Genomic DNA, 72,089 nt, shown 5'->3' with positions numbered 1-72,089 from the left:
AGGACAGCAAATCTAATCCTGGAGACCTTTTACTATGTGAAGGCAGCAAATCTAATCCTGGAGACCTTTTACTATGTGAGGGCAGCAAATCTAATCCTGAGACCTTTTACTATGTGAGGGCAGCAAATCTAATCCTGAGACCTTTTACTATGTGAGGGCAGAAAATCTAATCCTGGAGACCTTTTACTATGTGATGGCAGCAAATCTAACCCTGGACACTCTGTTGACTTGTCCACCAGCCGCCACTTTCTATCCTTTTTTCAACCAATAATAGATATGTTCCTTATCCAGCTTGTACTGTGTTTTCCCATTATTTCCCTTTTCAGCCAAGAGACCGGTTAGGTATCCGGTCTCAACTACTTTCACCATATTATTTCCTCTTTGAATCAAGTCCTAGATTCAAGATACAACTGTCCCCCCTTTCTTCGTTGTTTGAACAAAGCCCTAGATTCGAATGCATGAAGTAGCTTTACCTCTAATAATACTAAAAATTTAGGTGGCTTTGGAAGATCTGATGGGAGTAGAAAAAGATGCACATGCAGACACGTGGGGAGCTGGGGCAATAGAGCAAGGCCGCTTTCAAAGAACTTATACCTGAGGGTCGCCGGGATGTCGGTGGCGGTAGGTTGGATCTGCGGACAATACGCCAGGGAGGAAAAAGGGTCGGAGGACCTCCCGAGTCGGTGCTGTGTCGAAGAGAACGGTACGAGCAGAGGATCGGGCCCCTCCAGCAGCTGTGGGTTTCCTCCCTCGGCGGCGATGACTGCGTGAACGATGCACCTTTTACTCCTCTTCACACACCGGCCGAAGGGATCCGGCCGGATCTGTGACCAGCGGTGAGCAGAGAGAAAATGTCGCTACCGCTGTCTTGTTTATATCTAGAGAGGATGAGAGAACGAAGAGAGCAACCCTAGTAAAGCAAGCGCTCAGGCCCCTGCGTCCATATATAGTGGAGTGATTATGTTTTTTCTCTCCACAACAAGCATTTCAATTTATGTACGTGGCATTAAAGAAAGAAACTCTTTATTTAAGGTGACTACTGTTTGACTCCTACTTACTACTACTAGTAGTACTACAGTATTGTTCACTTTTGCACCCTGCCCCTCCGTTCATTGAACAACCCCACGGGTGAATAAACATACAGTACTGATTGTATTTATATAGAATGAACAAGCTCGAACTATTTTCACGTAGTTAAAAGTTGAGGGCGGGGCTTTTCCCGGGCAGTACGCGCGGCAGTTTTCGGGTAGGCGGTTTGACAGAGAGGCGAGCAGGGTGAGCGAGTGGGGCTATGCGATTTGATGGCGCGTTACTGCTGCAAAAACTTGTTATATGACCACTCACTATAGTCATGAATTACTAGCGCTCCAACCTAGGTGATGCCCCCCTTCCGTTCCGCGCACAGAAGTAAAAATTATGGACAAAGTATAAAATTATCATGTTTTGCATGCTTGATTTGTATAGATGGTTCGTTTATGTCACTTGTGAGCGGGAGGAGGCCACAGAAGAGCCGGCCACACCAAGAGGGTGCTTGTATCCAAGGGACTTATTTTAGTCTGACTAAAAATAGTCTCTTTAAGAGGCTAAAAGTTCCAAGCACCCTTGACTAAAGAGGGGCTAAAACTAGTCTTGAGGCTAAAAAATTTAGTCAGGGGTACCCCTACTAAAATGTGGATTAGTCATCTCTCTCCTCATTTAACTCCGCTCCTTTAACACAGGCGAGTTCTGGATTGGAGGGTTTGGAGGATAATAAATGCTCATTAACTTGATTTTAGTCTCTTTAGTATTTGGATCCAAGCATGGGTGAGGCTAGCATGTTTTAGTCTCACTACTTTTAGTCATGGAACTAAAACATATCCAAGCACCCTCCAAATCCGGCAGGAAATAGGGTCCAAAGTAGTCAAATGATTGAGATAGAGCATTTATTGTCAATCTAACCCTGCCATCCATACACCTTCTTGGTTTGGAGTTAGTTCAGGGTTAGAATCTAACTCTAACCTCTAACTGAGTTGGAGTTCTCCTCGTCTCGGTTCATTGACATCATACTTTCCCCATTCCTATGTTTTCAATATCCTGCGAATCAAAGAGGCCCTTTTTTTGCCGGAAAAATCAAAGAGGCCCTTAGACTGGTTTCGGTCCGGTCATTTTTTATAAACGTGTTATGTCCAAAATTTAATGAACGTGCTCCGGTTTCCACAAAAATAATCCGGTTTCATGTAGTAATTCGTTCATTTATTTATTCTTCTGTGGGGGGTTTGCATGAAATTTGTGAGGTCTGAAATCTAAAGTACCCCGGCATATGCTCCGAGTCGTGCATGCACTACGACCCAGATGCTCTATGTCCCACATGTCGGAGAATGGGACCACGTGAAAATAGCCTAGGAGTACATATAGGAGGATAAATGCGTGAACTAATATGTACTGTGAAGCATAGCCGCGGTTCGAAAAGGAGACCTAAAGTGATGACAGCTATAGGTCGCACGCACCCAACTAGTGGTACTAGAAATATGACTAATTTTTCCCTCAAAAAAGAAAAAAGAAAGAGGCACAAGTGCTCAGTACTCCTATTCTATAAACACGAGTCCCATCTGACAACAGCGTCCATGCTACAGCTAGCTCTCCTCCCTCGTTTCTCTCTTCTAATTCTAAACTCGGCCAACGCCCGGTGGGCGGGGTGGGTTTGCTCAACTGCGGCCCCACCTCACAGTGAAAACGTTACGACTGGAATAAAAATGCCATATGCTCCCTTCGTTCATAAATATAAGCCTTTTTAGATACTATTTCAAATGGAATACAGCATACAGATGTATGTAGACATAGTTTAGAGTGTAGATTCACTCATTTTGCTCCGTATGTAGTAGTCACTTGCTGGAATCTTTAGAAAGACTTATATTTGGGAAGGAAGGGAGTACTATACTAATAAAACATTAAGGCCATGAGGCGATGCAGTGCTGGTTACAAGAGGCAAGAAGAAGAGATGCATCCATCGACGACGCCCACCTCCTCCACTCAGGGCGCCGGCCCACCGAACGGCGCCTAAGTAGTAGCGGCTTTCGTGGCCAGGTCGACGTGCTTCTGAACAATGGCGTCCAAAGATTCCAGCCGCTGGAAGAAGGCCAACATCTTTCTATCCTCACTTGCCTTCTAGTGGCCTATGTAGACAATTTCCTCGTAGACGTGGATGTGCAGGTCGACGGTTTCTTGCATGGCGAGGCGCTGCGCGGTGAGCGCGGCCTCGAGGTGCACATTCTTCGTCGCGACCTCCGGCACCTGCGGGGCCACCAGGGCTTGAAAGAGTTCGTCACCATGGAGGCCGATGAGGGTGGCAGGCAATGAGGAGCCTGGGCGCGCGGGCTGGAGCAGTACGGCAAGGTCGTCCGCGCGCTTCTTGACGGCGGTGAACTTGCGGATGGAGTTGACCATCATGTCGTCCATGCGAGAGGCGAGCCGGCGTCGGCGAGGGCTACGATGCCTGCGGTCGCCAGCACCGTCTGGAAATGCTGCGTGGTGCGGGGCCGCAGGCCGGCGCCTTGGATGATTTGGCACAGCCGACTGCCGCTCGCGTCCATCGCCTCCATAGGTGCGTGTGGCTTCTGGTCACTTGGTCTTGGATTGGAGTGAGCAGTGTTGCGCAGAGACTTGGGAGTCGATGGATTGGAGTGGTGGGGCGCCTTTATTATATGAGAGTCCAAACTCTGTTGCATCACATCGTGCTGGCTCTATTCTGCTTTTCCAATTAATTCCCTCTGCATGTAATTGAGGATGCATCATTGACCGTTCAACGTCTCGGGAACCGCTACCCTCTCCCTCCTTGGCATCAAGCACCTATGGACCCGTCGACGACGAGGTGCCTATGGTGATTTCGTAAATTTCAAGATGATAGTGCTGTGCATGTGTGCGTTCATAGGGGTGAGTGTATGCGCGTGTATATGAGCCTTGCTTCTGTACTGTGTAAAAAAACGTAAATGCGTGTCAAAAAGAGACTAGTCAGTATACTCAATATTGTGCACCTCGGAGAGGAAAACGATAGAACTAGTACATATTTATTTACGGTGCAAATTCACTCATTTTGCTCCATATGTACTCCGTCTCGGTGTAGTCTAGTCACTTGTTGAAATCTCTAGAAGGGCAAATACTCCTTTTGTGGTTTACAGGGCTATACTAGCAAGTAGTTGTACGTACTAGTAGTACAATAGTGGGCTCACATAGCAATTTTGTCTCATGCAAGAGCCTGGCTATATACGTGCTCCAATGTTCGCAACTGCAACGTTCGGTTTGCGCTTGGCTCTTCGCCTCTTCGAGAATACGAACAATGATGTTACTACTACTACTTCTATAGTGTCGAATCCACTACTGCATGTCCGTCCACCGCGAGCGGGACAGATAGCTTGTTGTAGAAGTACTACTAAGTAAAAGCCTGTCCTCGTTTGCGAGGAACCGCGCGCATGGGTGAGGGAGAAGGCATGTAGTAAAATCAAGCTTCTCCTCGTTGTACGAGTTGACGTGACACATCATAGCACTAGCCCCACATGCTTGCCACTAAACTTGGCTGAAAGACCCGCAGTGTACAATATATTTGCTGCAACCTCTAACATTTACCCACCACAAATTAAAATATATGTGGCCGTATGCATCGTTCTAATGCAGAGGCCGGGGAGTCCCCCCTTTCCGAAGAAAAAAACAAATTAAAATATATATTCCTGTCTTGACCAGATGAGCGTGCAAACTACAATCACCAGGGTGTCAGGTAGGGCCAGAAGACTATTTTAATATTTTTTTTAAACTTCGAGACGGCCACATAGCATGGAGCCGACCCCAACGATTTTAAGCTTACAGGCACGGTACACGCTATCCTAGACTACTCTACACATGAAACTGCCACACGAGCGTCCGGGCTGCTTGGCTCTTCGCCTCTTCGGGAAGTCGAACAATGATGGAGTACTACTGCACTGGAGGAGTACTACAGTACGCTTCTGGCCATCTGACACCGATTGAACTGCTGCATGTCCACCGCGTGCGGGAGGGAGAGCGTGTAGCGAAAGCTTCTCCTAGTCTTGCCAGCCACCACGCTCATGGGCGAGGGAGGGACGCTCCTACCTTTGCGTGTATGACAGGTGGGCCCGACAGGTGTGTGGCCAACCTGTCATACAGCCAAAGGCAGGTGCAGTTAAGTCGGCGAGGGAGAGGATAATCAAACTTCTCGTTGATGTACGAGTTGACGCGACACATCAAAGCACTGCACTCGATATATTTCAATAATTTGCGTTTATCGATGCATTAATTACAATGCATGCATGCATGCCGTGACTCTCATTTTGATACTTGCATGTATTGATTTAATGCACCTTGAAGTAGTATAAAATATGTGACGGTAAAGCTTTGTAATACCCCGGCCCAAGTCGAGAGATGGTTGTGCACGAGGAGGGCGAGATCATGCAAACCGAACAGGACCCGACGATGGAGCTCTCTAAGGTCTCGATGGACCTCACCATGCTCCACTACCCCATGTGCCTCCGCCCCTTGACGCCTCCACTATATGAGGTTCGAATACACCTTGTCCGTTCGGCTGATTGAGCAAGGTGTAGCTTTCTTGATTGATGTGTTGTTCGATTGATTTCTGTAGTTCAAGGGAGGGCACCTGGCCTGCATGGACTGCCGCGTCGAGTGCCCCAGGAACCAGCGGCAGTGCCAGAAGTGCGAGCATGGCGGTGGCTTCGACGTGCGGAACACGGCGATGGACTCCGTCCTTTCGTCGGTGAGGGTGGAGTGCCCGCACGAAGGCTGTGGGCTCTATGTCACTTACCACAAGCTCGCCGATCACCAGAGCGTGTGTCCGCTCGCGCCCTGCAAATGTCCCGTGCCCGTCTGCAACAACGAAGGCCCGCCGCCGGCGCTCTACCACCACATCAGCACCGCGCATCCCATGCCCGTGCACAGGATCCAGTACGGCAAGGTGCTCCAGCTCCAAGTGCCACTGTCGGAGCCACGGCTCTTGCTGTTCGCGGAGGAGGACCGTCGCGCGTTTTTCTTGGTCGGCGGTTTTATCGACATCAGCGCGCCTATTGTCGTGTCGGTCGTCTGCATCAAAGCGGGGGCGTCCCCACTGCCGCACTACGTGGCCAAGCTGTGGGCGAACGGCCCGTCGAGGGAGCCCAAAGGCACGACCGATGCCGTCAAGGTGGAAATGGAAGTGACAAGCAACAAGGATCCTGGTGACATCGACGTGCAGGAGCTGACCTTCTTGACAGTTCCGCCCAAGCTGCTGGCCGGGGCTAAGCTTGTGTCCCTCCACATTCAGATCGACAAGCTCACGTCCTAAATGTTTCTACAGTGCCTTCTATTTATCTTAGTAATATGCTAATATAGGGATTACCTTGGTCTACTTTAGCTTAAGAAATGGTGGGTTTTGGTGGCGATAAAAATTATGTTTATCAATGCATTAATTGCAATGCATGCATGCATAAAGTAAATGCATTGGTCAATTTTCTCTTAATACTTGCATGCATTGATTTAATGCACCTTGGAATCTAAACATGTGTTGGGGAACAACCAAATTGAGCCTTATAAAATGGAAAAACTAAAATTTTGAGATAAGCCCTATAAAACCGGAAAGGAGAGAGTAGAAAAAGAAGTACTCCATCCGGGAATAGTGCCGCACTTCGAAACTTGAACTGTCAATAAATTTTGAGCTTGTGTCTCGTCACATTCCAAATTACTCCACGCTATATTGAATTGCAAACCTATTCACACCGATCACAACCTAAACGGTTTCCCACTTAGGAGCGTATTAGTACTCGGTTATAAATACTAGTATGCCAAGATGACTGCGCATTCCTCCTCAACTCCTCATCCACAAAAGCAAACAAGCCATTCAGCATCCTTCCCTTGCGTCTGCCATGGCCAGCGTGAGTTCTGGGTCGAGAGATTGCCACCAGGGAGAGGCGAGCATGGAAGTGGAAGCACGAGAGATGTCCCGCCTCGCTGCGAGAGCAGCCGACATGTCCCGCCGCGTGGAAGTAGCAGCACAGAGGTCCCACCACGCCGCTGAAGCAGCACGGAGGTCCCGCCGCACCGTCGATGCAGCAGACTGGTCCAGCCATGCCGCGGATGCAGCAGAGATGTCCCGCCGCGCCACGAATGCGGCAGAGATGTCCCGCCGCGCCGCGGCGGCCTAGGAAAATTTCTCGCGTGCAGGCGATGACTGTGACAGGCGTATGCATGCGATCGTCCATAGCCAGATGGATCAGATCTCCCATTTTGCGAGGTTGCAGGACGACATGAAAGACTCGTTTGAACAGGCTATCGGCACACTAAGGGAGGGCAATGAGAGGCTCCGGGCCGAGCGCGACCTGCTAAGGGAGAAGATCGTCCGAAGTGCAGACCTGCAGGAGGAGACCAGTGCCTTGTTGAAGAGGACCGGCGTCATCGTCAAGAAACTTATGGACGAGAATGACATGCTCTGCAACAAGCGCCAAAGGCTGGTGGAGGAATCTGTGGATGTTCTCAAGCAGCGTCTTGAGGACACGAAAGATCTCATCGTCGCTCGCCGCGGAGACTAGTTCCCGCGGCCTGCAGCAACGCATCAAGAAAGTAGAGATCAGCGAGCCAGATCCTTGTCTTCCTTCTTCTTTTTCCCTTGTGTATTTCGGGCGTAGCCGCATGTGGCTTTTTTATTTATCTTTCTAATTATGTAAGACAATTAATCGTCCTTATCTTTCTGTGGAAGATCAATGTTGCGAGGCTGGAATGAAGAAAACTCTTGCTGTGGCGACCCTGGCGTTGCTGTTCTTCTAGTTGCTGTTGGGCTTCCTTCAGTTTCCTGGTTTCTTTTGATGTAATAATAGGTTTAGGATGTGGATTGTGTCGTCGGTTGTAATGTTGGGTTCTAGTGCGGATGTTTGGCCTTTGTTGGCCTCTTGGGATGTTGCGATTTCAATCTGGTAGCTTTTAGTCCTTCGTGTTAGGCTGGAGTTGTGCTGAACTTCTTGTGAATTGTGGTGGTTTTCAGTAATGAAAATCGAAAGGGACAAGCCCTTCTTTGATCAAAAAAAATTTAATCATCCTTATATATTCATCAGTCTTTCTATAAGTCACAGTAGATGCTATATAGGTCCGTCGGATCTTACATCAAGATCCGTGCTTTCAGATTTTCTTTTTTCTCTCTTAAATCTCAGTCGAGTGAGACATAGCCACGCCATTAAACAGAGGCTCGGGCGCCATTAATAGAGACCTTGGGGGAGAGGTGGACGGCAGATGGAGGTCAAAGGGCTCGCCTCCCGATAAGCACGCGCAGGGGTCTGATCGCACGCCTCTCGTACTCAAATAGCTACCCTGCACGGCGCCTCCTAGCTAATAAAAATGGGGACGCGTGGCGGCACGTAAATGGTACTAGTAAGTAGAACGCCCACGGTTTCAACAATACTTGTGTTTCCGATTGTAACGTGACAGCACTTGTTCCAAAATGACTTTGTTGATTGTTAATATGTGCGCCTTCGCAAATCGGACTGCAAATTTACCACAGCATGTTGGTGCCATGTCATGGCACCAAGCCAAGTTTCATTATTTTCATGCGTGTTTTGGATTTACAGGAATTAAAAAACTAAGTTTCTCAATGTTTCCAACCCAGCCACGACGCCTAGAATTTTGAATTTCATTCCCATTTCTTGCATGTAACCTAGAAATTTACCCGAGGACACACATGTGATTTTTCAACCAACTTTGGTGCACTGGAACATGTGCTTGTATTTCAAATTTGAATTATGCACACAAAGGTGACACGTTCCCTCCCAGAACCACGAGCCTTCTTGAGAGAAGCTCCGATTTGCAAGAAGCTTATACCAAAAAAAATTCCTATTCGGCCAATTTTTTTACCACGGCACGGTACTACCATGACATGACACCATGCCAAGTTTCATGATTTTAAAACCAAGTTTCTCAATGTTCTCGACCGAGCCACGATGCCCAGATGTTTGAATTTGATTCTCATTTTTTGCATGGGACATAGAAATTCACCCGAGGACACAAATGTGATTTTTCAACCAACTTTGGTGCACGGGAGCATGTGCTTGTAGTTCAAATTTGAATTATGCACATTAAATGGCCAAAAACTCAATTAATGTGTAAATAAGGCCAAACGAAGCCGGAATAATTCCAAAATTTAACAGGGCACTCATGTAGTTCTATGTTGCCTTTGTAAATAAACTCAAGGGGGACAACGTATATCGTTTCGCACTCAAAGGTGGCACGTTCCCTCTCAGAACCACGAATCTTCTTGAGAGAAGCTTGGGTTTGCAAGAAGCTTATACCAAAATCTGTTCCTATTCGGCCAATTTTTTTACCACAACATGGTAGTACCATGACATGACATCCATGCCAAGTTTCATGATTTTCAGACATGTTTTCGATTTACAAGAATTTTAAAACCAAGTTTCTCAATGTTCTCGGCCGAGCACGATGCCCAGATGTTTGAATTTGATTCTCATTTCTTGCATGGGACCTAGAAATTCACCCGAGGACACAATTGTGATTTTTCAACCAACTTTGGTGCACGAGAGCATGTGCTTGTAGTTCAAATTTGACTTATGCACATTAAATGACCAGAAACTCAATTAATGTATAAAAAACGACAAATGAACCCAGAATAATTCCAAAATTTAACAGGGCACTAATGTAGTTCTATGTTGCCTTTGTTAAGAAACTCAAAGGGGGGGCAGCGTATATCGTTTCACACTCAAAGGTGGCACGTCCCCTCTTAGAACACGAGCTTCCAAATCGGCCCAATTTTCTACCACAACATGTTAGTGCCATGACATGACACCATGCCAAGTTTCATGATTTCCAGGCGAGTTTTGGATTTACATGAATTTAAAATCAAAGTTTCTCGATGTTCTCGGCCGAGTCATGATGCCCAGATGTTTGAATTTCATTCTCATTTCTTCCATGGGACCTAGAAATTCAACCAAGGACATGTACACATGTGATTTTTCAACCCACTTTGGTGCACCGGAGCATGTGCATGCAATTCATATTTAGATTATGCACATTAAAAGTCCAGAAACTCAATTAATGTATAAAAAGGCCAAATGAACCCAAAATAATTCCAAAATTTAACAGGGCACTCATATAGTTCTATGTTTCCTCTGTAAATAAAATCAGGGGGGAGGTAGCGTATATCGTTTCGCACACAAAGGTGACACGTTCCCTCTCGGAACCACGAGGCTTGTTGAGAGAATCTCCGGTTTTGCAAGAGGCTTATACGAAAACTTGTCCCAATTCAGCCAAAAATTATACGTATGAAAACAAGGTTTAGATTATCCCAAACATCTCGCTACCTAGACCAATAATGTACTATGATTTGAATTCAACATAAAATGGATACAAATATTTGAATCAGAGAGCGTATGGTACATGTAGTTCATAGTGAAATATGATTACTGCTATATGTATGTTTTTTTGTTATCAAGATAATATTTAAATTATTGTATAACTTAACAACAATCGTATTCAAATAAGGAAAATTGATTCAAATTTAGTCCATATGGTAGACGACAATATGTATGTTCACATGGTGGAGTAAAATGTTCATATATGATGGAAGAACAAAATGTACGACTACATCAAATATAAACCGCAAGGTCACCTAACGATATATTGGAATTCAACATAACGTGGATTCAAAAATTGAAATTCGAGATCATGGCATATGTAATCATATAAAAAGGGACATTACTCTTTCTTTGGTGGGAATTGATTTGTTTTTTGTTCTTGTTGAGGGAAGCGCGAATTGATTTGGTACTGTGCAGGGTAATCTTGTTCTCCTGATTTTTTTTACATTTTTCTTGTAGTTTTTTCAATGGCATCTATAGCAATATAGTAAAAGGGGACATGACTCTCTTGTGTCTTGTAAGAATTGTTTTTTTTACACGTTAAGTTTGTTCTGCCGAACAAGGAATCCGCACCTTGTTATCCCGAAATTTTCAAGCTCGAGTATCTTTTGTCTCACCTGCTTTGAAACTCCCGCTTCTTCAACCCACGCCGCGCCTTGTTATCCCGAAATTTGGACGCGCGCGAGAACTCCCTCATCATCCGAAATCGCTCCCGCAGCCCAGACACCCGAAATCCCCCTTCTACCCCTCAGCCGGAAATGAAGCTCCACGCTGCGGTGTCAAAACCGGTGGGGGTACGCTGGTAACTTACCCTACATTTCGGACAAGTGCGTCCCTAAGCGCCATCTTGACCTGCCCCACCGGAACCGCATCACCCTCACCAATTCGTCCGATGAAGCCGAGGCCAACTCGGTGCAACCAAGGAGGTTCTGCACTCACCGCTGCATTTTATCTTTTATTCGATCTCACGGGGTTGCCGGTGCTCGATACCGAGCAGACATGGCATGTCTCCATCGACGGCGCCGTCACCGGCCACATCATCCACGGTGTCTCTCCCCCATGTCGTTGCTTCCTCGGCGGCGACTTCCACAACGGCACTAGCTGCAACTGCTCCGGCTCTCGCTCGCGCTGCGGCTCTGTTCTTGCTGTCGGTCAGGCTGCTGCACTGCTCCTGCTTTCGTTCGTGCCGCTGCTCTGCTCTTGCTCTCGCTTGTGCTGCTGCTGCTGCACGACCTCCGGCAGCTACAGGAGTTGCTGCTATAGCACTCGCTCACGGTGCTACTGCACGACTTGCTCTCTGCTAGTGCGTTCCCTGCTCGAGCGTCTGCTAATTTAGATCACTGCTTCTCTGCTACTAGTGCTCGAACGCCCTAAACATCTATTGCAATGCTCTGTTACTAGTTCAATCAGTTTCGACAGTAAAATTCAGTTTCGACTGTGAAGTTCATTTTCTTCAGTTAAGTTCAGAGTGAACAATACTTATAGCATCTGTCGGAGCGGCCGTGGCGCGGCTGATGCGTTTTACATCTAGCACTTTTTGGTGATGTATTTTACATCATCTATTGTAGATGATATTAGGGTCCCACATCAGATTAACGTTGTCTGTCTTGTCATGCTTCAGCCTCGTCGCCGTACACCTTAGCGGAGCTGCTCCAACGACGGAACCGTCCATCACAGCGGAGCAGTACCCTCGGCGCCGTTTCCAGAGGCCTCGGATCTTCTTCCCCGCCTCCGATAGTCACACCAGCATCATCACCATCCTCCACATCCAACCCAATGATGCTGAGGTCCACAAGGCTATGCCAAAGAGGTTGTACACTCGTCGCATCACTTTGTTTCTCCATTCCTCTGTTCTTCCAATTCATGTGAGCCAAACACACAGGTTGACTGAAATCCTATGTTTCCAAATGCTCTGTTTTGCACGTGCATTCCTATCCTATTCATGTGTTTTTCCTGTCCCTGCGTTTATAGAATCCTCCAATTCTAAGGAGCCCTTATAGATTTACTTCATTTTCAGATAGGCGTCAAAGAAAACTCGGTGTGTTATGTCCTACTCCTGCCGTGCTGTCATCCACCCCACCTGAGGTGCACCATCGACAAAAGCGTTCACTACAGCAGAGATCCCCCCTGCAGACTTCCTTTCGCCGCCTCAGATCATCTTCCCCGTTGCCGGCAGCCACGCCAACCGCATTACCATAACCGACTGAGCAGATGAACCTAAGCACTACACAGTTCCGGAAGAGAGGTCGCAGTCTTTCGTGTTTGCTTACGTTATACATCGGTTATTATTACCTGCTACATTATCGTTCAATCTTGAGTTTTGAATTTCCCATGAGTCTCATATCGAGCCAGCAACGAATAGTATCTATCTACTATCTGGTTCATCTGGGGTCTTCTATGTGGTTCATGTTGGGTGGGCAACAAACAATAGATGATAAATTGTCTATCTTTTTAAACTGAAGCTATAATCTACCTGGTATCATTAGTTTTGGATCCATCCACTCATTTTCTACCATCACTCTTGATTTTTGCATGCACCCCTTAGGCCTTACAAAATCTAACTATTTTTTATTATGCATGTCAGATATTGTACACAATCGTACTGAACATGTAGAGAAAAAGAAAAGACCGTTGCGTGCGAATATAATGTCATGAAGACGCCGCTCCATGGTGGGCGAAGTGCCCCCCTCCTGCATTTCCAGATTGTATTCCAGAGGAAGACTGTTCAGATGGAGATTCAGAAGGAGCCGACCATGCCTGTTTACCACCTGAGGTGTTTGCTCTAACCTGGCATCCTGATGTTGGTCATATCATGCATATGGCGCCTTACATTGCTTACATTATACATCTTATATGTCATCAGCTTAGTTTAGATTTGCTTTGTGTGAATGCCACCTGTTTGGTTTCTATATCATACTCCCACCATTCCTAAATATTTTTCTTTTAAGAGATTTCAACAAGTGACTACATACGGAACAAAATGAGTGAATCTACACTCTAAAATATGTCTTTATACATCCGTATGTGGTAGTCCATTTGAAATCTCTAAAATGACAATTATTTAGGAACGGAGGGAGTATATAGGAATTATGCAATGCCATCTTCTTTAGCCAGGCATCATATACGTGAATCATGCAATGCCATCCTGTTTAGCCAGTCATCGTATATGTGAATTGTATCGTGCCATATTTTTTTCCATAATGTATTCCATTTGTCAACAGTGTTTATACATTCATCTACTCTTCCTGTGCATCAGCCATTTGAGTCGGTCATGGGAAAATCTGGAGTGAAAACAAGGTCTTCTGAGCAGTCAGTGCTACCTGTCGATGCAGATTTCTTGCTGGTTACAGATAGCTCCTCAAAGGAGGATTCAGAGAGAGATGACCAGTCGTATTCCTCCCCCCCCCCCCCGAGGTGCATGCTCTAACTTGGTTGGGTTATATTGCTCATATCTTGCATATCGTGCATTGCCATGCCATCTGCTTAGATTAGACTGTTGGAAATATGCCCTAGAGGCAATAATAAAATGGTTATTATTGTATTTCCTTGTTCATGATAATTGTCTATTGTTCATGCTATAATTGTATTAACTGGAAACCGTAATACATGTGTGAATACATAGACCACAACATGTCCCTAGTAAGCCTCTAGTTGACTAGCTCGTTGATCAATAGATGGTTATGGTTTCCTGACCATGGACATTGGATGTCATTGATAACAGGATCACATCATTAGGAGAATGATGTGATGGACAAGACCCAATCCTAAGCATAGCACAAGATTGTGTAGTTCGTTTGCTAAGAGCTTTTCTAATGTCAAGTATCATTTCCTTAGACCATGAGATTGTGTAACTCCCGCATACAGTAGGAATGCTTTGGGTGTACCAAATGTCACAACATAACTAGGTGGCTATAAAGGTGCACTATAGGTATCTCCGAAAGTGTCTGTTGGGTTGGCACGAATCGAGACTGGGATTTGTCACTCCTATGACGGAGAGGTATCTCTGGGCCCACTCGGTAATGCATCATCATAATGAGCTCGATGTGACTAATGAGTTAGCCACATGATCATGCGTTACAGAACGAGTAAAGACACTTGCCGGTAACGAGATTGAACAAGGTATAGGGATACCGACGATCGAATCTCGGGAAAGTAGCATACCGATAGACAAAGGGAATTGTATACATGATTGATTGAATCCCCGACATCGTGGTTCATCCGATGAGATCATCGTGGAACATGTGGGAGCCGACATGGGTATCCAGATCCCGCTATTGGTTATTGGCCAGAGAGCTGTCTCGGTCATGTCTGCATGATTCCCGAACCCGTAGGGTCTACACACTTAAGGTTCGATGACGCTAGAGTTGTTATGGGAATTAGTGTGCAGTTACCGAATGTTTTTCGGAGTCTCGGATGAGATCCGGGACGTCACGAGGAGTTCAGAAATGGTCCGGAGGTAAAGATTTATATATGGGAAGTCCTATTTTGGCCACCGGAAAATGTTTGGGATTTTTTGGTATTGTACCGGGAAGGTTCTAGAAGGTTCTGGAGTGGGGCCCACCTGCATGGGGGGACCCACATGAACGTGGGTAGTGGGGGCAAGGCCCCACACCCCTGGTCAAGGCACACCAAGATCCCCCCTTAGAAGGAATAAGATCATATCCCGAAGGGATAAGATCAAGATCCCTAAAAAGGGGGATAACAATCGGTGGGGAAGGGAAATGATGGGATTTCTTTCCCCCACCTTTGCCAACGCCCCAATGGACTTGGAGGGCAAGAAACCAGACCCCTCCACCCCTATATAGAGTGGGGAGGCGCATGGGAGCCACACCCCTTCCCCTGGCGCAGCCCTCTCCCTCCCCAACACCTCTGTAGTAGTAGTAGTGCTTGGCGAAGCCCTGCCGGAGAACTGCAAGCTCCACCACCACGCCGTCGTGCTGCCGGAGCTCTCCCTCAACTTCTCCTCTCCCCTTGATGGATCAAGAAGGAGGAGACGTCCCCGGGTTGTACGTGTGTTGAACACGGAGGCGTCGTTGTTTGTCGCTTAGATCGGAATCAACCGCGATCTGAATTGCTACGAGTATGACTCCTTCATCCGCGTTCTTGTAACGCTTCCACATCGCGATCTTCAAGGGTATGAAGATGCACTTCCCTCTCTCTCATTGCTAGTCTCTCCATAGATTGATCTTGGTGATGCGTAGAAAATTTTAATTTTTGCAACGGTCCCCAACAGTGGTATCAGAGCTAGGTCTATGCGTAGTTTCTATGCACGAGTAGAACACAAGTTGTTGTGGGCATCGATTTTGTCAATTTACTTGCCGTTACTAGTATTATCTTGATTCAGCGGTACCGTGGGATGAAGCGGCCCGGACCGACCTTACACGTACGCTTACGTGAGACAGGTTCCACCGACTGACATGCACTAGTTGCATAAGGTGGCTAGCGGGTGTCTATCTCTCCCACTTTAGTCGGATCGGATTCGATGAAAAGGGTCCTTATGAAGGGTAAATAGAAATTGGCATATCACGTTGTGGTTTTGGCGTAGGTAAGAAACGTTCTTGCTAGAAACCTATAGCAGCCACGTAAAAAACTTGCAACAACAATTAGAGGACGTCTAACTTGTTCTTGCAGCATATGTCGTGTGATGTGATATGGCCAAAAGGATGTGATGAATGATATATGTGATGTATGAGATTGATCATGTTGTTGTAATAGGAATCACGACTTGCATGTCGATGAGTATGACAACTGATAGGAGCCATAGGAGTTGTCTTAATTTATTGTATGACCTGCGTGTCAATGAAAAACACCATGTAATTACTTTACTTTATTGGTAACCGTTAGCCATAGTCGTAGAAGTAATAGTTGGCGAGACAACTTCACGAAGACACGATGATGTAGATCATGGTGTCATGCCGGTGACGAAGGTGATCATGTCGCGCCTCGAAGATGGAGATCAAAAGGCGCAAGATGATATTGGCCATATCATGTCACTTTATGATTTTCATGTGATGTTTGTCATGTTTACATCTTATTTGCTTAGAACGACGGTAGCATAAATAAGATGATCCCTCGCAATAATTTCAAGAAAGTGTTCCCCCTAACTGTGCACCATTGCGAAGGTTCGTTGTTTCGAAGCACCACGTGATGATCGGGTGTGATAGATTCTAACGTTCACATACAACGGGTGTAAGCCAGATTTACACATGCGAAACACTTAGGTTGACTTGACGAGCCTAGCATGTACAAACATGGCTTCGGAACACGGAAGACCGAAAGGTCGAACTTGAGTCGTATAGTGGATACGATCAACATGAAGATGTTCACCGATGATGACTAGTCCGTCTCGCGTGATGATCGGACACGGCCTAGTTGACTCGGATCATGTATCACCTAGATGACTAGAGGGATGTCTATCTAAGTGGGAGTTCATTGAATAATTTTATTAGATGAACTTAATTATCATGAACATAGTCAAAAGGTCTTTGCAAATTATGTCGTAGCTCACGCTTTGGTACTAGTGTTTTAGATATGTTCCTAGAGAAAATTTAGTTGAGAGTTGACAGTAGCAATTGTGCGGACTGGGTCCGTGAACTGAGGATTGTCCTCATTGCTGCACAGAAGGGCTATGTCCTTAATGCACTGCTCAGTGTGTTGAACCTTGAGTGTCGTCTGTAGATGTTGGGAAACATCTGACATACACGTTTTGATGACTACGTAATAGTTCAGTGCGTAATACTAACGGTTTAGAATTGTGGCACCAAAGACTTTTTGAAATGTCGCAGAACATATGAGATGTGCCAAAGACTGAAATTGGAATTTCAGACTAGTGCCACCGTTAAGAGGTATGAGACCTCTGACAAGTTTCTTAAGCCTGCAAACTAAGGGAGAAAAGCTCAATCGTTGAACATGTGCTCAGATTGTCTGAGTACTACAATCGCTTGAATCGAGTGGGAGTTAATCTTCCAGATGAGATAGTGATGGTTCTCCATAGTCACTGCCACCAAGCTATTGGAGCTTCGTGATGAACTATAACATATCAGGGATAGACATGATGATCCTTGAGAAACTCGCGATGTTTGACACCGCGAAAGTAGAAATCAAGAAGGAGCATCAATTGTTGATGGTTAAACCACTAGTTTCAAGAAGGGCAAGGGAAAGAAGGGATACTTCATGGAACGGCAAATCAGTTCCTGCTCTAGTGAAGAAACCCAAGGTTGAACCCAAACCCGAGACTAAGTGCTTCTATGAGGGGAACGGTCACTAAATCAGAACTACCCTAGATACTCGGTAGATGAGAAGGCTGGCAAGGTCGACAGAAGTATATTGGATATACATTATAATGTGTACTTCACTAGTACTCCAAGTAGCACCAGGGTATTAAAATGTCGGTTCAATTGCTAAGTGTTAGTAACTCGAAATAAAAAGCTACAGAATAAACGGAGACTAGCTGAAGGTGAGATGACGATATGTGTTGGAAGTGTTTCCAAGGTTGATGTGATCAAGCATCGCATGCTCCCTCTACCATCGATATTGGTGTTAAACCTAAATAATTGTTATTTGGTGTTTGCATAGACATGATTGGATTATGTTTATCGCAATACGGTTATTCATTTAAGGAGAATAATGGTTACTCTGTTTATTTGAATAATACCATCAATGGTATTGCACCTAAAATGAATGGTTTATTGAATCTCAATCGTAGTGATACACATGTTCATGCCAAAAGATATAAGATAGTAATGATAGTACCACATACTTGTGGCACTGCCATTTGAGTCATATTGGTATAAAACGCATGAAGAAGCTCCATGTTGATGGATCTTTGGACTCACTCATTTTTGAAAAGTTTGAGACATGCGAACCATGTCTATTGGTTTATACGCATGAAGAAACTCCATGCAGATGGATCATTTGGCCTCACTTGATTTTGAATCACCTGAGACATGCAAATCATACCACATGGGCAAGATGACTGAAAGGCCTCGTTTTCAGTGAGATGAAACAAGAGAGCAACTTGTTGGAAGTAATACATTTGATGTGTGCAATCCAATGAGTGCTGAGGCACGCAGTGAATATCGTTATGCTCTTACTTCACAGATGATTTGAGTAGATTCTAAGTATATTTACTTGATGAAACACAAGTCTGAATTATTGAAAGGTTCAAGTAATTTCAGAGTGAAGTTGAAGATCGTCGTGACAAGAGGATAAAATGTCTATGATATGATCATAGAGATGAATATCTGAGTTACGAGTTTGGCACACAATTAAGACATTGTGGAAATTGTTTCACAACTAATACCGCCTGGAACACCATAGTGTGATGGTGTGTCCGAACATCATAACTGCACCCTATTGGATATGGTGCATACCATGATGTCTCTTATCGAATTACCACTATCCTTTACGGGTTAGGCATTAGAGACAACCACATTCACTTTAAATAGGGCACCACGCAATTACGTTGAGACGACATCGTATGAACTATGGCTTAGAGAAACCTAAGTTGTCGTTTCTTAAAAGTTTGGGGCTGCGACGCTTATGTGAAAAAGTTTCAGGCTGATAAGCTCGAACCCAAAGCGGATAAATACATCTTCATAGAATACCCAAAACAGTTGGGTATACCTCCTATTTCAGATCCGGAAGCAAAAGTGATTGTTTCTAGAAACGGGTCCTTTCTCGAGGAAAAGTTTCTCTCGAAAGAATTGAGTGGGAGGATGGTGGAAACTTGATGAGGCTATTGAACCGTCACTTCAACTAGTGTGTAGCAGGGCACAGGAAGTTGTTCCTGTGGCACCTACACCAACTGAAGTGGAAGCTTATGATAGTGATCATGAAACTTCGGATCAAGTCACTACCAAACCTCATAGGTCGACAAGGATGTGTACTAATTCAGAGTGGTACGTAATCCTGTCTTGGAAGTCATGTTGCTGACAACAATGAACCTACGAGCTATGGAGAAACGATGGTGGGCCTGGATTCCGACGAATGGCTCGAGGCCATAAAATCCGAGAGAGGATCCATGTACAAAACCAAAGTATAGACTTTGGAAGAACTACTTGATGGTCGTAAGGCTGTTGGGTGCAGATGGATTTTAAAAGGAAGACGGACAATGATGGTAATTGTCACCATTAAGAAAGCTCGACTTGTCGTCACTAGTAGAAAAGGGGGCAAAGGTCTAGGCCGGGTCAGCCCATTAGTCCCGGTTCAGTCTAGAACCGGGACCAATGGCGGCATTGGACCTAGTTCGTGAGCCCAGGGGGCCGGCCGGGCCACGTGGGCCATTGGTCCCGGTTAGTCTGGACCTTTGGTCCCAGTTGGTGGGACGAACCGGGACCAATGGGCCTCGCTCCTGGCCCACCACCATTGGTCCCGGTTGGTGGCATGAACCGGGACCAAAGGCTGCCCTTTAGTCCCGGTTCGTGCCACCAACCGGGACCAGTGGTGGTGCCTATATATACCCCCCCTCGTGCCAGAGCAGAGCACACTGCTCTGTTTTTTCTGGCCGAGGGGGAGAGGGCTTGGTGGTGCTCTAGCTCACCTCCTATGCACACAAGGTGTTCGATGGAATGCCCGAGCCACACTACTTAAGCTTTCTCCTCTACAAGCTCGACCTCCAAGCTCCATTTTCCTCAATATTTGTCTAGGTTTAGCGGTCCGTCACGCCCTGTCCCCGTCTTCACCGCCGTCGATCACCCGCGTCGAGCTCATTGCCGGCACCACCGTGGTGAGCCTCTTGTTCTTATCTTCTTTCTGAAAGGAAAAAATATTCTTACTTGTATGTTTACATAGATACTTGTATTATTTGCTTACTTTTATTATTGCATCTTATATAGTGCGATGGTTTTGGTATCCGCCCCCGTGGGCCCTCGTCCTGTCTATGATTCGGATGTGGTATATATATTATCTTTATAACTATTGGTTCATTTATTGTTTATGAAAATTATGCCGACCAACGTGACATAGATTTTATTTATCTAGGATGTATGTGAACCGGAAATTCCAACCGACTCTATTGTCGAGAGGTTAAATTTAGTTGAAGAAGAAAAAAATTTCTTGAAGGAAAAAATAAAAAAATTGAGGAGGAGAAGATGATATTGGAGTTGCATGTTGCGGATGTCGTCGATGATCACAAGATCAAGATGGATGCAATGCGCTTGAAGATTAGAAAGATTAGAAAATATTCCATTCATACCAAGGCTTGGTATCATTATGCCGTTGGATCAATTGTTACCTTGGTTGCGATTATGATCGCCTTTGTTTTCGCATTTAAATGTTTTACATAGTTTCAATGTATGGTTTAATTAATTAGATGCTCTGGAGAGCTATATGTTGTGTTAGATGAGAACTATGTATGTCACTTTGGTTTTAATGTGATGATGAACTTCTATTAATTTGGACACTTAATTATATATAATGCACGCAGATGAACCGGCAATGGATGTACGGTGACAGACACACCTCCGAGTACATTAAGGGCGTGCATGAGTTTCTCGATGCGGCTGAGGCAAACAAGCAGAATGGTTTTATGTGTTGTCCATGCACTAAATGTGGGAATACGAGTCTTACTCTAACCGGAAAATCCTTCACTCCCACCTGCTTTACAAGGGTTTCATGCCACACTATAATGTTTGGACGAGGCACGGAGAAATAGGGGTTATGATGGAAGACGACGAAGAAGAAGAGTACGATGACAACTATGTGCCCCCTGAATACGGTGATGCTGCAACGGGGGGAGCTGGTGAAGATCAAGAGGAACCAGACGATGTGCCCAATGATGCTGCAATGGGTGAAGCTGCTGAAGATCAAGAGGAACCAGACGATGTGCCCGATGATGATGATCTCCGCCGGGTCATTGTCGATGCAAGGACGCAATGCGAAAGTCAAAAGGAGAAGCTGAAGTTCGATCGCATGTTAGAGGATCACAAAAAAGGGTTGTACCCCAATTGCGAAGATGGCAACACAAAGCTCGGTACCGTACTGGAATTGCTGCAGTGGAAGGCAGAGAATGCTGTGCCTGACAAAGGATTTGAGAAGCTACTGAAAATATTGAAGAAGAAGCTTCCAAAGGATAACGAATTGCCCGACAGTACATACGCAGCAAAGAAGGTCGTATGCCCTCTAGGATTGGAGGTGGAGAAGATACATGCATGCCCTAATGACTGCATCCTCTACCGCGGTGCATACAAGGATCTGAACGCATGCCCGGTATGCGGTGCATTGCGGTATAAGATCAGACGAGATGACCCTGGTGATGTTGACGGCGAGCCCCACAGGAAGAGGGTTCCTGCGAAGGTGATGTGGTATGCTCCTATAATACCACGGTTGAAACGTCTGTTCAGAAACGGAAAGCATGCCAAGTCGATGCGATGGCACAGTGAGGACCGTAAGAAAGACGGGAAGTTGAGAGCACCCGCTGACGGGTCGCAGTGGAGAAATCAAGAGAAAGTACTGGGATGAGTTTGCAAAGGACCCAAGGAACGTATGGTTTGCTTTAAGCGCGGATGGCATTAATCCTTTCGGGGAGCAGAGCAGCAATCACAGCACCTGGCCCGTGACTCTATGTATGTATAACCTTCCTCCTTGGATGTGCATGAAGCGGAAGTTCATTATGATGCCAGTTCTCATCCAAGGCCCTAAGCAACCCGGCAACGAAATTGATGTGTACCTAAGGCCATTAGTTGAAGAACTTTTACAGCTGTGGAATGGAAACGGTGTACGTACGTGGGATGAGCACAGACAGGAGGAATTTAACCTTAAGGCGTTGCTGTTCGTGACCATCAACGATTGGCCCGCTCTCAGTAACCTTTCAGGACAGACAAACAAAGGATACCACGCATGCACGCACTGTTTAGATGACACTGAAAGTATATACCTGGACAAATGCAGGAAGAATGTGTACCTGGGCCATCGTCGATTTCTTCCGACCAACCATCAATGTCGAAAGAAAGGCAAGCATTTCAAAGGCGAGGCAGATCACCGGAAGAAGCCCGCCATGCGTACCGGTGATCACGTACTTGCTATGGTCAATGATTTACATCGTAATCTTTGGAAAGGGTCCCGGCGGACTAGCTGTTCCGAATGACGCTGAGGGACACGCACCCATGTGGAAGAAGAAATCTATATTTTGGGACCTACCCTACTGGAAAGACCTAGAGGTCCGCTCTTCAATCGACGTGATGCACGTGACGAAGAACCTTTGCGTGAACCTGCTAGGCTTCTTGGGCGTGTATGAAAGACAAAAGATACACCTGAGGCACGGGAGGACCTGCAACGTTTGCACGAAAAAGACGGCATCCAAAGCTGAGTATGAAGGTCCTGCCAGCTACGCTCTTACGAAAGAAGAGAAAGAAATCTTCTTTGAATGCCTGCTCAGTATGAAGGTCCCGACTGGGTTCTCGTCGAATATAAAGGGAATAATAAATATGCCAGAGAAAATGTTCCAGAACCTAAAGTCTCAAGACTGCCACGTGATTATGACGCAACTGCTTCTGGTTGCATTGAGGGGGCTTCTACCGGAAAACGTCCGATTAGCCATTGTGAAGCTATGTGCATTCCTCAATGCAATCTCTCAGAAGGTGATCTATCCAGAAATCGTACCAAGGCTAAGGAGTAATGTGGCTCAATGTCTTGTCAGTTTCGAGCTGGTGTTCCCACTATCCTTCTTCAATATCATGACGCATGTCCTAGTTCATCTAGTCCACGAGATTGTCATTCTGGGGCCCGTATTTCTACACAATATGTTCCCCTTTGAGAGGTTCATGGGAGTCCTAAAGAAATATGTCCGTAACCGCGCTAGGCCAGAAGGAAGCATCTCCATGGGCCATCAAACAGAGGATGTCATCGGGTTTTGTGTTGACTTCATTCCTGGCCTTAAGAAGATAGGTCTCCCTAAATCGCGGTATGAGGGGAGACTGACTGGAAAAGGCACTCTTGGAAGTGACTCAATAATATGCAGGGACGGATATTCTTGGTCTCAAGCACACTACACAGTTCTACAGAACTCTACCTTGGTGACCCCGTATGTCGATGAACACAAGAACAGTCTGCGCTCCAAACACCCGGAGCAGTGCGACGACTGGATTACATGTGAACACATTAGGACTTTCAGCAGTTGGTTGGAAGCACGTCTCAGAGGTGACAACACTGTTTGTGATGAGTTGTACTTGTTGTCCAGGGGACCATCTTTGACTGTATTGATTTACAAAGGATACGAGATAAATGGGAATACATTTTACACGATTGACCAAGATCAAAAGAGCACCAACCAAAACAGCGGTGTCGCTTTGATGCAACAACCGAGAAGGGAAAGGACACATATTATGGTTACATAGTGGACATATGGGAACTTGACTACGGACAAGATTTTAAGGTCCCTTTGTTTAAGTGCAAATGGGTCAATCTGTCAGGAGGCGGGGTACATGTAGACCCACAGTACGGAATGACAACAGTGGATCTGAAAAATCTTGGGTACACTGACGAACCGTTCGTCCTAGCCAATGATGTGGCACAGGTTATCTATGTGAAGGACATGTCTACCAGACCGAGAAAAAGAAAAGATAAGGAAGCGAATACATCATACGATGAGCCAAAGCGCCACATAGTTCTTTCAGGAAAAAGGGACATCCTGGGAGTGGAGGGCAAGACAGACATGTCTGAAGATTATGAAAAGTTTCATGAAATTCCTCCCTTCAATGTCAAGGCTGACCCAAGCATCCTGATAAACGATGAAGATTATCCATGGTTACGGCGCAATAAGCAAATGACACAAGCGAAGAAAAAGTGAAGACTTTCTCCCGCAACTATTATGATGATACCATGCCAACTTTGTAACACACGAGTATGCTATGCCAACTTTTTCAGAGTTCATTTGAAAACTATGAATTTAGGTCGAATTTTCTCTATAGGTGCATCTATGTTCATTTTTTTAGTAAAGTTAATCACAAACTTGTGATTCACACAAATTTCAAAGAATTCAAATTTTAACTATTCAAATTTGAAAACTAATGGCACTAACAGAATGTTTATAATTTTTCTAAAACTAATGGCACTAACAGAAATTTATAATTTTGCTGACCTAAAAGCAAAAAGAATTAAAAAATAAAGCAAAAAACAAAAGAAAATAAATAATACAGAAAACAAAACAAAAAAACTAGAAAAAAAAATAAAAATAGCAACTATAAGTATTTTGTTGTAAGTAGAAACAAAATAAAATAAATAAAGCAACAAAGAAAACAAAAAAAGTAAAAAAGTGTTTTCAAATTTGAAAACTAATGGCACTAACAGAAAGTTTATAATTTTGCTGACCTAAAAGCAAAAACAATTAAAAAATAAAGCAAAAAACAAAAGAAAATAAATAATGCAAAAAACAAAACAAAAAAACTGGAAAAAAAATAGGGCTCGCCCCTGGCCCATGACCATTAGTCCCGGTTTGTGCCACAAACCGAGACTAAAGGGTTGGCCCTCGTTGCACCCAGAGTTTAGTCCCACCTCGCCAACCGAAGGGCGCCCACACCGGTTTATAAGCCCGTCCCTCTCTGCGTTGTTAAGCTCCTCTCAAAGTGAAAATAGATGCCCCTATACAGGAAATTTGACCTAAATTCATAATGAATTTCTTTGAAATTCATAGAAATTGATTATGAATTTAGGTTTAATTTTCTCTATAGGTGCATCTATGTTCATTTTTTTAGTAAAGTTAATCACAAACTTGTGATTCACACTAATTTTAAAAAATTCAGAATTAAACTATTCAAATTTTAAAACTAATGGCACTAACAGAAACTTTATAATTTTTGTGACCTAAAAGAAAAAAGAAATCACTAAAAAACTATAAGTATTTAGTTCTAAAGTAGAAATGAAAAAATAAATAGCAAAAAAGAAAAAAAATGCCTATAATATTTGTTATGACTAACTAAAATTACCAAATTGAGTATAATGATAAAACACAGTAATATTAAATAGCAGGAAAAAGAATGACTCAAAAATCAATTTTTATAGTAAAGTTATTCATAAACTAGTGATTCACACAAATTTTAAAAAATTCAAATTTAAACTATTCAAATTTTAAAAGTAATGGCACTAACAGAAAGTTTATAACTTTTGTGGCCTAAAATAAAAAAGAAATCACTACGAAACTATAAGTATTTAGTTCTAAGTAGAAATGAAAAAATAAATAGCAAAAAAGAAAAAAAATGCCACCTACTGGGCCACCACGGCCTGAATACGACTAGAAACCCAACCATGGGCCAGGATTCAGGCCCGCAGCAGGCCTAGTAGGCCCACAGGCATTGCAGTGATAGATTAGGCTCGAAAGCCTACAGTTGAGAGGAGCTCGAGAGGGTGGGCGCAGCAGCGCTTATAAACCACTCCCGAGCCCTCTCAACTAGCGAGGTGGGACTAAACTTTTGGGCGCAGGGCAACACAAGGCCATTGGTCCCGGTTGGTGGGACAAACCGGGACCAAAGGGTGGCATTGGTCCCGGTTCGTGGCACAAACCGGGACCAATGCTCCCCTTTAGTCCCGGTTGGTGCCACCAACCGGGACCAAAGGACGCTGCTTCCCACCCTTTGGGCTGCTGAAAAGAGGCCTTTGGTCCTGGTTGGTGGCACCAACCGGGACTAAAGGGGGCATTGGTCCCGGTTTGTGCCACGAACCGGGACCAAAGGCCTGGGTATATAAGTAGCACTTAGGAAAATTTGACGAACTCATCGCCAGTTGCCCCCCGGCCCGCCCGACGACGCCGAGCTCATCGACGCTGCCAGGCTGCCCAGATCGACGCCGTCCGCTGCCCCGACGCCGCCCGCCGCCCAGCGCCATCCGCGCGCCGCCCCGACACCGTCCGCGTGCCCCCGTCGTCGCCCCTGTCCTGTCGCCGCCAGGCTGCCCCGAAGCCGCCCGCCGCCCCCGCCGACGCCGTCATCGTCGCCCGCGCCCGTCGTCGCCGTCGTCGTCGCCCGCGCTCGTCGTCGCTGTCGCTACGGGGAAGCACCACGCCGGCTCCCGCAACCCATCCCCGAGGTCGTTCGTCCGCCGCCGCACCGATTCCGGCCGGCGACCTCGACCCCTCCCCGCGCTGTGAGCCCTTGCCTCCTCCCCTTTCCTTCTCATTGCCGTCCCCGCACGTCATCTGTAAGCGCGCGCCACCACCAACCATCGTTGCCGTCGCCGCATAATGCTCTGTATATGCTCACTATATGTATGTATGTATGTATGTATGTATGTATGTATGTATGTATGTATGTTCACTGTATAATGCTCTGTCTATGCTGTATAATGCTCGTTTTTGCATTTTTTTTGTTACCAAGAAAAAGGTCTATTTTTTGGTGATATGTATGTTCATATGCTCATTAATATTTAAAAAAAATGTTCATATGCAAAGAATTATTTTTGGATGAAATGAGATGAGATGAGATGTGTTTTGTGTTGGAGAAGAAAAGAGGAAGAAGGAAGAAGAAAGAAAAGAGGGTCGAGGGGGGTCGATATATATCCCCTCCCCTATAACATTTTTTTCCATGTATATATGCAAAAGTTACATTTTTAGAAAAGTTTTATATATCTACCTAGGAAAGGAAGAACAAGAAAAAGAATGAGAGGAAAAAGGAAATAAGAAGAGGAAGAAAGGAGAAGAAGAGGAGAGGAAGAAGAGGAGAAATAAATAAGAAGAAGAAAAAAGAAGAAAAAGAAGAGGAGAAGAAGAAAGGAATAGAGGAGAAGAAGAGAAAATAGAATATATTCTATTTTCTCTTCTTCTCCTCTATTCCTTTCTTCTTCTCCTCTTTTGTTTCTTCTTTTTTTTCTTCGATCTTCTCCTCTATTCCTTTCTTCTTCTCCTCTATTCCCTCTCCCGATAACTTCAACACGAGGGGGGGTCGATATACACCTAGGATAACTTCGACATGAGGGGCGGTCGATATATATACCCCCTCTCGACTGTGATAACTTATACCACGGGAGCACCCCCCGACCCTCTCGCTCGACCAAAACTCTCGAGGACACCCAAACCCTAGAAAAAAATGATGTCAGTCTCCTACCCCCTCCCGCCGCGCATCTACCCGACAAACTCTCTCGAGGCCTCCCCAAACCCTTGAAGCGTTGTCGAGGCCACCCCAAACCCTAGAGAAGCAGCGTCGAGGCCACTAATTAATATATATGATTCCTTACTATGATTAGCTAGCTAGTTCTACGTTTGCCACTAATGTATCCATCTGTCATGTTTGAATAATAATTGCCATGTTGTAAATATTTGTAGAAACTATGGACACCGCCCGAGATGAAGCAAAAGAAGCGTTGTTGAGGGACATAATCGCACAAGGAAGTGATGTCGTCTCAATGTTTCTCAACGACACCGATGGTCTGGAAGGAGAGGGTGAAGAAGCTGGCTCCGATGACCTAATGCCGGTGCAAGAAGGAGAACGTGAGGACGGCTCTGGTGACCCAATGCCGGTGCAAGAAGGAGACCGTGATGACGGCTCCGGTGACCGAACCGAGTCCGGCCAGGTATATATATTAGTTAAGCCTGTGCTGACTAGCTAATTGATGCATTCATTGTTTTGGTATGTACACATATTAATTAAGTCTGTATTCTTTTTTCTAGCCCTCCGGATCGAGCACAACTGAGGTAAAGAGAGGAGGCCCGAAGAAAAAGTTAAGCTCGGATGAAAGGTTTGAGATCATAGCAATCGCACCCGACGGCCAACCGATTGAACCCATCCGAACAAAGAACGCATTTGTTGCTCAGTGCGGGGTTCTGGTTAGGGACAAGATCCCGATCAGCATCCAGCAATGGTTAAAGCCGGCTACAGAAGACCCTGAGGTGTCTTACGTCAATGATATGCAGAAAAATGATCTTTGGACTGAACTGAAGTCAAATTTCACCCTACCGCTAGAGCATGATCCGGAGAAGCCAGTTAAAGAGCAATTAATCAAGTCTTTTGCTCTTAAGAGGATGGCAGACCTATTCAGGAGGTGGAAGAAAGAGCTGAATAGGTTTGTCGATAAAAAAGAGACACCAGAATTCAAGGGCAGATATGAGAAGATCAGAGATCACTAGCCCACATTTGTGGCCCACAAGACATCGGAAAAGAGTAAGAAGATGTCAGCGACAAACAAGAAAAATGCTGCAAAGAAGAAGCATCACCATCGCACGGGGTCAGGTGGCTACCTCGTAGCCCGGCCTAAGTGGGCCAAGGCTGAGAATGATCTGGTTGAAAAATGGATCGAACCAGAGACAATGAACTGGCCAGACCATTGCCGGACTTGGTTCTTTGGGGCTGGGGGAACCTTGGACCCTGTAACAGGGAAGTGCATTTGGACGGACGAGCAACTTGACATACCCTTGAAGAAGCTTCGGTACTATATCGAAGTAGCAGAGCAAGGGATGTTCCTTCCAGACAGAGAGAATGACGAGCTCACAATGGCCCTCGGGAATCCTGAGCACCCTGGGCGGACACGAGGCACGCCAGGCTCCATTCCGTGGAAGGCTGGGTTTCCGGACGCAGGCGGTTACAAATGCCAGGAGAAAAGGAAGAAAGTGCAGCAGTCCGAACTGCAGGCGCTTAAAGCAAGGGTACTCGGGATATAGGAACGAGAAGCAAATCGCAGCAAAAGAACTGCCAAAGCTTCCACCGAAGCTACCCCGCCATCTCAGCGGAGAAGCAGCGTGGCTTCCACCGAGCTACTTCTGCCGGAGCATGTCTTGACGGCTCCTGCTAGCTATCCCGTGGATGCTATCACGGAGTCTCAAAATTGCCACCTTATGACGCAATGGATTAATATGAAGGTCAAGGCGGCTGTTGGCTCTGTTTATCCTTCTGAACCCGGTGCAACTTTTCACTGCCGGCCGATTCCAGAAGGATATGCTAGGGTGATGGTGGATGAAATAACGGAGGGATTTGAGGATCTCCCGCTTGACCACCCTACCGGTGAAGGGGAGACTAGGCTGGGTTCTGCTCTGAAGACTCCATGCCTATGGCGGAAGGATCTCATCAACCTTTAGAACTGGACTCCTCCGCCTCCTCCTCCTCCTCCTCCGGCGAGTCAGGGCACTCCGCCTCCTCTGGCGAGTGACAATCAGGGCACTCGACCGGCTCCTTCTCCTCCTGCGCCTGCGCGCCTGAGCAGCCAGCCTCCTCCTTCTCCGCCGCGTCAGCAAGGGCGGAAGAGACCCGCCGCCGCTCCAGCAGCTGCTCCGGCGCGTCGTAGTCCTTCTCCTCCGCCTCGTAAGCAAGTAAAGAAGACAGCCGCTCCGTCTGCTCGGCCGGCATCTAGCAGTACAGCCAGAGGCGGGAAGACATACAGATTTGGTCCTTCTCTGAAGACTCCAGAGAAGTTACCATACGAGAGGACCCCGGAGGAGAACGCGAAGATCGCGTGAACCGAAGTGGATGACTGGTTTCAAGAGTTGAAAGCAAAGAGACATCCACCTCCGGAGGAGAAGGTAGATCCGGTGAAAGTGAAGTGCACTCTGTCTGCCCTAGCAAAACCACCCAAGTCTCCGCCGAAAGGCAACTATGAGCGCATTATTGCAAAGACATGGGCCGAAGCGGAGCAGTCGGGAAATACAGTCAGTGATCAAAGGTTGAAAGAACGACGAGCAGCTTGGAAACAAATTGCCCAGCTCGGCGAACAAGCGAAGCAATCGTGCCCCCCGCTCAAGGTGCCTAGCGACATCGTCGATCCAAGGATGGTGCCCGGTTATAGCAATCTTGACGATTACCTGCCCGACGATGTACATTATGATCCCATGGAGGTGCAGATACACAGATACGAGTACGGGAAGCCTCTCGTCAAAGATGAAAAATCTCTATCAACGATGATGCGAAGATTGCATGATTGGTACTTGAAAATCTGCAGAGAGTCTGGGGGGAGGAGTACTTTGTATGCGAGAGTTACACTGAAGCATGACCTCATTGGAATTGAACTGTGGCCTATTCCATTTGAGGAGTTCTATCAGTTTTTCAATCAATTGGCCCTCGATAAAGCAATGGTCACCTGCTACTGTCTGTAAGTACTACTACTTCTGTCATTAAGTCTCTCTATATAGCTCAGCTCTTTCATTGCATGTAATTATAATTATCCTCACTATATTATGCAGATTGAAGATCGCCGAATTGAACAAAAGACAAATCGGTGATATTGGGTTCGTTAACACATATCTCATAGATGCAACTGAGGTTGAACATCGTCCCGAAGATACCGAGGCCAACTTGCTACGATCATTCAAAATAAATGAAAACAAAGATATAATACTCTTTCCTTACAACTTCAAGTGAGTGTTACTGTCTTGTGCATATTCGGTTTCCCTTATATATTAGTACAGGTTATAGTAATGTAATTGATGAGTTATGCATGCGTGCGCAGGTACCACTATATTCTCCTACAAATTAGGCTTGAGCAGGGAGTAGTAACTGTCTTGGACTCTAAACGAAAAGATCCCTAGGAGTATGCGGACATGACTGAAATCCTCAAGAAGTAAGTTAAATCGATCATTATCCACCATATCAGCAACTTTGTTCATTTCCTGATATCAAGTAATTGTTTTCTTTGTCCGGCAGGGTTTGGAGAAAATTCACCAGAAAAGCTCCGGGACTGCTGAAGGAGCTGCAATTTAGACACCCGAAAGTAAGTACTATAGTAGCATGTTCCGCGCATCTCCTAGTGATTCAAGCGCTAGTTTCATCAATACCATTTGGCATTCTTGCTTATCAGTTTGATTGACCTCTACTTCTTGTAAAGTAGTTGTGGCAGGAACAAGGGAATGATTTCTGTGGATACTACATCTGCGAGTCCATCCGCCACACGACCTGTGAGTGGGGCGGGTACTCTGATGAACAATATGAAGTGCGTAAATAACAATATTCACAATTTTATTTTATTACCATCATTTGTGTTGAGTTTCATTCATATATACATATACATATATATATATATATATGTATTGACCCCCTTCTTCAAATTAGATGTTTCGGATGCGGAATGAACTCCTAGCACCAGATCGCATGCGAGCAATTCAAGAGGAATTGGCGGCATTCTTCCTTGACCACGTGATCGCGGAAGACGGAGAATACTATGTGGACCATGGGTCCATAATTTAGGAGATTATATTTGTAAGAGATAATTATTGTATATATGTAGCCGGTAGTGTCGGATAGATATACGAGAACTTGTTGTTCGACCAATCTCTCGGAGAAGGAGAGGTGGTCGATATCACTTCTCTCTGTATGCATATATGTTCATGACGATCTTCTGTTTCCTTCGTTTGCTTACTAGCTAGCTAGCGTGTCTAGTCCTCTCTCTACATATGTATAGTACGTAGGTCGACCAAGCACGGACATAAGACAGGACACTTCTCTCTATTAATTAGCTATCTAACACAATATATGAAATACCTAAATTAACCCCCCAAAACCCCCAACCCCCCCCCCCTTCAAAAAAAAAAAAAAACCCAGCCACAGAAATGCTGACACGTGGATGCCTATTGGTCCCGGTTGGTGCCACCAACCGGGACCAAAGGCCCTCCTGCTTGGGCTCACCACGCAGGCCACGTGGAGGCCCATGTGTCCCGGTTCTGGTTTGAACCGGGACTAAAGGGTCAGGGCATTAGTAACGACCCTTTAATGCCCTGACCCTTTAGTCTCGGTTCAGGAACCGAGACAAAAGGCCCTTACAAACCGGGACAAAAATACGTTTTCTACTAGTGCGTTAAGATGTTTTCCGACAAGTTCAAGGAGTTGACTATGATGAGACTTTCTCACTCATAGCGATGCTAAGAGTTTGTTGGAATTATATTAGCAGTTACTGCATTATTTATGAAATCTTGCAGATAGGATGTCAAAACATTGTTTCCTCGACGATTTTCTTGAGGAAAGGTTGTATGTGATACAACCAGAAGGTTTTGTCAATCCTGAAAGATGCTAACAAGTATGCAAAGCTCCAGCAATCCTTCTAAGGACTGGAGTAAGCATCTCGGAGTTGGAATGTATGCTTTGATGAGATGATCAAAGATTTTGTGTTTATACAAAGTTTATGAGAAACTTGTATTTCCAAAGAAGTGAGTGGGAGCACTATAGAATTTTTGTTGAGTATATGTTGTTAACATATTGTTGATCAGAAATGATGTAGAATTTCTGAAAAGCATACAGGGTTATTTGAAAAGTGTTTTTCAATGGAAAACCTGGATTAAGCTACTTGAACATTGAGCATCAAGATCTATAAGGATAGATCAAAAACGCTTAATAGTACTTTCAAATGAATACATACCGTGACAAAATTTTGAAGGAGTTCAAAATAGATCAGCAAAGAAGGAGTTCTTGGCTGTGTTACAAGGTGTGAGTATTGAGTAAAACTCGAGACTTGACCACGGCAGAAGAGAGAGAAAGGACGAAGGTCGTCCCCTATGCTTTAGACGTAGGCTCTATAGTATGCTATGCTGTGTACCGCACCTGAAGAGTGCCTTGCCATGAGTCAGTCAAGGGGTACAAGAGTGATCCAGGAATGGATCACATGACAGCGGTTGAACTTATCCTTAGTAACTAGTGGACTAAGAAATCTTCTCGATTATGGAGGTGGAAAAAGAGTTCGTCGTAAAGGGTTATGTCGATGCAAACTTTGACACTAATCCGGATGACTCTGAGTAGTAAACCGGATTCGTATAGTAGAGCAGTTATTTGGAATAGCTCCAAGTAGCGCGTGGTAGCTGCATCTACAAGATGACATAGAGATTTCTAAAGCACACACGGATCTGAAAGGTTCAGACCCGTTGACTAATAACCTCTCTCACAAGCGAGATATGAACAAACCCCATGGGTGTTGGATTCATTACAATCACATAGTGATGTGAACTAGATTATTGACTCTAGTGCAAGTGGGAGACTGTTGGAAATATGCCCTAGAGGCAATAATAAAATGGTTATTATTGTATTTCCTTGTTCATGATAATTGTCTATTGTTCATGCTATAATTGTATTAACTGGAAACTGTAATACATGTGTGAATACATAGACCACAACATGTCCCTAGTAAGCCTCTAGTTGACTAGCTCGTTGATCAATAGATGGTTATGGTTTCCTGATCATGGACATTGGATGCCATTGATAACGGGATCACATCATTAGGAGAATGATGTGATGGACAAGACCCAATCCTAAGCATAGCACAAGATCGTGTAGTTCCTTTGCTAAGAGCTTTTCTAATGTCAAGTATCATTTCCTTAGACCATGAGATTGTGTAACTCCCGGATACCGTAGGAATGCTTTGGGTGTACCAAACGTCACAACGTAACTGGGTGGCGATAAAGGTGCACTACAGGTATCTCCGAAAGTGTCTGTTGGGTTGGCACGAATCGAGACTGGGATTTGTCACTCCGTGTGACGGAGAGGTATCTCTGGGCCCACTCGGTAATGCATCATCATAATGAGCTCAGTGTGACTAATGAGTTAGCCATGGGATCATGCCTTAAAGAACGAGTAAAGAGACTTGCCGGTAATGAGATTGAACAAGGTATAGGGATACCGACGATCGAATCTCGGGCAAGTAGCATATCGATAGACAAAGGGAATTGTATACAGGATTGATTGAATCCCCGACATCGTGGTTCATCCGATGAGATCATCGTGGAACATGTGGGAGCTGACATGGGTATCCAGATCCCGCTGTTGGTTATTGGCCAGAGAGCTGTCTCGGTCATGTCTGCATGATTCCCGAACCCATAGGGTCTACACACTTAAGGTTCGGTGACGCTAGAGTTGTTATAGGAATTAGTGTGCAGTTACCGAATGTTGTTCGGAGTCTCGGATGAGATCCGGGGCGTCACGAGGAGTTCCGGAATGGTCTGGAGGTAAAGATTTATATATGGGAAGTCCTATTTTGGCCACCAGAAAATGTTCGGGATTTTTTGGTATTGCACCGGGAAGGTTCTAGAAGGTTCTGGAGTGGGGCCCACCTGATTGGGGGGGACCCACATGAACGTGGGTAGTGGGGGCAAGGCCCCACACCCCTGGTCAAGGTGCACGAAGATCCCCCCTTAGAAGGAATAAGATCATATCCCGAAGGGATAAGATCAAGATCCCTAAAAGGGGGGATAACAATCGGTGGGGAAGGGAAATGATGGGATTTCTTTCCCCCACCTTTGCCAACGCCCCAATGGACTTGGAGGGCAAGAAACCAGCCCCCTCCACCCCTATATATAGTGGGGAGGCGCATGGGAGCCACACCCCTTCCCCTGGCGCAACCCTCTCCCTCCCCAACACCTCCGTAGTAGTAGTGCTTGGCGAAGCCCTGCCGGAGAACTGCAAGCTCCACCACCACGCCGTCGTGCTGCCAGAGCTCTCCCTCAACTTCTCCTCTCCCCTTGCTGGATCAAGAAGGAGGAGACGTCCCCGGGTTGTACGTGTGTTGAACGCGGAGGCGCCGTTGTTCGGCGCTTAGATCGGAATCAACCGCGATCTGAATTGCTACGAGTACGACTCCTTCATCCGCGTTTTTGTAACGCTTCCGCATCGCGATCTTCAAGGGTATGGAGATGCACTTCCCTCTCTCTCTTTGCTAGTCTCTCCATAGATTGATCTTGGTGATGCGTAGAAAATTTTAATTTTTGCAATGATCCCCAACATAGACATGCTTTGTGTGAATGCCTCCTGTTTGCTTTCTATATCAGATATGTGAATTATGCAATGCCTTGTTTTTCAGCCAGTTATCATATATGTGAATTATGCACCGCCATGGAGCCAGGCATCATATATGTGAATTATCTCATGCCATCTTTTTTTATTACGTATTCCATTTGTCGACAATCTGTGTATATTGAACTACTCTTCATGTGTATCAGCCATTTGAGCCGGTTATGGAAAAATCTGGAGTGAAAACAAGGTCTTCAGAGCAGGCAATGGTACCTGTTGAAGTATATATCTTGATGGTTACAGGGAGCTCCTCGGAGGAGGATTCAGAGACAGATGACCAGTCCTATATCCCACCTGAGGTGTATGCTCTAAGTTGCAATGTTTATATTTCTCATATGATGCATATGGTGTCTTGCATTGCTTAGTTTAGACATCATATGCACACTATTGAATTCTATCTGCTTAGTTTAGATATCATACATGCGAGTGCCAGTTGCTTAGTATATGAATCAATTATGTCAATTATATCATGCCATCCTGTATACTTAGACAACATGTATGTGAATTATTTCATCCCAACCTATTTTAGAAAGACATCATATAGTTTTGTCATGTCATCCTGTTTAGGTACTCATCATATGTTGAATTATGCCATTATATCCTGTTAAGTTATCCATCATATATCTGAAACTGTGTCATGCTATCCTGTTTAGTTAGGCATCATATATGTGAAATTGTGTCATGTTGTCCTGTTTGGTTAGACAACATACATGTGAATTACAACATCTGTCTATCACACAATGTCTGCACGTTCAATTTCTTTTCTTGTTTATCAGCCGTTAGAATTGGAGGGGGTGATGGCAGTATCTAAGGGAGCAAAAACCCGTTCTTCACAAAAGACAGTGCTACCCGTTGATGCAGATAGAACCATGGTTGTACTGGCCCACAAACTAGCCCCACCACACATAATCGACACTCTTCTAGATTGCACACTTACACCGTTGGGCAGAGAACCAGCTACAACCCATCTAACCGCAACCCCAGCGGATAGTAACCCACTTATAGTTGACAAAGAACCATGTTCACCACAGAGTACCCCCACACGAGCAGTTTGTAAGGCTACTGCAGTGCCCAAAGCACGAAGACCACCACAGCTAACCCAAACTCCATGTTTAAAGCAGAAGAGCAACTGTTCTCAGGTCAGATTCTATAGCTATGGTTCATACTCCTTTGTTGTTGCATCACTGTATTTACGAATACCAACTACTTTCGAATTTGAAGGATCCAATTGAAACTCCAATGGCGCAACAGGTATGTTTTAAACCTATTTATTTAACTGGATTGCTGTTCTAACTTCTTACTCTATGTTGATTTCAGTTTAAGTTGCATAAACAGTTATGTTCTCATGTGATGCACATTACAAGTGATGCCAATGTTGTGTAGTTTCTCACACTTATATTCTGTCTATGCTGCTGTGTCTTAAAAATATATGAGTTGAACTGTGTCTCTATCTTGATTAGGGAACATAAACTAGGATGATATGGACAATACAGTGACCATAGTACATAGATATATGTTTGTTTCATGCTGTTATCCTATCCACCTTACTACTGAACCGGTTTACCAAAATGAGTTTCGTATACTACAAGCTAAACATGTGATGTGTCTGCTTGTCTCTTGTAGTATGCAAACAGAATATTGGAGAAGAGCACCCCACTATGAAATGGTAGAGAAAGTAATGCAGATAAGGTTCAAGATAGTGAGACAACCCTATTAGTCTCCAAGAAAGGTGATAAAAATGATCTTGTACACAGTGAGAAAACCCCACAGTCCTGCGTTGATGTAGTGTTCGAGTTACTGGCCAGTACCGCTGGCACAAGCTCTTCGAACTCGCTGCCTGAATCACTTCGGCTTCTTCAGTCTCAGCTACTAGCTGAAAGGCATCAGTCAGCTGTGCTACGACAAGAAGCCGAAGGACTGAGGAAGTCCCTGCAGAATTCAGATGCGTACTTTCTTGTGCAACAGCAAGCGCTGGAGGATTTAAGCGCCAAACAAGAGAATGTTAATAATATTGCTAAGCATCTTTCCAGCATTATGGGTACCCGGGATATTGTTTCTTGAGCTCTTCTGAAGTGGTTTCAGTTCTGGACTTGTTTTGCTGCGGCGTTTATATGCTGCTGTGTTCCCTATATTTGCACTGGTGGCGAACTTTGATGCCCAGTGGATGTAATATGTGTAATAGCCGTGATAGCCTAGCATAAGTTGCTTGCTTATTTATTTCCTTGGTGTCTTGTTTATTTGTTTGCTTGTAGTCAGTGCAGTTCTTTTTCCGCAGTTTGCTAGTGGCTGCAATAACCTATTTTTTTAAACTAGGCCACAATAACCATGGGCTAATATTTACAGTAGTGACACTGGGCCTCCTACGGGCCGTAGAAACAGTGGGCCTTCTACGGGCTGTAGAAACAGTAGGCCTTCTACGGGCCGTAGAAACAATGGGCCTTCTACAGGCCATAGAAACAATGGGCCTTCTATGGGCCGTATCATCAATCGGCCTTATACGGGCCGTATGATCGATTGGCCACACATGGGCCAATAACAGGCCTCATTATGGCCGTAAACGGGCTAGAGTTGGAATTGTCCGTTCATGGGCCGACCATAACGGGCCATCGTTAATAGGCCATATTTGATGACACTATGAAAACGGCCCAACGAATTAACGGACCACAAACGGGCCGACTGTAACCACGGGCTGAATTTGGCCCACAAGCAGAAAATGACAGTTACGGGCCGTAAGTAAATGAATGCTGGAAATGAGGCCAAGAATAAATGGGCTCTGAGAAGGCCGAAAGATAACATGGGCTGGAAACGGCCCAACGGAATAATGGGCCGTTAATGGGTATAAAGTGATACACTGTTCATTACGGGCCAGTTTCATCACAGGTCGTTAATGGGTGTAAAGTGATACACTGTTCATTACGCGCCAGTTTCACCACGGGCCGTTAATAGGCCAAGAGTTACATAGGGCCTCATATGGGCCGAAACACGTCATGGGCCATACATGGGCCAGAAGTGAAAACAGGCTGGAATCATATTGAATGGCCCAGATGACGCTACTGGGCCTAATTCGGATAGGGCGTAACAGGCCTTGGGTTAGCGGGCTGTAAATGGGCTATATGCGAACAGGTCGTTAACAGGCTTTCCATGGGCCGGCCCGCCACCTTTTGACCAAGTCAAACGGGCTGGCCTTTTCACAGGAATGGGCCTCTATTGGGCCGTGCCACGTGTCGACATATCATAGGCGCCTATCTGACCCACTAACGAGCTGACACGTGTTTCGTCTAGCCAATAAGAATTTTACACGTGGAAATTTCCCATTGGTCGGGGCTGTTAACGGGTTATCGGATCCAAAACCCGACCCGATAGCTTAACGGCGTTCCGTTACGGTGGATGCCACGTGTCGGTCACCCTTGACGAAAGCACTTTTGTGACGCGCGATTTATCATCATGGAAGTGGACACTTCCGTGCTGATAATTTTGGTAATGTCATGGAAGACTTCTACGACAGCACAGGTATGACTATCTTGATTCTGTCACAAATTTGTCATGGATGTACATGCATGACAAAAAACGCGACCTACTATGACAAACACGTATCATCACGGAAGTGTATTTTTTTTGTAGTGATTGTGACATAACATGTAATAACAGCCCATAATGCAATAAATATCGATATAAAAGCATGATGCAAAATGGACGTATCAGGTACAGGGCTTGCGGGAGAGTGGACCGTTGTAGATAGATGGGGGAAGGTGATGGAGATGTTGGTGAAGATGGCGGAGGTGTTGGTGTAGATTGCGGTGATGATGATGGCCCCGGCGGCGTTCCGGCGCCACCTGGAGAGAGGGGGAGAGCCCCCCCCCCTTCTTCTTCTTCTTCTTCCTTGACCTTCCCCCTAGATGGGAGAAGGGTTTCCCCTCTGGTCCATGGCCTCCATGGCGGTGGAGGGGCGAGAGCCCCTCCGAGATTGGATCTGTCTCTCTGTCTCTCTCTATTTCTGCCTTCCCAGATTCCACCCTTTCACCGTTTCTTATATTCCCTGAGATCCGTAACTCCGATTGGGCTGAAATTTGGAGACGACTTTTATCCAGATATTGGATTTCCTGCAGCGAAAGAAGGGCACCAACCGCCTTACAGAGTGGCCACGAGGGCCCAGGGCGCGCCCCTCACCCTCGTGGGCCCCCCAGGCAACGTCTCGCGTTGATTCCACTTCCCAAAATTCACATATATTCCAAAAAAAATCTTCGTCAATTTTTATCCCGTTTGGACTCCGATTGATATGGATTTTCTGCGAAACAACATGCAACAAACAGGAACTGGCACTGGGCACTGGATCAATATGTTAGTCCCAAAAATAGTATAAAAAGTTGCCAAAAGTATGTAAAAGTTATTGAATATTGGCACGAAACAATCAAAAATTATAGATATGACAGAGACGTATCAACATCCCAAGCTTAATTCCTGCTCGTCCTCGAGTAGGTAAATGATAAAAAAGATAATTTTTGATGTGGAATGCTACCTAGCATAATCTTGATCATATAATCTAACCATTGCATAAAATATTAAGACACGAGTGATTCAAAGCAATAGTCTATAATTTGACAGAAAGACATCAATACTCAGGCATCCCAACAAACAATCATGTCTTTCAAAATATCAACGGTAAAGAAAGCTATCCCTACAAAATCATTTAATCTTTTCATGCTCTGTCTTCTTAACACAAAGTATTTATCATGCACAACCCCGATGAGAAGCTGAGCAATTGGTTCATACTTTTTAATGCGCTTCAGCTTTTTCAACCCTCACGCAATACATGAGCGCAAGCCATGGACATAGCACTATGGGTGGAATAGAATATGATGATGGAGGTTGTGTGGAGAAGACAAAAAAGGAGAAAGTCTCACATCGACGCGGCTAATCAACGGCCTATGGAGATGCCCATCAATTGATGTCAATGCGAGGAGTAGGTATTGTCATGCAATGGATGCACTAGAGCTATAAGTGTACGAAAGCTCAAACTGAAACTAAGTGGGTGTGCATCCAACTTGCTTGCTCATGAAGACCTCGAGCATTTGAGGAAGCCCATCATTGGAATATACAAGCCAAGTTCTATAATGAAAATTCCCACTAGTATATGAAAGTGATAACTCAAGAGACTCTCTATATGAAGAACATGGTGCTACCTTGAAGCACAAGTGTGGTAAAAGGATAGTATCATTACCCCTTCTCTCTTTTTCTCTCATTCTTTTTTTGTTTTTTTTTGTTTTGATGGGCTTCTTTAGCCTCTTTTTTTATTTGGGCTTCTTTGGCCTCTTTTATTTTTTAAGTCCGGAGTCTCATCTCGACTTGTGGGGGAATCATAGTCTCCATCATCCTTTCCTCACTGGGGCAATGCTCTAGTAATGATGATCATCACACTTTTATTTACTTACAACTCAATACTACAACTCGATGTCTAGAACAAAGTATGACTCTATATGAATGCCTCCGGGTGTACCGGGATGTGAAATGATCTAGCGTAGCAATGAGTCAAAAACGGACAAGCCATGAAAACATCATGCTAACTATCTTACGATCATGCAACGCAATATGACAATGAATGCTCAAGTCCTGTATATGATGATGATGGAAGTTGCATGGCAATATATCTCGGAATGGCTATGGAAATGCCACAATAGGTAGATATGGTGGCCGTTTTGAGGAAGATATAAGGAGGCTTATGTGTGATAGAGCGTATCGTATCATGGGGTTTGGATGCACCGGCGAAGTTTGCACCAACTCTCGAGGTGAGAAAGGGCAATGCACGGTACCGTAGAGGCTAGCAAATTGCGAAAAGTTAAGAGTGTGTATAATCCATGGACTCGCATTAGTCATAAAGAACTCATATACTTATTGCAAAATTTTATTAGCCCTCGAAGCAAAGTACTACTACGCATGCCCCTAGGGGGATAGATTGGTAGGAAAAGACCATCGCTCGTCCCCGACCGCCACTCATAAGGAGCACAATCAATAATAAATCATACTCCAACTTCGTAGCATAACGAGAGACTATACGTGCATGCTTCGGGAATCACAAACTTTAACACCAATATTCTTACTAAACACAACCATTTACTAGTACCTCCCACATATTATCATATCTACATCGCAAAACTATTGCAAGGAATCAAACATATCATATTCGGTGATCCATAAGTTTTATGTAGGATTTTATGACTAACCATGTGAATGACCAATTCCTGTCATCTCTCTAAATAGATATAAGTGAAGCAAGAGAGTTTAATTCTTTCTACAAAATATATGCCCACGCTCTAACAAATATAAGTGAAGCAAAAGAGCATTCTACAAATGGAGGTTTTCTATGTGAAGAGAAACAGGCAATCCAAACTTCAAATGATATAAGTGAAGCACATGAAGCATTCTATAAAGCCATACTCAAAAGATATAAGTGAAGTGCAAAGAGCATTATATAAATAAACCATGGAATATCTCATACCAGCATGGTGCATCAAATAAAAGTGAAAACTAAATGCAAAAGACGCTCCAAGGTTTGCACATATCACATGAACGAAATGAATCCGAAAACATACCGATACTTGTTGAAGAAAGATGGGATGCCTTCCGGGGCATCCCCAAGCTTAGACGCTTGAGTCTCCTTAAATATTTACTTGGGGTTCCTTGGGAATCCCCAAGCTTGAGCTCTTGCCTCTCCTCCTTCTCCTCACATCGAGACCTCCTCGATCTTCGAACACTTCATCCACACAAAACTCAACAGAAAGCTCGGTAAGATCCGTTAGTATAATAAAGCAAATCACTACTCTAAGTACTGTTTCAAACCAATTTGTATTTTGTTTTTGCATTTTAGCTACTGTAATATAACTTTTTCATGGCTTAATCCACTGATAGAAATTGATAGTTTCATCGAAACAAGCAAACTATGCATCAAAAGGAGAATCTGTCTTAAACAGGACAGTCTGTAGTAATCTGAACATTCACCATACCTATGGTACTCCAAACATTCTGAAAAAATTGGAAAAAAATGTATAGAAAGACATTGCAAAAAGTTTCAGAATCGTTTGACGTTCCAGTAAAAAATGTAAAATCGCGCACTACAGGTAAAGTTTCTCTTTTTCACCGCACAAACCAACAAGCAATGTAAACATCCTAAAGGCAAATCTTGGCACATTATTTTTATGATACAATGGATTTGTACAAGGGGATAATAATTGTTGTTGAAAAGCTTCTGTAATCAAGGATCACAAAGTTTCCATGGGCATGAACAAAGTTCAAGGCTAGCTCCCACTTTAACAATGCTCGTCTTTCTTACTTTCGCTTTTATTTTTGAAAAAGTTTTAGGTTCCCCTCTTTTTTTTTGTTTTTAAACTTTATAAAAGAACAAAACAGAAATAAATGACTCTCTAAAACTTCCGGGTTGTCTCCCTGGCAGCGCTTTCTTTAAAGCCATGAAGCTAGACATATAATGCTCAAGTAATGGATCCACCTAGATCCCAAGGTATATCAAAGCCAATTTTAATTAACAATGATTTGTGATTTAGTAGTGAGCACAAAGTAACATATATCATGCAACAACGAAGTCTAACTCTCTTTCTATGCATCGACATGTCATAAAAGAACAATTCATGCACACATAGTAAAGGCCAATGCATAGTATAAACAGTTTCTTGCAATTTTATCATATTGGAAACATGGAGAGGCCGAGATGTAGTTCCTCTCTCATAATAATTGCAAGTAGGAGCAGCAAGCACATGCATATTATATTTATCAAAATCATCATGTGTAGTAGTAAAACGCAACCCATCAATATAATCCTTAATAAGGGAAAACTTCTCCGATGTAGTGTAGTCGGGAGAATTCAAAAAGATAATAGGACTATCATGCGTGGGTGCAATAGCAACAATTTCATGTTTAACATAAGGAACTATAGCAAGTTCATCTCCATAAGCATAATTCATATTGGCATCTTGGCCACAAGCATAGCAAGCATCATCAAAAAAGGTATATTTCAAAAGAATTATATTTCAAAAGAATCAACGGGATCATAACAATCACTATAGCAATCATCCTTCGGTAAGCACGAAGGGAAATTAAACAATGTATGAGTTGCAGAGTTACTCTCATTAGAAGGTGGGCATGCGTAGCTAATCCGCTCTTCCTCCTTTTGTTCTTCGCTCTCCTCATCATCTTTTTCATCCAATGGGCCCACAGTTTCATCAATTCCTTCTTCCATAGACACCTGCAAAATATTATACTCTTCTTGGACATCGGGGACTCTCTCAATAAAATCATCAATATCGAAATTGAATTCATAATTCTCATAGAAATATTTAAGTATAGCAAAAAAATTAGGTCTGTAAACAGCATCATCAAGATTTTCACACTCTTTAAACAAAGATTCAATTTCATAAGCACCCATAAAAGCAATGAATTCTTCTATTTGTTCCACATCATAGTAATCATATATACCATTAGCATAAGAAGCCAAGGTTTCATCATCATTAAATTTGCATGAAAAGGGAAGGTGTGGAGCCTTCATCCTAGAGCAACAAGTATAATCATATCTCAAGCATAGCCCCAGCATACCACATCAATATATGAATTTAATCCCTAATAGTTTCCCTTTTTGAGTCAAGCGATAATCCCTAAAGTATTCACGTTGATCCAACATTACTCCCATTATAAAGTTGAATGGGGTTTTCTCAGGATTATCAAAGTAGTACATAATATCTTTCACATAATGAGCATCAAGGGTTTTAGGAGGTTTCCCATCTCCATGAGTAGCAAGTAAACCTAATTTTTTTGGTATTTCGTGTTCCATATCCATAACTAAAGATAGAGAACAACTTAGAACAACACATGAAAATTACTTAGTGATAAAGCAAACAAGCACACACGAGAATATTCTCCCCATGCTATAACTCCCCGGCAACGGCGCCAGAAAAAGGTCTTGATAACCCACAAGTATAGGGGATCAATTGTAGCCCCTTTTGATAAGTGAGAAGGTCGAACCCAACGAGGAGCTAAAGGTAGAACAAATATTCCCTCAAGTTTTATCGACCACCGATACAACTCTACGCACGCTTGACGTTCGCTTTACCTAGAACAAGTATGAAACTAGAAGTACTTTGTAGGTGTTGTCGGATAGGTTTGCAAGAATATAAAGAGCACGTAAATAAAAAGTAGGGGCTGTTTAGATAAATAAGCAATAAATTTAGTATAGCGAGTGTGGAAAAGTGGTGGTAGGAGTTGCGAAATTGTCCCTAAGCAATTGACTACCTTACTAGACCGATAGCAAGTTTTATGTGGGAGAGGCCACTGCTAGCATGTCATCCCTGACTTGGAATTCCATGCACTTATGATTGGGACTATTAGCAAGCATCTGCAACCACTAACGTTCATTAAGGTAAACCCCAACCATAGCATTAAGATATATTGGTCCCCCTTCAATCCCGTATGCATCAAATTATATGCTAGGTTGAAGCTTCTGTCACTCTTGCCCTCCAATACATAGTCCTATCAACATACAACTAACCCCATGGTGTGATCCACGAGTGCACTCATATGATGGGCACCAAAGGACATCAACGTAACCACAAGCAAATTAAACCAATCATAGCAATTCACCAATTACCGATAGGACAACGAAAATCTACTCAGACATCATAGGATCGCAACACCTCATTGGATAATAATATGAAGCATAAAGCACCATGTTCAAGTAGAGGGTACATCGGGTTGCAGGACAGTGGACTGCTGTAGATAGATGGGGGAAGGTGATGAAGATGTTGGTGAAGATGGCAGAGGTGTTGGTGTAGATTGCGTTGATGATGATGATGATGGCCCCGGCGGCGTTCCGGCGCCACCGGGAGAGAGGGGGAGAGGGACCCCCTTCTTCTTCCTCTTCCTTGACCTTCCCCCTAGATGGAAGAAGGGTTTCCCCTCTGGTCCATGGCCTCCATGGCGGCGGAGGGGCGGGAGCCCCTTAGAGATTGGATCTGTCTCTCTGTCTCTCTCTCTGTTTCTGCGTTCCCAGATTCTGCCCTTTCACCATTTCTTATATTCCCGGAGATACGTAACTCTGATTGGGCTGAAATTTGGACACGATTTTTATCCGGATATTGGATTTTTTTGTAGCGAAAGAAGGGCACCAACCGCCCTACAGAGTGGCCACGAGGGCCTAGGGTGCACCTGACCCCCTGGGGCGCGCCCCTCACCCTCGTGGGCCCCTCGGGCATCGTCTCGCGTTGATTCCACTTCCCAAAATTCACATATATTCCAAAAAATCCCCGTTAGTTTTTATCCCGTTTGGACTTCGTTTGATATGGATTTTCTACGAAACAAAAAACATGCAACAAACATGAACTGGCATTGGGCATTGGATCAATATGTTAGTCCCAAAAATAGTATAAAAAGTTGCCAAAGGATGTAAAAGTTGTAGGATATTGGCATGAAACAATCAAAATTTATAGATACGATGGAGACGTATCACTTACCCTTACCGTTCTGACGCTGGCCTTTAAACCCTGCAATTGTGTTAGCCACAAAATATGACCCACCATCGGGGTGTTTGCGCTTACCACCGCCGCCTTGGTTGTTTTCATGCCTCGTGGTATTCTATTGTTGACACTTGCCACTGCCACTCTTCTTGCCTTTGTTTGATTTCTCATCATCAGACCCAAGATCCTTTGTATTATCAGAGTTGGCATACTTGATAAGAGCCGCCATGAGCTCCCCCATGTCATTACAATGACGTTTAAGCCACCCAAGCTTCAGCTTGAGGGGTTCAAAGTGGCAATTCTTGTCCAAAACCAGGACTGTTGAACCTACCGCAATACCATGTGACAATTGGATAATAGATGAAACCCGGTGGACCCAATGATGGGTTGACTCATCCTCCTATTGCACACACTTATCCAGATCAATAATCATTAGAGGCTGCTTACACATTCCTTTAAAATTCTGAATGAACCGGGCCTTCAGCTCAGACCATGACCTAACGGAATTGGCAGGCAATCCTTTTAACCAGGTTTGAGCCGGCCCATACAGCATCATAGTAAAATACTTGGCACACACAGCATCATTAATATCTAGCATCTCCATAGCCAATTCATAGCTTTCAATCCAAGCCTCCGGAGGGAGGTCAGCTATGTAATTAGGCACCTTACGAGGGCCCTTAAAATCCTTAGGCAGACGTTCATTGTGCAAAGCCGGCACCAAACACGGCACTCCAACTGTTCTAGAAATCGTCCCAGCTTCCATTGAAGAAAAAGGAGCCATTGGAGGCTGCTGATAAACCCCCTGCTAAGCCGCTACTTCCGCTTCACGACGAGCTCTGGTGCTATCCACGATCACCTGAGCATCATTAATCAGGATGTTATCATCCCGGGGCGGGTTACCATTACGCGGCGGGTTACGACGCTGCTCACTGCTATAAAATGCGGGTGATTCAATACGCCGGCTGTAACTTCGACTCCGGCGAGGTGTCGAATGGACACGATCACGGCTATATGAATAAGCCGCCTGTTGTGCCACCGCCGTCTGTAGAAGCTCCACTCCGTTCCGGATCTGCACTGCAGCCGGAGACTCGCCCCTCGATTGGAATAGCCACCAGCCATGTAGCTGCTGCTATCTTATTGTCCATCGGGTTAGAATAATGGCCAGAGGGTGTTGGAACCCGTTGAGGCGGGGTCAAATCCCTACGAGGCGGGTCTGGCAAACGAGACTGAGCCGCCGCCCTGGTCCCTGGCGCCTCAGCAGCTCGGGTCACACCGGGCGGTTTACTTGTTCCTGCCCCTGGTGTGTTAAAAAGATTCTGTCCCTCAAACTGTGAAGGCAGACTGCTCTAGTGCCTCCTCCGAAAAACAACGTTAGACGCATTATGATCCAGACTCCAGCGAAAAGCCTCTGCTTTTATCCGTTGTGACTCAGCTTCCATCAGGGTCCCTCTGTTCCCATCCTTGCATTCTCTACATTAAGATCCTCCTGCGCCTTGGCCACCTCATCTCGCACCTTTCCCACTTCTACATTATGGTGTGCTTGATTCGCCGGAATCACCTCTGTGGCTAACAGATTCCTCAAAGTACCCAAGAGCTTAGATAAAACTTGAGCCGGTGGTCAGACTGAGCTTCTCGCCCCAGCTATCACAGCAGCAGTTGAACCGAATCTCATAGCAACAGCCGTTGATGAGTTGAGAATCGGTTGCGTACCAACCATAAAATAGCATCCCTGCTCAGCGGCTCATAAGGGTTCGGAATACTGTCACCACCGGAATAGCCTTCAAGCCTGCCATCCTGAAGCTGATAGATTGACTCGGTTTCTCCGGTCGAGGACTCACCACCTGAATAGATGGCCGTCTCTCCACCAGATGCAGAATCTTCCTCAAGATCCGCCCCATGAACAAAGCCAATGAAAACATGCTTCCGGCTGGATTGAACCCTGGCGGGTTGCGCGCACTGAGCCATCTCGATGATGGCGGTGTAGGTGTCCGGCTCAGGCTCTTACTCACATATCTTGCTGAGGAAGACGTGAATTTTGCCAAAGGGGACCTGGTACCCGTACTCGATTGATTCAGCCTTTGGGCCTCAACCAGCATCGTCGATGTAGAGCTTGCCGCGATGAATTTTAGTCATCCGGCCCACGGCATACCCTTCGATCCTTGAGAAGTTGCCCTTCAAGAACTCGAAACCACCATGCTCTGGCCCCACGGTGGGCGCCAACTATCATGGTTGTCTCATGGCAAATGCCCTTGTGAAAGGACTTAGGTGTGGAGCCATCGCAACATAGGTTAGCTTGAAGGGGTTGAACGGGACAAAGGATACAAGGTTTACCCAGGTTCGGCCCCTCACAACAAGGTCAAAGCCAATGTCATGCTTCTAGTTGTATTGCTTGGATATAGATTACAAGGGAGCGGAATCACTTGACCTAGCTATCGATCAATTGTCTCTTGAGTTAACCCGCCGCTGGGTCTCGCCTTTATATCCACAGGTCAAGGCCCAGGGCTTTACAAGAGTCCGAGTCGGATCACACAATGTGACCAGATCAGTTTCTAAGTTGCCTTACCTTACCAGGCAAGTCATCACTAGGCGGCTCACGCCTCCGGGTCTGGGGCCACCACCAAGACCGACGCTTTAAGCCACCACCAGTCTTCATGTTCGTCTTCTTGGACTTACTTGGGCCTTCTTCACATTTATTCGCCAATGGTGAAACCTGGCCCCTCCTGGGCGGGTCACACCTCGGGGTTATATCCCCAACAACCTTCGTGATGGCATAATGACGGGAGATCCGAGACAACATTGGGAAAGGATTGGGGTATAGGAAATCGGGTGTTTTTTCAACCAACCGAGTTCCGTACGCCCAATAGGGTGGACCCCTCCTCCCTACTATACCCGGGGTTTTAGCCACCTTTGGGACCCCTGCCCTTCAGTTTGTGAAGGAGGGGTACATGATACATCTCCACCGTATCTACTTTTCCAAACTCTTTTGCCCTTATTTTGGGAATCTAATTTGCATGATTTGAATGGACTAACCCGGACTGGCGCTATTTTTAGCAGAATTGCCTTGGTGTTATTTTTGTGCAGAAATAGAACTTCTCAGAATGACCTGAAAATTCATGGAGAATATTTTGTAATTAATAAAAAATATTGGCGAAAGAATCAACCGGAGCGGACCCGCTGATACGTCCATTTTGCATCATGTTTACCTACTGTTATTTATATTGTTTTTATGCATAATAATGCCTTTTGGAGTAATTCTAATGGTTTTTCTATCATAATATGCAAGGTTCACACAAAGAGGAAGAATACTGGCAGCTGGAATCCTGGATCTGAAAAAGCTACGTCAGGCTACCTATTTTGGACAACTCAAAATGAGCTGAAACTTTACGGAGATTTTTTATGGAATATATAAGAAATATTGGGCCAATAAGTACCAGAGGGGGCCTACCAGGTGGGCATAACCCACTTGGGTGCGCCAGGAGTCCTAGGCGCGCCTTGGTGGGTTGTGCCCTCCTCAGCCCACCTCCGGTGCCCCTGTTCTGGTATATAATTCATTTTGACCTAGAAAAAATGAGGAGAGGACCCGTCGACTCGCACGCATGTCAGACTCGTTGGTCAGTGTTTCAAGACGGGTCGGATGGAGAGCCCGCGGGCTGTTGCAGCGCAGTGCCCCGAGGGACAAGCATTTCGGCACACGAGTACCGGTTGTGCTGACGACGCCCACCGGGGGCACCTAGGGCCCCCGGGCTTTGGCTGCCGGTGCGGTCGACAACAGTCCACACCTCGAGCCGAACCGCGGACCAAGAAGAGTCGTTCTGCATACGGCCGGGGTGCATCGCCGGGCCCCATCCGCTTCCCTCCTGGCAATTTCAAGCACTTTTTGACTCTCTTTTCAAAGTCATTTTCATCTTTACCTCGCGGACTTGTTCGCTATTGGTCTCTTGTCTGTATTTAGCCTTGGACGGAGTCTACCGCCCAATTTGGGCTGCATTCCCAAACAACCCAACTCGTTGACGGCGCCTCGTGGGGCGACAGGGTCCTGGCCAGATGGGACTCTCACACTCCAGGCACCCCTTTCCAGGGGACTTGGGCCCGGTCCGTCGCTGAGGACACCTCTCCAGACTACAATTCGAATGGCACAGCCGCCCGATTCTCAAGTTGGGCTGCTCCTGGTTCGCTCGCCGTTACTAGGGGAATCCTTGTAAATTTCTTCTCCTCCGCTTATTTATATGCTTAAACTCAGCGGGTAGTCCCGCCTAAAATATGTCTATATAGATCCATATGTAGCCCGCATTGAAATCTCTAACATTGCATATATTTAGAAACGGAGGAAGTACTCCCTCTGTCTGAAAAAACTTGTCTCTTGAATAGATGTATTAGTATCAAATTAGTGTTACATACATCCATTTGAGGGACAAACTTGGACAAGCTTTTTCGGACGGAGGGAGTAGTTGTTACGTACCCTTCAGTTTCCTTTGATGGGGCCTGGGCAATTCCCATGACACACAACTCTCTCTGCACCGGCTATCTGATTGCAAGATGGAACCACCACCTGAACCTGACTATGATAGTTTGTTCTTGGCTGCTTCTCACAGCGTTTTTCTCTGTATCCTAGTCCTTTGCTCTCTACTTTGTTGTTCTCCGTAATATATAGGCACTGAGACATAACGGTGGAAAAAAAAGAGATATATCGGTGGAAAAGAGAAGGAATGGGGCCCTAGCGTTCCAGGATAAAACCTTCATCGTAAAACATAGCACCCATGGGCCATGCAATGGCAAAAGATAATGAAGCTGGTCCATGGAGTCATCGGTGTTACTGGTTGCGGTTACAGTGGGATGCGAATTAAGAAACAAGCTGTTCTGTTGGTCTAGGACCCAGGCACGAGTCACCAACTTTGAAGAAAAGTAAAAAAAAACATGCAGATGTTCTGTTGGTCTAGGACCCAGGCACGGGTCACCAACTTTGAAGAAAAGTAAAAAAACATTCAGATGTTCGGTTGGTCTAGGACCCAGGCACGAGTCACCAACTTTGAAGAAAAGTAAACATGCAGTTCCCTCGACACATCAACCATTCAGTTCCCTCGGCAGCTGGATCGTGATGATGCCATCGTCGCAAAGTAACCAGTCGGAATGTTCAACCTCTTCCTCTGCGTGTTCTCTTCATGGCCAGGTCCAAATAATCCCCAATGCTGGGTGTACTTGGTTTGTCATTGCCTGTGAACCAAAAATGTGTATCTTCTTATATTTAATATAAATGACTTCACATGGTAGTAATCAAAACTTACTTTTGTATGGATAATCAGCATCCTTATCATTCAGCATGTGTAGGAAAGAGTATGTCAAACTGATGTAATGTGTAAAATTCTCTCTCATCATTGTAAGCAATCGTTCAGAGTCTGCCAGCCTCTACAAGGAGTAAATGAATGCATCATGAGAGATGGGTCCAGTAATTAAATGCAGCTACCATTACAAGTAAATGCATGCACACGTAGATGGAAAAGAAACTGGAAATATACCTCATCATATTTGGCTGCATGGTGTATGCAGTTCCTCACCAGTCTAATGATTTCTAGATAAATTTTATCACCTTGATACAATTGTTTAACGCCATCATAGTAATTGTTGAAGAGACGATTGAAGACTCTGGTTCGTCGGAAATAGAACCTGAGATTCTCGTGATAGTCATTAGGTCCTTGAGGATTCGGTATCAATGGTCTGTCGTGGAAATGAGGAAACTCTGTGTACAACAGGTTGGCCAACTTAGTTGCTTTTACCAAAGTCAGTTGTTCCACAGATGTGTTCACCCCATCAAAAGCTGCGATTATATCCTCAGCCGATCCCGATAACATTGGGTGTCCCACGACAACGTTCTTCCAGCCACGACTAAAGCTGCATGCAATGCATCCATGAATTAATCACCGACTTAATCAGAGAAACAAGATCGATCGAGTAACACTACTACTTATAACCCGGCGGATGTTAATTAAGGATGCATGCGTGTATATAGTATGTATATCTACGTACTGGTAGGAGTAGTTGAAATTAAGATAAGGAAGCATGCATGCATGTACGGAATGGAGTGGAGTAAGTACTCCTATTTATAAACCTTTAGTTACATATGTCAATTAATTACCCTACACCTAAGGTCACATGCATAATCACTACACCTAAGGGCATGGAGTGGTGCAGTTTACTTACTTGGTCACAAGTCGAGATTCCAGAAGCATGTCAAGAGTGCCCCACTCTGCACTGGCATTACCATTTAAATAGGGGTTCGTGTTTATGAATTGTCTGAGCTCCATCTGATCTCTCGTGGCATCGTGGGAATCAACTTCTCGCCCCACGTTAATAAGTTTCACGGTTTGTCCAGAGAGCACATAGCTTCCCGGATTGGCAAGACCACCATGTGTCACAGATCTCGCTCTCCCATACTCAAGAAGATCCATCAATGACCTACAACAATTAAACGACCGTGAATGACCTACACATATGTTATGCTATGCATGCATGTATCTTCAATCAATACGTGAGAAACTTCCAGCATTGATTTGCGGTATGTTGCCTACGAAAAAGGGGCCACTGAATTGCTGGTACACCACTACGTACTGCTGGATTTGCTGGCAATAAGTGCACCAAATCTGATAATTCAGAAAGTTTCGCGGTTCTCTCAACAATTCGTTGCCCGGCCTTTCCATCTTCGTATATCGCTCCTAAGATGACCACTGTGACAGGAAGTTGTCTCCATCTCTGATGAGAAAAGCTGATCGACATTGAGCCTTGAGCTATATTACTATTCTTGTCATAGTTGAAGCCATAAGATCTAACATATCCACCAAACACATCCTCCTGCATGCATCGACATTGCATAAGTACTAGTATCGTTAGTAATAAATGTATTACTCCCTCCATCCCATAATATAAGAGCATTTTTGACACTACACTAGTGTCAAAAACGCTCTTATATTATGGGACGGAGGGAGTACATTACTAAAGAAAATCGATGCATAAGTCTAAAGTTAGAAACTCTAAACATTCAAGATTTAGTGATATTTGCTCCTAGAAAGATGCATAGGCAAACCAAATGATAGATCATGCAAAAAAAATCATGTTTTTAAGGCGTAACATATCAGTACAGTTTTAATGGAGCAATTAATTAGCCCCGGTAGAAAAAAGGTGTATGCAAAAATACATTAAATCAATCATTTCTCAGTACTGTTTTGCAGACAAAACTCGCAACGGCAAATTAAACAAGATTAGCCAGCATACATGGTAAATTAAGACGGTGCTTCTAGTAATTGGAATAGATGGCAATGGAATTAATTCTCGTTACCGGCTGCGACCCTTTCCTACTTCCGTCCCGCGGCTCCTATCGCTAGGCATGGTAAAAGGAGCTAGCTTATGTGGTAACGAGATTAACACGCATGCACCTTTTCCTCGCTAGTGTTGTCAATAACTTCAGTAAATGGTTATGACTAAATATAGTGATGGGGTTGAAACCGTTACCGCCTTGTGACTAGTCAATGCGTGAGTGGTGTGGCACGTGGGTGGGTACATGCTAATAATACTACTCCCTCCTATTCATATTACTTGTTGCTCGTAACATATGAGTGACAAGCAATATGGATCGGAGGGACTAGTATAGTTTGGATGGTAATTAATTTTCACGCAAAAAGAAACATTTTTAATGGAGAACATGCTTGATGGATGGTAATTGTATTACGGTCTGGCACAGAGCAAATTGCTATTAGCCGCTACTAGGTCTTTAGGCAGTAATTGTGTTACAATTTTGTGTAAGGCATTTTTTATTACTCCCTATGTTTTTATTTACTCCGCATATTAGTGTTGACTGAAGTCAAACTTACTAAAACTTGACCAAGTTTATAGAAAAGAATATAAATATTTACCATAACAAATCTATATGAAGTGGAAGTACATTCAATAATAAATCTAATGATATTGATTTGTTATTGTGTATGTTAATATTTTTATATATAAACTTTGTCAAAATTTATAAAGCTTGACTTTGACGAAACCTAATACGCGGAGTAAATAAAAACAGAGGGAGTACTTCGACATAGTAATTGGGTAAATTTAGTGCTAATGTAGTTCCAAAAAATTGGAGCAGCATGTTATAATTGCGACAAATAGTAGTAATGCTTAAAAATTTAAAACGGTGCTTCTAGTGATTGGTTGGGAACAATATTTGGTATATTTAATGGTAAAATTGTTTCATGCACAAAAACGAACTAGTAGGAGTAGAAGAATCTAGTTTTAGTTCAAGTAATAAGAATATAGTAAGGTCAAGTTCAATTACTACTACGATTAAAAACTTACTACAAACAGTGTATAATTTTACTATCAACTAGTAGCATATCAGTAGCTGTAATGCTAGCTGTTTCCGGTTGCGACAATTCAAAGGAAATTTATGTTCAAAATTAACCGCTTGGAGGGTTCGTCGCCGGTTCATGCGGCCTGACCATTCTAATTGTACGCTCTGGCTTAGTTTAGAAATGGCGCCATCTATTAGTTCTTCAGAGAAAAAAATCCAGATGTATCAAAATAGCTAAATTATGGTAAATTTATATGGAAACTAAAAAGATGTATCCATATATTCGATTCCACCTTGGCAAGAAAGCCAACATACATAGACACTAGAGCTGCTAGGTGCACTAAAGAGAGTAAAATGCTGCGTAGTAAAATTATTGTATGCACACTTGCGGTTTACAAAATTGTATGATGAAGGACCAAAGAACCCATGCATGACCTACATGATTTTCTGTGATTTGGAATACTTGCTGTGGTACTCAAACATGCATCTCAAAGATGTATGTCGATCTATGCAGTTTACCTGCTGGTTTCCGCCCATTTGCGCCCTATTTCTGTGAATCCCTTGCAGCTTCATCGTCTCTTCGGCGTACTGCACTGCTACGCTATACGACGATTCGGGGAATTTCCACTCTTCCTGCATTAATTAGGAAGGCAGGAATCTAAAGTTAATACATCCACAGTTACTCCACTTAAAAAAATTGAAGAAGGCAATCAGATTAATTAATTAATAGAATACACTTTTTAAGTAACTTTAAGATTCATGTAAACATTTTAGGAGGGGTGTATTGAAGAAAATTTAATGAAGTGAGTTAACTAATTAACAAATAATAAATACACACTCTATATGTTAATGAAGAAGATCATCAAGCTCTCCAATTTGACAAAGCTGTAGTACCTTTTACTTATATTTATTTATGCATGTAACTAACAATATTAAGTCAAGTTCCAAAGCTGAATACCGCAACCTTAACCCTTGCTGCATGCATTAATTGTTTTTGAATTTCTTTAGAAAAGGAGACAAAGCCCCCATGATTAATTATCAAATCACCGGCAAGCGGCTTGCTAACTAGGCATGATCGGTCTGTGCAAAATAATCGGCACAACCAATTGTAAGAACTGGGGAGATCTAACAAGCAACCAACGCATGCAAGGGTTAATCAGATAGTCCAGAACGAATAAGTTTTCTACTAGCTAGCATGAGATGAAAAGCATGAACTAATCTGACAAATGAACACGAAGAAGAAAAGAGTAGAGAAAGAGGGAGCACCATGTCCATGTCTGATTGAGGGGCGTCTGGCTACGGATGGAGGGGCGCTTTGCTGTTCGGCAACTTGGCTCTAGAATCGTCTGAGATGTTTTGTGTAAAACATATAATAGTTATATATCTCATAAAAACAACAAAAATACAAGCAAGTATTGTCTATTGTGTAAAATGGTCACATCAGCAAATAAATATATGTAGGATCAGATATTCATGAAAATTATTTTATCGTGTGCACTACCCTGTATAGCACCCCTGCTAGATTATGATGCACGAAAAATTAAGCAGAAACTAATTATCATGCACTACTGCTAGATTATCATGCACTAGCTAGTAGTAGTAATTAGCATGATGAAATAAATAGTAAGTATGACTGGAGTACGCCGGCTGACCGGCCTTTTCCCTTAACTTAAATCAATCAACCAGACGAAGAATACAGGTGGACCTAAACTGAGCAGCAGGCTGGGAAGGAGTTGAGCTCGCTCGTCATGTAACTAGCCTACTACTACTACTACTACTACTACGTACGCAGTGGCGAATCCACTGAACAGGTTTAAATAGGCTTGAGCCTGCCCTCCGAAATTGAAAAACAAAAAATTATTATTAGTTCCCAGGCCATTGTCTAACCAGTTGCTTCCTAATTCAAGCCCCTGTACTGAATCGAACAAGTATTACAGACAAAGCTAGCAACCAACCGTTCTGCCATCCCACATGAAGCGCCCAACGTCGCACCGGCAATGCCGCGTCAGTGAATCCAAGCAGCAGCACGCTGGGTCGCCGCCATCTGCTGGTCACCAGACACTGTCGAACGGCTGGAGGAAGGAGGTCCCACTCACACCACACCATCAAGCGGGGGACGGCGGGAGCACCCAGACAAGGAGGGAATGAGGAAGGCCGGGAGCTGGCCAGGAGGCCCAGGACCGCGCCGGCCACCAGGTGACCGGACGCTGGTCGCTAGAGTGCGGGGGACATCGACGCGGCGCTGCCTGCTAGCGTTAATATATAGTAGTTCTTCTCCTTGCCCGACGGTCAACCAAGTTTGGTTTTTTCATTTTGCATATTTGAGTGCTGTTAATTGTAGATCCATAAATTTCAAATGAAAAAAAAAACATTGCATGGTTGGTTTGCAAGCAGCTCGTTGAGGTTGCCTAATGGTGTGTGTGGGGGTTGTGTGCTATCTTTTGCACCCCAAAAAATCTAGTGCCCTTGAACTTGAGCCTACCCTTCATTTTCGTCCTAGATTTGCCACTATACATACGTACGTAGAGGAGCTGTGACGCACCTGCTGGCTGCGGACGGGGTGGTGCTGGTCGAAGTTGAGGAAGAAGCACTCGTCCCTTCAAAGCCGTAAGCACCCAAGAACAAAGATTGAGAGTGAGAAACAGACAGAGAGAGCCAGAAGAACAGCGAGAGTGGCAAGGGTGTGTCCATTACCATTACCAGGACGCAGGAGGTGGAGTGGCCTGCTCCAGAATTGAAGGATAGCGTCTTTTATAGGCAGCTACTCCATCTTTACCATGTATGCATGCTCTTGTTTTTACAGATCCATGTAGTAAAAAAACAAGCAGCTCATCACCTCTACTCAGCTCTCTAGATGTACAGGAGTCGATAGCCTGCTGCCCTGCTCCGAACATAGTACAGGAGTCGATAGCCTGCTGCCCTAATCCTTCGCGTTGCGTGCGGACTCGGCTTTCGCAGACTCCGGGCTGCCCCAGAAATAAAGCATTCAGATTCGTCTGGACAAGAAGACACGGGTTGGACCGCTGGAAACCCTGCAGACATTTAACAGCCTGACCAGCTGCACGATTATCACTTGGACAAGTAAGTTGCATAGAACTATGGCTTTAACCGACGGTCCATGTACTGCTACGCTACTGGCCGGCTAGAGCAACAGCGACGCAATTCGTCCGCGCGCCAAAAACAAAAAACAAAAACAACCCAATGCAAACACCTACTCGAATTTATTTTACGTTCGTTTTTGTGTCCGCTTGAATATTTTTTCTCAAATTTGAGTTAGGCCAACTCCAACGCATGAACACAAGTGAACCTCGTCCGCTTTTCGTCTATTTGGGACAGAAAAACGGACAACGTCGTCCGCTTGCAGTCGTGTGGCCATCGGTGCGCCCAACTGGTACGCCTTGTCCCAAACCGTCCGAGGTTGTGGACTCTGATTTTTTGCCAAAAAAAGGAAAATAAACTTGCAAATAATAGGAAAACATAAATATAAACATAAAACGTCCATGTGTCATAGTACCAAAGTTCAACGCAGGTCTTAATTGAACTAAAATCAATAAAAGACATAAAAATAGATAAAGGCCCGTCGTCGATGGCCGCCGTCGCCTTCTGGAGTCGCTGTCCTACTCGTCATCGTCGTTGGTGAGATCGACGTAGGGCAGTGGCTGCCACATGTGGGCTGCCGGCCCCTGCTAGACCGGGGGTGCCGGCGGCGCCTACACCACCTCCTTCCATGTCTCCTGCTAGTGCTCTGGTGACCGCGGCGGTGGAGCTGACCATGGGCCGACACCCAATGAGTCAGCCATCTCCGGTGCTGTGCACGACCAGCTCCACCGCTGGCCCACGAGACTAGGGTTCCACGCGGCGATGCCCGGCCGTCGGCGGCGCCATTCGGAATGCGGGCGGAGCAGGTGGCGGAGAAGGAGGTGAGGGTGGCGTGGATCTACTGGAGCGGTGTCGGCCAGAGGAGGAGTCGGCCTCGTGTTCGTGCTTCCCCTTGTCGACCCAATGCGAGCCCTTGGCGCCGGCGGGGAGGTGGGCGAGTGGGGTGCGACGGCGGTGGCTAGGGTTTGCTCGTATCAGGGCTCGAGGAGGCGGGCCGGTCAGGAAGTGGAAGCTGTGGACTCGCAGGTCCACGGCTTCCACATTAAGAAGGACGATAACCCTTTTCCGTGGCAATGACAGTCGGGTCCTGTCGCGCGTGCGCATTTATGTTGGGCGGGTGGAGGTAGGTGGGCAGCCGCCACACGCCCCCGAAGCGGGCGAGGAGCAAGCACGTGCCCATCTGTTCGACGTAAGTGTGGACGCAACCGGACGCATGTTTGCGCTGAAAATAGGGTGGGCCAGACGCCAAATGGACATAAAATGCGGATGCAACCGCGCATTGGGCTGAGGCATCCATCCGTTTTGACTCAAACGGACAAGTGCATACAGGATGGCGTCGCGCGCTAGAGTTGACGGACACAGAACGGACATTCTTTGTGTCCTCTTCGTCCACCAATGTCCGTTGTTTGTCTCGCATGGCCTACCTATCATCCACTCACATGACTTTCTCTCTCCTCTCTCACGTGTCCCGTCATGGCGCAGGTGTTGCCACGCCGCCGTACTCGCCCTGGCGCACCGAGCCGTCGTGCTCTCCCAGCCGCGGAGTTTATTTATCGTCTGGTCAGAGCAACGGAGGCAGGCTGCATACGGCCTGGGTTGGCCAGACAGCGCACATTTCCGTGAAACAACGTCTGCTACTGGATGGTGGCGCTCGGACAGGTCTAAAAGAAATTCAATAACTTCCTGAGATCTTGTCATCATTACATTCCTTCCATCACTCGTCAAATCCTACAGCTAGTACTACTACTAAAGTTTTTGGGGAGCGCATGTGTGCGAGGCACATCCCAGTGAATCGCGGGAGAGTCGACCGGGCGTCCAAAAACGTACGACCACGGACCAAGTTACTAGCTTCTTTTTGGTCTTTGTTAAACAGGTTGCTACTACTCCTTCCATTTCTTTTTAGTTCGCATATAAGGATTAGTCAAAGTCAAGCTTTGTAGAGTTTGATTAATTTTATATTAAAAAATATAAATATTCACAATATGAAATCAATATTATTAGATGCATCATAAAACGTATTTTCATACTATATAGTTTTAGTATTGTAAATGTTCATATTTTTTATATAAATTTGGTCAAATTTTGTGTAGTTTGATTTTGACCAAATCTTATATGCGAAATAAAAACAAACGGAGGGAGTACTTGCTACTAGTCCAATAAAGGGTTTTTTGGTCGCAGGAAAAAACCCAAAAACATACTACTAGTATCCGTGAGCCGGCACAGCGAGATTTGGGACCTCACGCCACACCCAACAGCACGCATGCTGTACTTCCTGCAGCTGGATGAGAGCACATCTGCCCAGTTCAGAGGAGGCGTGCCACTCGCCTGAATTCCTGTGAAGCTCTATGAACACTAGCCCGTGTTGTACCTGCTGTGCGCACTCGTCCCGCAAGCACATCAATTTCACAGTTGTCCGTTTGGGTACTCTGAACACAACACTGTGTGCTGTACCTACTGTGTGCACTCATCCCGCATTTTTTGTCCGTTTGGGCAATCTCAACACAATAGTTGACCGGTTGACCCAACGCGAGTACACAAACGGACAAGCTGTCTGTTTTCTAATACAGTACAAACAAACGCAAGCACTTCGGCCAACTCTATCGCACGACCCCAAACGGACGTCCGGATTAGGCGGATTTTGTCCCTTTGGGGCGCCGATGGATTCGCCCGTGTCCGCCTTTGTCAGATGGGTCGTGCGTGCGCGCACCGCGCGGCCGCACCCCAAATCGTGTCCGGGGTGGACGTGAATAAAAAAAATATAAAAACTAGAATGAAATAACTAAAAAAAATAATGAACGCATTTTAAAAAACATAAAACATATATAGGGGTCGGCCACAAAACGGCCCAGTTTCCACGGCCACTTAAAAGGCCCAGTTTTCATAATTAACATATAAAAACAAAATAAAAAACGCCTCCGCCTCCCGCGCACTCCTGCCGCGCCCGTCGATGTCGTGGCCGTCGCCGTCTTCACTGGCCGCCGGTGTCGTCGTCGTCACTGACAAGGTCGACGTAGTCCGGCGGCGTCCACAGGTGGGCCGGAGGTGCGTGGTCGACGGGAGCGGGCTGGACGGCCGGAGGTGCCTGCACCACCTCCTCCCGTGGCGACGCCTCCCGCTCCGGTGACCGCGGCGGAGTGGGGCATCAGTTTACGCCCACGCCGGCGGCCATCTCCGGAGCAGTGCAGGACCAGCCCCACCCCTGGCCTAGCAGCTGCTGGAACGCGGCCGGCGGGTCCTCCCTCCTCTCCTCCTCCGCGGCCACCATCTGCAGCTCCGGGAAGGCGACGTCCCCGGCGGCAGAGAGGGCCATGGCCTCCTCCTGGCCGTCCCACTGCCGCTCGTCGTGCGTGTACATGGAGTCGTCCATGACATGCTTGAGGAGACGGGTCTCCTCCTCCGCTGACATGCGAGGAGGTGGAGGGGGCGACGGAGACGGCGATGGCGACGGCGTGGGCGTGACGCCACGCACCCGCCTACGCCCGCGCTCCTGGGGAGCAGGCGTTGCGCGCTGCTGTTGAGGCCGCCGCGGCCCCGTCGAGGTGCCGGCGAAGAAGGACGCGCGCCTGGTGTTGTGCTCGTCACGAAACCAGGTGTCCCACAGTGCGGAGTCGGGGCGTAACTGGGGTCGTAGAACAGGTCGTCGGGGAGGAGGAGGCGGCGGCGCTCGATCTCCTCGTCGCGCGCACGGCCGCTTGTCCGGACCAGCGGGATGGGGACCCGGTCGGCGGAGAGATGCCAGTTATTGGGGAGATGGATGTCGCTCCAGGGGAGCGGCGTCATCGTCTCCCAATAATGGCGGCACACCGACGCGCGGATGTAATGCCGGTCGCGCTCGCCGGCGGACATGGGCGCGATGGAGAAGGCGGGCGGCGCGGGGGCCCGGCGTGGTGGCGATGGCGAGGCGGGCTCCTCTTTCTTCACCGAGCCGCGGCGGCGTCCCGACGAGGAACCAGCCTCGCGGTCGTGCCTGCCTTTGCGTCCGTAGTTCCAGAGGCCCATGGCTGCAGGCGGCCGGCCGGCGAGGTCTAGGCTAGGGTTTGGGACGTGGTCGCCGCTGTCGGGTTTCGAGGAGGCCGCGGGGTGGCGTGGGGCAGTGTGGACGACGACCCGTCCACGCTTCCCACTTAAAGAAGGACGACGACCGTTCGACATGCGGATGACAGGTGGGGCCGCCTGCTCGTGCGCATTGATGTGGGCGGGTGGGAGGTAGGTGGCCGCCTGCCACGCGGCCCCGACGCGGACGAGCGCGCGTCCGTTTGGTGTCCGCCGTGACCCAAACCCGGCGCAAGTTTGCGCTCGAAATGGGTCAGCCCGGACACAAAACGGACAGGATGGGTCCGGGCCTCCGCGCGATGGGTCGTCTCCTTTGTCCATTTTACCCCAAACGGACGGGGCCAGATAGGATAGGGTCGCGCGGTGGAGTTGGCCTTATATATCATTCAACCACAGGTTGGTTCGCATGACAAGCTGTTTTTTGGTGTCCGTTTTTTGTCCGGCTTGATCAACTCCTACGCACGACCTCAAATGGTCCGGCCGCGTCTGTTTGGTACCAAACGGACACATATCGCGGCCCAACACGCGGGAGCAAACAGACAAACATCTTTTTTTGGTCCGCCGTTGACCCATACCCAGCCTAAATTTTGGCCGCATTTCGGTCGAAACGGACAGCCTACGGACGGGCGGGACACGTGCCCTTGTCCTCCCTTGGCCCGCCTGTCGGGGACACAACACCCCCATTACCCCTCCCGTTCCATAAACTCCCCCTCCTCCTCCACTCCCTCCTCCATGGCCGGTGCCCCAAAGAAACCCAAAGCCGACGACGGGTCGTCACCACCACCCATCAGACGACAAAGAGGAAGAAGAAGGAGCAGTCGTAGCTCATGCCGAGGGAGGCTGAGCGGCTCGACCGAGACTCGGCCAAGAGGAGACCTGATGGTCCTTTCAGGCGGGAAGAAAGCCGTTGCAGATTGTGCCCTCGAGGCCGCGACCCATAGCACAAGGCCACCGTCAAGGACAACGAGGCCATCGTCGCCAATGCCACACACGCAGCGACAACCCACACCCTCATGGTGATAGGGTTGTGTCGGCCTATGCTGGCCATTCTCTCTGCAGCTGCCATGGCCGTGGCAAGCACAGCCTCGTCGGCCATTCGCCCTCGGTGGTACTAGTTGCCGAGCTCCTTTGAGACAGCTAGGTTTCTTTCGCCGCGACAACATGCTCCGACCCGGTTCTCCATGTTACCAGACAGAATTGTGAATGCGCCGGCCAAGCCTGACCCCACAGCCAAAATTGACCTCAACGTCATGCCTAGGTCGTGTGGCGCTAGCCAGTCCTCTGTCGAAATGCAAAGGAGCAGACACGGTCTATTCCTACGACTAACTTTCCCAGTGCCCGCAACATGTTCGATAAAATGCCAAACCCGACGCCGGCGACCGACGACCCCAAGTACCACACGTTCATCAAGAACCTCATCTACGAGGGTCGTGGCTAGGTCGTACACCAAAGATGAGGACATGTTGATTTGCGAGAGTTGGAAGGAGATAGGCCAAGATCCCAAGACCGGTGCCAAGAAAAAAGGATCGACTTTTTGTACGAGAGCTCATACAAACTTTCATGAGCGGAGGAAGTTTCTACCGTATGAGTACCTATGTCATCAACTCAATCCAAAAGAGATGGGGGCTCATTCAACAAGAATGCAACAAGTTTTGTGCCACGCTTGAGAGCGTTGAAGCCTGTCCCAAGAGTGGCCTAGGCATGGGCGACTTGGTATGAACCCGTCATTTTTCATTGCTATGCCAAGTTCATGTTTGTTGCATCTTGTGTCCTTTGCCATTAAATTTGTGGCCTTCTCGTTGCTTGTGTAGACATTCCAAACTTTGGAAGCCTTCAAGGCCCGACATAAGAACAAACCATTCACCCTAACCCATCGTTGGATGCTCATCAAGGATTGCCTCAAGTTCAAAGATTAATATGCCACTCTAACAACGAAGAAAGGTGATACGTCCATTTTGCATCATGTTTTCCTACTATTATTTATAATGTTTTTGGTCATTATTTCACTTTATGATCCAATTCTAATGCATTTTCTCTTAATTTTCAAGATTTACATGGAAAGGGAGATTGTCGGTAGCTGGAATTCTGGACCTAAAAAGCTACATCAGAGATAACTAATCTACGGAGCTCCAAATGGCCTTAAACTTCGCGAAGATTTTTTATTGAATAAAATGGAACAAAGAAATACCAGAGGGGGGCCACCTGCTGCCCACAAGGAAACAGGGCGTGCCGATCCTCCCAGGGCGCGCCCTGATGCCTCTAGTGCCCATGTGTTTGCACACATTTAATAGCAGACACATGGGAATTATCGTCAAGTTACTTTTCATCATGCTCATTTGATTCACGTTCGCTACTTTCATAATTTGATATGTAGGTGGCATCGGGGTTACGATCCTAAAAATTAATATTAGGGGTACGAATGAGGGGGCAAAGCCTAGCTACATCATAGATGTGACACTCAATGTTTACAAGTTTGGGCCCCTCTCGAAGGAGGTAACAACCCTACGTCTCGTGCCTTGAGTCTTGTTTGCTTTCTGGAGATATGATTACAGAGTATGCATGTGGAGGTTGGAGAAGGGGTGTGGCTTATATAGAGTGCGCCAGATCCTCCTTTACTCCCACGTTGCCGGGCCATTTAATAACCATGATCGTGGCATTTACAGGTAACAATGGACATAACTACATCAGTTACTGGTAACAGTAGCTGAGGGAGTCCTGGATTAAGGGGTCCTCGGACAGCCGGACTATATCCTTTGGTCGGACTGTTGGACTATGAAGATACAAGATTGAAGACTTCGACCCGTGTCCGGATGGGACTCTCCTTGGCATGGAAGGCAAGCTTGGCAATACGTATATGTAGATCTCCTCCCTTGTAACCGACTCTGTGTAACCCTAGCCCCCTCCGGTGTCTATATAAACAAGGGGGTTTAGTCCGTAGGACAACAACAATCATACCATAGGCTAGCTTCTAGGGTTTAGCCTCTACGATCTTTTGGTAGATCAACTCTTGTAATACTCATATCATCAAGATCAATCAAGCAGGAAGTAGGGTATTACCTCCATCGAGAGGGCCCGAACCTGGGTAAACATCGTGTCCCCCGCCCCCTGTTACCATCCGCCTTAGACGCACAGTTCGGGACCCCCTACCCGAGATCCGTCGGTTTTGACACCGGCATTGGTGCTTTCATTGAGAGTTCCACTGTGCCATCATCATAAGGCTGGATGGCTCACCTTGTTGTCAAGGACAACATCACCTCTGGGGGAGCCCTGGGTGTAGGACAAACTCTCCGACTAGGCGGTTTCGTCATGACCGCCTGTTCGGCCGCTGCGCCGACGATGACTTCCTGGGTCATCAAAAACAGCCTCCACGTCAGCTCGGGACTCACCAAGCAGTTGGATCCAATAGACCTCTCCTCTTTGAACGAGCTCTTGGATGGCATCGCCGCTTTGGGAGTTGCTGCAGACTATGATCAGATCGGGCTTAAACCCGACCCAAGGGAGATTAAATCCCCGCCGGTCACCCATCAGATAGCGGTGGTGGAGGAGTAATGCGGCGATTCTTCCTCTATCTTGAGGACAAACTATGTCCGAATTCCCGAGCTCTCTGAGCCGGATACCCGTCTACGGGAGGACATCGCCTAAACCCTGAACCTAGAATCAGGCAGCGGGCCAGACCTACTAGGCAACATCCCGGAGCCCGAACTTCCAAGATCGGAAACTCCTTCGCCCCTGGGTCTCAGATCGGGTCAAGGTCTGGACTTAAATCCACCCACCCAGATATAAATGATCTTTCCCACATTAGACAAGAGCCCCAGGAGACAGTACACCACTATTGGGCCAGATTCCTTCTTGTAATGAACAAGGTCAAGGACTGTCGCGGGGAAGACGCAATTTCACTTTTTTGCAATAATTGCACGGACAAGGGAATCCTCAACGCCATAAGTCGCCGTAACATAGCACACTTCGCTGACTTAGCGGCCATAGTACGGAAGTACTGTGCGATGGAAAGCGCCTGGAAAACCCAAACAAAATTTTGGGATAATCCGGCTCTTTCAAAACCCCCAGTCCGAACTAAAAGGGTGCACTCTCATAAGTCGCCCGGCTCAATTACAAAGAAGCAAAAGCCCACTACAGGGCGTGGAACCATATTGGAGGGATGGCTTAATGGGCCATGCAAAATTCACAGTACATCGGATACCATACCAACACAGAGCCTCAGAGCATGTTGGGTACTCCGGCAGGTGGCCAAGAGCGGTGAGGATCTCCTCATTAAAAATACCGTAGAGCACCATCCCGTGGGTAACGACAATACAGTATTGACAGTCTTCGAGACCTTTGCCTCAAATAATAGGCGTAAGCGAGCACTCCGCAGCCTTGCCGAAGTCTGCCACGTGGCAGCAATAAATCCATGGAGCGACACGGCTATCACTTTCAATGCCAGTGACGAACCTAAATTCCGAACAGCCCGAGCACCAGCCGCCTTTGTCCTTAGTCCAATTGTGGACAGCTTTCGGCTTCCTAAAGTGCTCATGGACGGCGGCAGCGGATTAAACCTCATCTATGAGGAGACTCTTCAAAAAATGGAAATAGATAGAAACCGCATTGAGCAAAGCAGCACGACCTTCAGAGGAATCATCCCTAGTCGGGAGGCACGATGCACTGGGAAAATCACACTAGATGTGGTATTCGGCACGCCAGAGAATTATAGGTCCGAAGAAATCACATTCCAAGTGGCCCCGTTCAGTAGCGGATACCACGCCCTTCTAGGGCGGGAGGCATTCACGATCTTCCAAGCCATACCCCATTACGGGTACATGCAGCTCAAAATGCCCGGGCCCAATGGAATCATCACTCTAGCTAGTGATCTGGACATAGCACTCGGCGCCGAAAACAAAACAGCCGCACTGGCCCTCGAGGCAGTATCCGAAGCCCTCGCGGGCGAGGAATTAACTGCGCTGCGCTCCAAAGTGGACAGGGACGACGTGATACTCGACAAAAGATCCAAGTCCACCTCTTTTAAACCAGCGGATGAAATATTCAAATTCCAAGTCCACCCAACGGACCCTACAAAACAGCATCCATCGGGACACAGTTAAACCCCGCTGTAGATGCCGCACTACGGGAATTCCTGCGCGAGAATTGGGACATATTCGCCTGGCATCCTTCAGACATGCTAGGAATCCCACGCAGGCTGGCCGAGCATAGCCTTAACATTCTAAAGGGATTCAAGCCGGTCAAGCAGACCCTCCGGCGTTTCTCTGAACCTAAGCGACAAGCCATGGGAGAGGATCTAGCCAAGTTACTGGAGGCCGGATTCATTAGAGAAATAAAACATCTGGACTAGCTAGCAAACCTGGTGATGGTACCAAAGAAGGATAAATCCTGGCGCCTATGTGTCGATTTCAAGGACCTTAACAAGGCTTGCCCCAAGGATCCCTTCCCCCTCCCCCGCATCGATCAAATTATCGACGCTACCGCAGGACAAGACTCATTGTGTTTCCTCGGTGCATACTCCGGATGCCATCAAAGCAAGATGGCGGAGTCCGACCAAGCCGCAACGGCATTTATCACCCCATACGGCCCCTTCTGTTTTAACACCATGCCTTCCGGGCTTAAAAACGCCGGGGCAACGTATCAACGCATGATTCAGACATGCCTGGAAAAACAGATCGACAAAACAGTGGAGGCATACCTAGACGATGTGGTCGTCAAAACCAGACACGTCGAATCTTTAATAGATGACTTAAGGCTCACGTTCGACAATCTGCGAACATACGACATCAAGCTCAATTCGGAAAAATGCGTTTTCGGCGTGCCTGCCAGAAAGCTCCTGGGCTTCATCGTCTCCAGTAGAGGAATCGAAGCAAATCTGGCTAAAATCCGAGCTCTGTCACAGTTGGCTACCCCAACAGACCTCAAGCAAATTCAGAAACAAACTGGATGCGTGGCGGCCTTAAGCCGCTTTATCTCCCGATTAGGAGAAAAGGCACTACCCCTTTATCGCCCTCTTCAGCACACCAAACACTTCAAATGGACGGATGCGGCCACGACCGGATTGGAAGAAATAAAAGCCATCCTGGCCACCAACCCAATCTTGGCCGCACCAAATGTCAGCGAACCAATGCTGTTATATATAGCGGCAACTCACCAAGTTGTAAGCGCAGTGCTCGTCGTCGAACGAGAGATGGACGGACATACATTCCCACTTCAAAAGCCGGTATACTATGTATCCACGGTCCTCACCCCATGCAAATCACGGTACCCACATTATCAAAAGATAGCATACGGAAGTGGATGTCTCTTTGCTTTCAACCCTTGAAACCAGTCATCCACTTCGGTTCATGCGATCTCGGCGTTCTCCTCCGGGGTCCTCTCGTATGGTAACTTCTCTGGAGTCTCCAGAGAAGGACCGAATCTGTATGTCCTCCCGCCTCTGGCTGTACTGCTAGACGCCGGCCGAGCAGACGGAGCAGTTGTCTTCTTTACTTGCTTACGAGGCGGAGGAGAAGGACTACAACGCGCCGGAGCAGCCGGAGCGGCAGCAGGTCTCTTCCGCCCTTGCCGACGAGGCGGAGAAGGAGGAGGCTGGCTGCTCGGGCGCGTCGGCGCAGGCGGAGAAGGAGGCGGAGTGCCGCCACGCGCTGGAGAAGGAGCCGGTTGAGTGCCCTGATCGTCAATCGCCGGAGGAGGAGGCGGTGGAGGAGGTGGAGTGCCCTGACTCGCCGGAGGAGGAGGCAGTGGAGGATGCGGAGTGCCCTGACTTGCCGGAGGAGGAGGAGGAGGAGGCGGAGGCGCCCAGTTCGGAAGGTTGATGAGCTCCTTCCGCCATAGGCATGGAGTCTTCAGAGCAGACACCAGCCTAGTCTCCCCTTCACTGGTAGGGTGGTCAAGCGGGAGATCCTCAAATCCCTCCGTTATTTCATCCACCATCACCCTAGCATATCCTTCTGGAATCGGCCGGCAGTGAAAAGTTGCACCGGGTTCAGAAGGTTAAACAGAGCCAACAGCCGCCTTGACCTTCATATTAATCCATTGCGTCATAAGGTGGCAATTTTGAGACTCCGTGATAGCATCCACGGGATAGCTGGCAGGAGCCGTCAAGACATGCTCCGGCTGAAGTAGCTCGGTGGAAGCCACGCTGCTTCTCCGCTGAGATGGCGGGGTAGCTTCGGGGGAAGCTTTGGCAGTTTGTTTGCTGCGATTTGCTTCTCGTTCCTCTATCCCGAGTACCCTTGCTTTAAGCGCCTGCAGTTCGGACTGCTGCACTTTCTTCCCTTTCTCCTGGCATTTGTAACCGCCTGCGTCCGGAAACCCAGCCTTCCACGGAATGGAGCCTGGCGTGCCTCGTGTCCGCCCAGGGTGCTCAGGATTCCCGAGGGCCATTGTGAGCTCGTCATTCTCTCTGTCTGGAAGGAGCGTCCCTTGCTCTGCTACTTCGATATAGTACCGAAGCTTCTTCAAGGGTATGTCAAGTTGCTCGTCCGTCCAAATGCACTTCCCTGTTACAGGGTCCAAGGTTCCCCCAGCCCCGAAGAACCAAGTCCGGCAACGGTCTGGCCAGTTCATTGTCTCTGGTTCGATCCCTTTTTCAACCAGATCATTCTCAGCCTTGGCCCACTTAGGCCGGGCTACGAGGTAGCCACCTGACCCCGTGCGATGGTGATGCTTCTTCTTCGCAGCATTTTTCTTGTTTGTCGCCGACATCTTCTTACTCTTTTCCGATGTCTTGTGGGCCACAAATGTGGGCCAGTGATCTCTGATCTTCTCATATCTGCCCTTGAATTCTGGTGTCTCTTTTTTATCGACAAACCTATTCAGCTCTTTCTTCCACCTCCTGAATAGGTCAGCCATCCTCAAATCCCTCTGTTATTTCATCCACCATCACCCTAGCATATCCTTCTGGAATCGGCCGGTAGTGAAAAGTTGCGCCGGGTTCAGTAGGATAAACAGAGCCAACAGCTGCCTTGACCTTCAAATTCATCCATTGCATCATAAGGTGGCAATTTTGAGACTCCGTGATAGCATCCACGGGATAGCTGGCAGGAGCCGTCAAGGCATGCTCCGGCTGAAGCAGCTCGGTGGAAGCCACGCTGCTTCTCCGCTGAGATGGCGGGGTAGCTTCGGGGGAAGCTTCGGCAGTACGTTTGCTGTGATTTGCTTCTCGTTCCTCTATCGCTTGTACCCTTGCTTGCAGCACCTGCATTTGGGTCTGCTGCATTTTTTTCCTCCTCTCATGGTATTTGTAACCGCCTGCGTCCGGAAACCCAACCTTCCACGGAATGGAGCCTGGCGTGCCTCGTGTCCGTCCAGGGTGCTCAGGATTCCCGAGGGCCATTGTGAGCTTGTCATTCTCTTTGTCTGGAAAGAATGTCCCTTGCTGTGCTGCTTCGATATAGTGCTGAAGCTTCCAGACTGGTATGTCCATTTGATCGTTCGTCCAAATGCACTTCCCTGTTAGAGGGTCCAAGGTTCCGCCAGCCCCGAAGAACCAAATCCGGCAACGGTCTGGCCAGTTAATTGTCTCTGGTTCGATCCCTTTATCAACCAGATCATTCTCAGTCTTGGCCCACTTAGGCCGGGCTACGAGGTAGCCACCTGACCCCGTGCGATGGTGATGCTTCTTCTTCGCAGCATTTTGCTTGTTTGTCGCCGACATCTTCTTACTCTTTTCCGATGTCTTATGGGCCACAAATGCAGGCCAGTGATCTCTGATCTTCTCATATCTGCCCTTGAATTCTGGTGTCTCATTATTTTCGACAAACTTATTCAGCTCTTTCTTCCACCTCCTGAATAGTTCTGCCATCCTCTTAAGAGCAAAAGACTTGATAAATTGCTCTTTAATTGGCTTCTCTGGATTATCCTCTGGCGGTAGGGTGAAATTTGACTTCAGCTCAGTCCAAAGATCATTTTTCTGCATTTCATTGACATAAGACACCTCATGGTCTTCTGTAGCCGGCTTAAACCATTGCTGGATGCTGATCGGGATCTTGACCCTAACCAAAACCCCGCACTGAGCAACAAATGCGCTCTTTGTCCGGAGGGGTTCAATCGGTTGGCTGTCGGGCGCGATTGATATGATCTAAAACTATTCATCCGAGCTCAACTTTTTCTTCGGGCCTCGTCTCTTTACCGAAGTTGTGCTCGATCCGGAGGGCTAGAAAAAAGAACAAACACTTAATTAATATGTGTACATACCAAAACAATGAATGCATCAATTAGCTAGTCAGCAGAAGCTTAACTAATATATATACCTGGCCGGACTCGGTTCGGTCACCGGAGACGTCATCACAGTCTCCTTCTTGCACCGGCATTGGGTCACCGGAGCCGTCCTCACGGTCTCCTTCTTGCACCGGCATTAGGTCACCGGAGCCATCATAATCAGCTGCTTCCAGACCATCGGTCTCGTTGAGAAACAACGAGAAGATGGCATCACTTCCTCGTGCGATTATGTCCCCCAACAACTCTTCTTGTACTTCGTCTCGGGCGGTGTCCATAGTTTCTACAAATATTGACAACATGGCAATTATTATTCAAACATGACAGATGGATATATTAGTGGCAAAAACGTAGAACTAATATTAATTAGTGGCCTCGACGCTGCTTCTCTAGGGTTTGGGGTGGCCTCGGCGCTGCTTCTCTAGGGTTTGGGGTGGCCTCGACAACGCTTCAAGGATAAAAAAAGAAGAGGAAGAAGAAAAAAAAGAGGAGAAGAAAGAATAGAGGAGTAAGAACTCCTCTATTCTTTCTTCTCCTCTTTATTTCTTCTTCTTCCTCCTCTTTTTTTATCCTCTTCTTCCTCTCATGTTCGAGAGGATCGCCGAGGGGTCGGGAGGTTGCCTAGTGTCAAAGGATTCAACAAAACCATGTCTTCATCATTAGGCGAAAGTAACAGGTGCATGATGGTACGAAGCTCTCCAAAGTTATTTTGGAACGGAGTCCCAGATAAGATAATTCGCTTTTTGGTACAAAGTTCAGCAAGAACCTTCCAAATATCGTTCTTTGGAAGGCCTTTGCTGAAATTCATACAAAAAGGCAAATTATCCTATCCGGGAAACCATTCCAAAATAACTTTGGAGGACTTCGTCATGCCCTGGTTACTTCCGGCTAATGATGAAGCCATGGATTTCTTCAATACTTTGACACTAGGAAACCTCTCTCGACCCCTTGGCGATCCTCGACCCCTCAAACCCTCGACGACCCTGGAACCCTCGACCCTCGATCCCTTGACCCTATAGAACCCTCGAAGAAAGGAATAGCTAGAGGAGAAGATCAAAGAAAAAAAAGAAGAAAAAAAAGAGGAGAAGAAGAAAGGAATAGTGGAGAAAAAGAGAAAAATTTCTTCTATTTTCTCTTCTTCTCCACTATTCCTTTCTTCTTCTCCTCTTCTTTTCCTTCTTTTTTCTTCTTCTTATTTATTTCTCCTCTTCTTTTCCTCTCCTCTTCTTCTTTCTTTCCTCTTCTTATTTTCTTCTTTCCTATCCTTCTTTTTCTAAAATTGTAACTTTTGCATATATAAAACTTTTCTAAAATTGTAACTTTCTATATATGAACAAAAAACTTTCTATGAACAAAAAAACATTTTTAATGTATATATTTAGCAAATTCTAGCCACATACATCACATACACATATACATTATAGCCACATACACATATACATCTATTATGAACAAAAAAATAAACTAATAAAAATAAAAAAACATATTGCAACATATGAACAAAAACATATAGCCACATACATACACATACATTATATATATATATGAAAAAAAATTAAACTAATAAAGGCAGGGGAGCGGGAGTGGTGGCGCCGGTGGGGCAGAGGGGCATGGCGGCAGCGGTGGCGCCGGGGGGGCAGGGTAGGGCAGGGGCGCGGGAGTGAGGCAAGGTAGGGGTGCGAGGCAGGTGCTCACAGAGAGGTGAAGTAGCATCATCTTCATCCTCGATAACTCTGGCAGTCACTGTTGCAGCAGAGGAAGAGAACTCAGAGTCTTCAAGGGATGGTGTTCCTCGCAGCACAGCCCTTCGAGGAGGCATGGAGTC

At 46.2% G+C, this 72,089-nt stretch overlaps 2 protein-coding genes and 1 pseudogene across 2 annotated transcripts; 1 reads left to right on the top strand and 2 right to left on the bottom strand.

The window, feature by feature from the left end:
* Nucleotides 1-49,166: 49,166 nt before the first annotated feature.
* LOC125506594 lies at nt 49,167-49,804 on the top strand (annotated as a pseudogene).
* Nucleotides 49,805-50,336: 532 nt separating this feature from the next.
* On the bottom strand, nt 50,337-52,016 carry LOC125555551. Its single transcript, XM_048718462.1, has 4 exons — nt 51,766-52,016; nt 51,084-51,456; nt 50,853-50,973; nt 50,337-50,781 (listed from the first exon to the last, which is right to left on the bottom strand). The coding sequence occupies exons 1-4, from the start codon at nt 52,011-52,013 to the stop codon at nt 50,702-50,704; spliced, it is 822 nt and encodes a 273-aa protein (XP_048574419.1). The 5' UTR covers nt 52,014-52,016; the 3' UTR covers nt 50,337-50,701.
* A 70-nt stretch (nt 52,017-52,086) lies between these two features.
* On the bottom strand, nt 52,087-56,606 carry LOC125506707. Its single transcript, XM_048671452.1, has 4 exons — nt 56,439-56,606; nt 55,163-55,242; nt 54,416-54,529; nt 52,087-52,413 (listed from the first exon to the last, which is right to left on the bottom strand). Exons 2-4 carry the CDS (start codon nt 55,169-55,171, stop codon nt 52,087-52,089), a joined length of 450 nt encoding a protein of 149 aa, XP_048527409.1. The 5' UTR covers nt 55,172-55,242; nt 56,439-56,606.
* Between the last annotated feature and the right edge of the window lie 15,483 nt (nt 56,607-72,089).

The sequence above is a fragment of the Triticum urartu genome, chromosome 5, assembly GCF_003073215.2.
Source record: "Triticum urartu cultivar G1812 chromosome 5, Tu2.1, whole genome shotgun sequence".
Taxonomy (NCBI): domain Eukaryota; kingdom Viridiplantae; phylum Streptophyta; class Magnoliopsida; order Poales; family Poaceae; genus Triticum; species Triticum urartu.
The sequence above is the reverse complement of the archived record's forward strand: the minus strand, read 5'-3'. Positions and strand labels throughout refer to the sequence as shown.

Bases quoted from the DNA above. Each gene is read 5' to 3' on its own strand.
- LOC125555551 (XM_048718462.1), bottom strand. From the start codon at position 52,013: ATGGATCTTCTTGAGTATGGGAGAGCGAGATCTGTGACACATGGTGGT. The intron at 51,457-51,765 runs GTAAGTAAACTG...CATTGCATGCAG, and splicing joins GAATCTCGACTTGTGACCAA to CTTTAGTCGTGGCTGGAAGA. The intron at 50,974-51,083 runs GTATATTTCCAG...TACTCCTTGTAG, and splicing joins ATGCAGCCAAATATGATGAG to AGGCTGGCAGACTCTGAACG.
- LOC125506707 (XM_048671452.1), bottom strand. The intron at 52,414-54,415 runs GTAAACTGCATA...CGATGCATGCAG, and splicing joins AAATGGGCGGAAACCAGCAG to GAGGATGTGTTTGGTGGATA.